General features: G+C 39.1%; 2 protein-coding genes across 5 annotated transcripts in view; one reads left to right on the top strand and one right to left on the bottom strand.

Annotated features, from left to right (window-relative positions):
• The window catches only part of LOC115925451 (glycoprotein 3-alpha-L-fucosyltransferase A-like), a 15,197-nt gene extending 4,925 nt beyond the window's left edge, over nucleotides 1–10,272 (top strand). The window contains exon 2 of one of the 3 annotated variants that reach the window (XM_030989282.1): nucleotides 9,337–10,272. In XM_030989282.1, coding sequence (XP_030845142.1) covers nucleotides 9,337–9,362 — 26 coding nt within the window. In that variant the 3' untranslated portion in view covers nucleotides 9,363–10,272. The remainder of the gene's footprint in view (nucleotides 1–9,336) is intronic. The other 2 variants (XM_030989281.1, XM_030989283.1) reach the window with 2 other exon arrangements.
• A 22,286-nt stretch (nucleotides 10,273–32,558) lies between these two features.
• On the bottom strand, nucleotides 32,559–49,986 carry LOC587537 (cytosolic beta-glucosidase). Of its 2 annotated transcripts, XM_030989278.1 has the most exons (9): nucleotides 49,884–49,986; nucleotides 44,524–44,883; nucleotides 42,954–43,141; nucleotides 41,285–41,479; nucleotides 38,877–39,189; nucleotides 36,772–36,922; nucleotides 35,662–35,776; nucleotides 35,097–35,265; nucleotides 32,559–33,060 (listed from the first exon to the last, which is right to left on the bottom strand). In XM_030989278.1, the coding sequence occupies exons 2-9, from the start codon at nucleotides 44,759–44,761 to the stop codon at nucleotides 32,837–32,839; spliced, it is 1,593 nt and encodes a 530-aa protein (XP_030845138.1). In that variant the 5' UTR covers nucleotides 44,762–44,883; nucleotides 49,884–49,986; the 3' UTR covers nucleotides 32,559–32,836. The 2 variants fall into 2 exon arrangements, with proteins under 2 accessions (XP_030845138.1, XP_030845139.1); XM_030989279.1 differs by lacking the exon at nucleotides 49,884–49,986 and having other exon boundaries at nucleotides 44,524–44,986.
• Nucleotides 49,987–72,089: the final 22,103 nt, after the last annotated feature.

Raw genomic sequence — 72,089 nt, 5'->3', positions numbered from 1 at the left:
TCCGAGTAATAGTCAGGTGGCTTAGCGTCAGAGTTATCGATTATCGTTACTTGCCGAATAAAAGCACCATTTTAGGTACAGGGCTTCCTTAGGACCCACTTAACGATATAAGACTAGGAGCCCCTGGAAAAATTCAAATTAAGGGTGTGGGTAAGGGGCGTCTTATTGTAGCCCCCAAATAATAGCTCAATGTTATATAACCTAATAAATTATTAGTGGGCTACGAGGCGACGCTCCCGCCCCACATGTTTTGCCGGGGGCTCCTACCCTAATATCGTTTAGTAGGTCCTAAGGAAACCCTGTACCAAAAATGGCATTTGTACAACAAAAAATTACTGTTATTAAATTATTTGTGGGCTCCGAAAAGAAGCCCCCGCCCCCACACCTTTAAATTAAAATTGTTGCCGGGGGCACGTACCCTAATATCGTCTAGTAGGTCCTAAGGAAGCGCATGTACCAACATCAGTGCTTTTATCCGGCAAGTAACGGTAATTTCACTAGCCACCTGACTAGTATAAGACCAAAGCCTTTGCATGCCCGTCTTTCGGATGGTGACGTTAAAGGTCGGACCCAGACGTTACTAATCATATCTGATGGATACACATCTGTAAAACCCCAATTGCACTCACACACGTCCTATTGTTCAAGTGCCCCCTAAACGGGTGAATTCACGATAAAATACATAAATTGACCAGTGTGGAGCGTAAAATGGTGTTGTATCCTTTACTCGCATCGGGTTGGCGTGGCCAGTAGCTATATACCCCAAGTTCCGCTTCGTTGCCTTTTTAATAATATATTGAATTCATTGCAATGACGACCTTCGTCATTGCCTTGTTTTCGTTCACGTTATTAATATTCTTGGTTCTTCTTATCGTCCGGAAATCCCATTCGTATTGCACGTAGTGCTTGTTATCACTAATTATGCCCTTTCCTCATGTCCGTTTCCTTTCAAATTTCATAGGCATAGTCTCTAACATCGCATCAAGGTCACTACATTCTTCGATTTTCGTAATCACTCATGCATGACCGTCCAGGCGCCATTTTGTCCGTTTCTGGTCCATTTTAAGGCCTTTTTATCTTCCTTCCTATTTCCACTATCCTAGATCCTACAAACTTCTAACAAATTCCTCTCGATAGTCTGAGAGATGTTCTTTCATCTGCGACAAATGACTTGACCTTCAAAATGCCATCTTCATACTCGAAATTCAAATCTAAAACCGACTCCGTCAAAAATCTCTCAAGTTCTTGAAAAATGGACCCCTAAATAATCTAAAACTGCCATAACTTTCTCATATAAATTCCGTTTTGTATTTAAATTTCACAGTATCTTTATCTCATAATTGCACATAGCCACGCCAAATTTCACGCTCCAATGGCTTTGCACTACATAAATAGCGCCCTCTAAAGTTCTGGGAATTGGCTTTCTTTCTGTGGCCGTATCTCCATTATGGCTTGGCAGATCCGTACCCTTTTTGCAATGACGAACCTTCGTCATTGTCTTGTTTTCGTTCACATTCTGCCCCATTAATATTCTCCTTTTCCTCCTTTTCCTTTTCCTTATCCTTATCCTTATCGTCAGGAAATCGCATTCGTTTTGCACGTAGTGTTTGTTATTCCTAGTTAGGTGTTTTCCTCATGTCCTTTTCCTTTCAAATTTCATAGGCATGGTCTCTAACACCCCTTCAAGGTCACTACATTCTTCGATTTTCGAAATCACTAATGCATAACCGTCCAGGCGCCATTTTGTCCGTTTCTGGTCCATTTTAAGGCCTTTCTTTCTTCCTTCCTATCTCAACTATCCTAGATCCTATAAACTTTTAACAAATTCCTCTAGATAGTCTAAGAGATGTTCTTTAATCTGCGACGTATAACCTGCCCTTCAAAATGCCATCTTCATACTCAAAATTCAAATCTGAAAACCGACTCCGTCAACAATCTCTCAAATTCTTGAAAAATTGACCCCTAAATAATCTAAAACTGCCATAACTTTCTCATATAAATTCCGTTTTGCAATTAAATCTCACAGTATCTTTATCTCATAATTGCACATAGCCATGCCAAATTTCACGCTCCAATGGCTTTGCACAACATAAATAGCGCCCTCTAAAGTTCTGGGAATTGGCTTTCTCTCTGTGGCCGTATCTCCATAATGGCTTGGCAAACCCGTACCCTTTTTTGGATTTAGATACTTGAAGATATGCCCTTTCCAGCCATATACAAAATCATATACCCTATCACGGACCAAATTTGAGAAAAATGCCCTCCAAATTCGCCATTTTCAAGAAAATTGAGAAATAAATTCAACTTGCTCTAAAATGGCGATCGTTATACCTACATCAATGAAACTTGGCAGAAACATGTATCGATATACGTGACAACTGTTCGCTAAGTTTAGTAAAATTCGAATATGTCAGCGCTAAGTTATCGCCCAAAATGATGAATTTACTATGCATTACGTAATAACGCGTTTTATGCGTGCAATACATTGCGCGTAAATAACAATGGTGTCAAACTGACTGCAATGAAGTGCCCTTTCGAATGATACCAAGTATAGTATATGTTCACATATAAAAATTGTGAGTAAATCGCATTTGAACAAAGGTCACTATACGAATTCCGCCGAGTTTCCGCCCGAATTTAACACGTATCGGCTAGGACGTCATTTTTTCAGACTGCTTTTCGCCCCTTAAATGTCCTTTTTTTTCCTTGAAAATTTGCAGTGGCATACCGAGTTCCAATACGCAGGGCACCTCTTGGCCGGATTTTTGAAATTGGTCAAGGGGGCCATTCAAGACGCCATTTTGTTCTATAAATCTATTTTACATCATGTGTTTCGATAGGATTATCATAGAAAAAAAAAAGAGTGGTTTACAATAACAACCATGAAATTCTCTTTCTAATGACACCAAATACAGCCCATAAAGAGACATAAAGAGAGAGAGAAAAAACAATTTAACTCCGGTCATAATACAGATCTTGTACGTTTTCCGCCCATGCATTACACGCATTGTCTATGGGGCATATCGGGTTCATGCTTTTGGCCCCCAGAACGATCTTCAATGCAATGACGAACATGCACCAAATCCCATTGGTTTTTGCACGCAGTGCTTGCGAGCCCTTTCTAGGTTCCTCCCCCTATCCCGATTTCTTTCAAGCTTCGTAGGCATAGCCACAACCATCCCATCAAGGTCACTGTTGAGGCCTTTCTTTCGCCCTGCCTATCTCCCATATCACAGAAGCTACAGACTTCGTACAAATTGCTCTGGATAGTCCGAGAGAAGCTCTTTCGTTTGACACGTAGAAACATGGCGTCATTGCACGCACATCGTTGTGAGACGATTGCATTTCTAGTTTGGATTTAGATACTTGAGGATATGCCCTTTCCAGCCATATACAAAATTATATACCGTAACACTAACCGACTTTGAGAAAAATGCCCTCAAAATTCGCCATTTTCAAGAAAATTCCAAAATAACTTCAACTTGCTCTAAAATAGCGATCTTTGTACCAACGTCAATGAAATTTGGCAGACACATGTATCCATATACGTGACAACTGTCTGCCAAGTTTGGTAAAATTCAAATGTGTCAGCGCAAAGTTATCTCCAAAAATGATGAATTTACTATGCATTACGTAATAGCGCGTTGAATGCGTGCAATACATTGCGCGCAGATGACATTGGTGTCAAACTGACCGCAATGAAGTGCCCTTTCGAATGATACCAAGTATGGTATATGTTCACATAGAAAATTGTGAGTAAATTGCATTTGAACAAGGGTCACTATACGAATTCCGCCGAGTTTCCGCCCGATTATAACACTTATCGGCCATGATGTCATTTTTTCAGACTACTTTTCGCCCCCTAAACATCCTTTTTTTTCCTTGAAAATTTGCAATGACATTCCGAGATGCAATACGCAGGGCACCTCGTGGCCGGATTTTTGAAATTAGTCAAGGGGGCCATTTAAGACGCCATTTTGTCCTTTAAATCTATTTTACATCACATGTTTCGATAGGATTATCATAGAAAAAAGAGAGTTGTTTACATTAACAACCATGAAATTCTCTTTCCAATGATACCATATACGAGCCCATAAAAAGACATAAAGAGAGAGAGAAAAAACAATTTAACTCCGGTCATAATACAGATCCTGTACGTTTTCCGCCCATGCATTACACGCATTGTCTAAGGGGCAAATCGGGTTCACGCTTTTGACCCCTAGAACGATCTTGATTGCAATGACGAACATGCAACTAATCCCATTGGTTTTTGCACGCAGTGCTTGCGAGCCCTTTCTAGGTTCTTTCCCCTATCCCAATTTCTTTCAAACTTCGTAGGCATAGTCACTACCATCCCATCAAGGTCACTATTGAGGCCTTTCTTTCGCCCTACCTGTCTCCAATATTACAGAAGCTCAAGACTACGTACAAATTGGTCTGGATAGTCCGAGAGAAGCTCTTTCGTTCGACACGTAGAAACACGGCGTCATTGCACGCACATCGTTGTGACACGATTGCATTTCTAGTTGTTCACTGTTGCGGTATAACCTCAGAATTCCCGTTAGATCAGTTATAATCATGGTTGATTAATTACACTTAATTATGGACGAAATACACTCTATTTGATAAAAAAAGAAGACCTACAACTGTTTTAACGGGCTTTTAATTTTTCAACATTATCCCATCTACCTTTTTTTTGTTGTAATGTAAAAATTGAAGCATATTATTTCTCTTTGGAATGAGTCCCCATTTCGAATCCTGTAGGAATGCCCAGGTCAGGCCATGCAGTTCGTGTGAAGCTGGTCCGAAAGGATATCCTCCAAATGCGCTAATATTAGGGACTTTTAGATTCTGCACGACGAGAACGTGGACTGCCCTTTTAAGGCATGTGACTGGCAGTGACGTCACATTGCCTTAAAAGGGCAGTCCACGTTATCGTCGTGCAGAATCTAAAAGTCCCTATTGTCAAAGATGTATTTCCGTGTGCAATATGAAGTGTCTTTTAAGAGTTTAATTGAAGATATTTGCCTTTGTTGCTTGTTATGTTTGTTTTTCTTTGTAGCATTTTTAGCCCATAAAGAAAATCTTCGCCATAATAATCACCTACATGTATGTTGTTGCATTGTATTGTATGAGTTAAGTCTTATTTTGAACGTATTTGCACCCAGGTTGTACGGTAATCATGTACTTTTAAGAATGCTACCAGTTGCCTGATGATTGCTCGCAAGGCGTGAAACTCGGAGTAGCAACCATTTCCACTAGTCTGCCTTATTCAATATATATTTTTGCTCTGCCTTTTATAGGCATTGAGCACTGTACGGAACGATAGATCAAAGCTAAATATAGAGAGAGAGAGAGAGAGAGAGAGAGAGGTATGTAAAGTGCGACCCAGAAAAAACGAAACTGAGAATTATCGATGTTTTATCCTAATTCAATAACAATTATGATCAATGAATGACACATATTTGTAAAGCTTATATCCTCCTCTTTCATTTGATACAACTCATAATAATTTATGATGCATATTTCACGCATGCATGATTAAAAGCAGTTTGAAGGAAGGAAACCAAAAATTCATTTGGCCGGCGGTATATCGAAAGTGTTTTTTTTATTAAGCTTAATATAAACTAAAGTGTTTTCCTATCAAGCTTGGTTTATCGAAAGTGTTTTCTTTGGAGCCTGATATATCGAAAGTGTTCTTCTATCAAGCTTAGATATAATTAAAGTGTTATTCTATCGAACTTGTTATATCCTGGTCGTGGTCATTCTCTTGGTATCATAACCAAAAAATTCGGTGCGTATCAACTTTCAAGACCGATCAGCAACACAAAGTATACTTATTCATGAATGTCACATTCAGTTACTCTTATTACTCTGATAGATTGTACGCTAAATGGGAATATGTATATATATTTTAAATCAGATATTGGGATCATGGCGATATTTTAAGTACGAGATGTGATTTGAGAATTCAATTTTCCGTTTACGTGTTATGTCTATGTGGAGTCTTTTTGGTATATTGGTCAAAGCACTTGTCTTCCATTCTAGAGACCGAGGTTCAATTCCCGGTCGGTTAACTAAGTGTTATGTCCATTGAAATCACCACAAATTACCAAGTTACAAGTTATGTTCATTGTGGTAATAGATGTGTTTTACTTAGTCTTTTGCAGGGATTATACAAGTTTTCAATAATATTTTTTGTTTTGGATCGTGCACTCCAGGGTTTGAAGCTCCCCACTTGGTTCTTTTGTTCTCTCTGTATAATAAGATACAACTATGCTATCATTTCTAGTCTAACACACCCACCTCTGGGAAATGTGTTTCTTATAAATACGAACCATTATAATCCTGAAATGATTTACAGTTCTCGTCTTTAAGCCACGTTTCCTGAATACATATAACATGCGGTTTTTCGTTTAGATTATAAATGTAATGTTGACATTCATCCATGCAATGGATTAAACCGTGTGCATTCCACTGCGCTATGTACAACACTTGGATTGCGTCACCAATCATATTTCTCACTTCTTTTTTTTAAAAGCTTTTTTGCCTTAATTCAGATCTTCATACATTTTGTAATTATACAAAATGATGAATAGGAACACAATTGTTCTTACAGTATAAACATACATGTAGTACATTGTCTCATACAATGTAAACACAGACATATTTTAAAAATATTTTCCATAAGTATCCAAACTAATATAGTACACATTCAAACAAGTGTACAGAATGTGCTCCAATTCCTTTAAAAAAGGAAAAGGTGACGGTAATACTTCATATTTATATTTTTGGATAAAACATTATAAAAAGGAACAATTTTTACAACATAATATGCAAATTAATTAGTTCATTATAAATTGACCAATCTGAACAAAGATTTTCTTATATAAACAAAAAGTATAAGGTGAAGGTGCTGCTTCATAACCCATGATAACAAAATTTGTTATATTTTCATATAATGATATGGTGCATTTTTCATTATAACTATATAAGGGTCTTGTATCAGTGGAGGTCTGTAACTATACCGTTATTTAAACAAATATATATATATATATATATAATATAAAAAACAAGCGAACACGATAGCTGCGTTCTCTCATCCTGCAAGAGCGCCATCAACGTCGTAGGTTCTATTTTTATGTTTAAAATGCCTTTTCTCTTTTCAGTTACTATTTGCACTATGTTTTCCAACTCGTTTTCTGCTTTTGTCAGATATTATTACTATGTATGCCAAAAACTCGACGAAACTGTCCTTTATTTGGATGTGGTTCAAGGGTTATGGAGGGACGTAATGTTCTCTTTGTTTTGGAATTGAACGCATTCCTGTGCCTGCTCCTGATGGAACATTGGGGTCATTCACATAGTCATGATTGTTACCTTGTTGTTATCGTTGTTGGCTTTATTGACGCTATCCATCGATTTCCGCCAAGGTTTGCGTGGGATGGGCGTCTTGTTTTATAGTCATAATCGGCTCAGGATTAGCATTATCAATGGTGTGATTTGGGGTTGAGTTTCTTTGGATACTTATCTCTTTTGAAGCTAGAGCATTCATAACGGGTTTTGTTTTGATTTGTTTACCTGCTTCAGCATAGGAAAGGGTTAGGTCACTTTTCATTTTGAGACGTTTTTTTATTTTTTTTATCCTTGTACTTTGGGCATCTTGGATAAGCTGCCGAGTGTGGGCCTGAACAATTCACGAATTTGGACGCCAATTCTTGATAAGGGCAATCTCCACAACATCTTTATCAACGCTGGCTTTTTGAGCGACATTTTTTGCTCAAATGACCGAATTTTGTCATTTGTAGCAATACATATTTACACTGGATTTTTATGCGGCTTTAAAGTTTGGTAGTACATATGGGAAATCCAAAACGGACTGGAAAAAAAACTTATGTCGACCCCAACGGCCAGCTATAATCATCATCAGGTGAACGCTTATTCCGAGACAGCACGCACTTGGATATGAAGCTCACTATGGTATGCTTTATGAATGTCGTAGATGGTAGTATTGGCGTCAAATTCTACTAAACTTGGTGTTTACTTCGAAACATTGGTGTAGCTACGTGGAGCACAAGAGAGTAACCATGAAAGATATGAATGGTAAGAAGGTGATATCATTTTGTCTAGCAGCGCTTACGTTTTTTTCAATTGGTGAATTTTACCGATTTGATGTCCTTAGGAACAACCAGAACGATATTCACAACGCGCCCCCGATTGCTCCACACTGGTTAATTCGGAATGCTAGCGGAGTAAGAAACAACCTGCTTGAACCAGAAGCTGACGTGGAGAGTTCTTCCCACCTTCAAAATGAAACATCGCAATCTGAAAGTAAGCCACTTTGTTACCGTCAGGTCCAGATATGGAGAGGCAGCGCGAGCCCCCAGACGCCGGAAAAATCTCAATGCCCAGGGCTTGAATGTGGAATTAGCTTGGTCGAGGATAAGAGTTATGAGACCATGGTGAAAAGTGACTCCGTAGTTTTCTTTCATCGATCGCGGTGGGATTGGACAGAGATGCAAAGGAGACGCCCATTAAATCAAGCCTGGGTTTTCTATTCCTTAGAGAGTCCGCGACACACGAACGGAAATGCAATACCACCCAGTAAATATGACCGCATATACAACTACACGATGTCATACAGGCCATCGTCAACGATACACTTACCGTATGGTTTCTATGATGACACCATACCGCAGATTTCTTCTGATAAAAATCGAAATTGGGCCAAGGAGAAAACTGGATTAGTGGCCTGGGCTGGATCCAATTGCGGTACAGCTTCTTGGAGGCGTCATGAATTTGTTAAAACACTTGCAAAGCACGTCAGCGTCGACATGTATGGAGGTTGTGGGAACATAAAGTGTCCTAAGAACTCAGATGACTGCTGGAAGCGCATTAGGAGTCATAAGTTTTACCTGGCAGTGGAAAACAGTGAATGCAGGGACTACATCACAGAAAAGTTCTGGTTTAATTCTCTCAGCCATGACATTGTACCCATCGTCTATGGCCCTCCACGGGGAGATTATGAGCGCGTTGCGCCCCCCAATTCATTTATACATCTACAGGATTTTAAAGATTTTGCTGAGCTCGCCTATTATATACACCTTCTTGATTCAAATGAGACATTGTACAATTCATATTTTGAATGGAAGAAGCAAGGGTCAGTACGGAGCGTTAGAGAAAAGGCACTTAAATCTGCACCATTTATGTGTAAAGTAGTCGCGAAAGTATTGGATTATGAAAAGAAATTAACCGGTCGTTACAAGGGTGAGTACCAGGGAGAGGAAAAGGAGCATCCTTCCATACACGATTTCTGGTCAACCTCTTGCATTAAACCAACCGGCTTCCCACATGATTTCTAATGTCATTCCTGATATATATATATCGATGGGTCAGTGACACAAAGACGTAACTCCATTTTTGCCATTTTAAGAAAAAATAAAGGTGGTTTATGTGTCACTGAACACTTGGGCCTTAACGAGCTAAGTCTACGTTTCACTAGCCTTTGAAATCAATGGGGTGTTGGTGGAGTTCAGGCTCTTCCCCCAAAAAAGATGTAAACATGAGATGGTTTCAGTTCGAGATACTGAATAGAATTATTTATATGAAAGTTGCTTTGTTAATGTATAAATTAGTTACAGATAACTTATGTACATTCTGTAATAACAGTGAAGAAAAGATTAAACATAAATGTTGTTATTATATTTATTCAAACGAAATATGGTCAAAACTTGAGTATTGGCTGTCTCGTAATAATGTACTTATTAAGTTAAAAAAATTAAAATAAATTGTAAAAATAAAAACAGTGCCCTCAACTGTATTATGATTGTAGTAGGAAAGAAAGTTTTGCAGCCAAATGCAAACAGTGTTTGCCAGCTTTTGATCACATAATATCAGCGATAAAGTGTTATTATGACATGGAAAAGTATATGTAAAAACAAATCTGAAAGAAAGAAATATTTGAAAATGTGGTTACTTTTTGCAAATTTTGTCTGATTGTTTATTTTTTCTTAAATTATTTTGCCAAGTAAATCTGTAATATTTTTAAAAAAGTGAACTACAATTCGTAACTGATTTATATATGATGATAAATCAAGTCTTTATTAGAGATTTTGCATACACATAAAACCAGGCCCGTCAACCCAGTGGGTTAGGCGGCAGGTTATAATCAAAACTATATACAATAGCAAAGTACATTAACAATAATAATATAAAATATTCGTCATTGCAATTACAATGTAACAATATGTGTGATAACAAGAAGCACCGGGATAGAGAGAAAGGGAAAGAGAAGAAGTGAAAAGGAGAAATGGAGAAAGTGGTATAGTACAGAACAGGATAAAAGAAGGAGATTGTAACATTATGATGAGGAAGGAAAGATCCCCAAACATGATACATTAATCAATAATGGTATAATGGAATCGAAATAAGTGACGTATGACGGTAAATATTGCCAGTTTGGTACAGAATGGTTACAAGTTCATTGATAAGCAGGAAATGATGACAAATTAATGTATAGAGATTGATAAATTACAATGTGAGGTATTGATCCAATTGCCATGCTGGCTCACGTCTTCCCTGAAATATGACATATATAAGAACTAAACAGAACGGCCTTCAATATTTCGTCCCTGGATTCGGGGTACCTAGCTGAGTTAGTGATTTTGAATATTTCTTTTAGACCAGTGGCGGATGCAGGGGTGGGCTGAAACGGCCGCGGCCCCCCCCCCCTATTGGCGGCGCAACAAAATTGAGAAGGAAAAAGAGGAAATAAAGAAGAAAGAAGGGTCTCCCCCTGCACCCCATCCATGGGTGTCGATCCGTAACTGATACCTATTCATCAGGGGGGATGATCTATTCATTCATCCCCCTGATGAATAGGTATTACGTAAGTATCGACACCCATGACCCCATCTGTAAAGATAGAAGTGGTTCCCAAGACAACCTTTTGTGGTATAAAAGTGGAGAGAGTGTGGTTTTTTTAGTTTAAGCTTCTAACAACCACTCCTGTGGACCTTTTATTATTCATACGTCTTGCTGTCTGCTTCCTCGAGATCACTGGAGCGAAGAATTTTTGTCAAGTTGTCTAGTTGGTCCTGATGTGTATAATGCGTAGACCAGGGGTTCTCAAACTTTTTCTTTGACGGTCCAGAAGCGATTTCTATGAAAGCTGTAAGGTCCGAAATGACACTTGTATACTGAAGATAGTGCTTGTTTTTGGTCTATATCTGATCCAAGGAGAGTTGTTAAAGTTTTTTAAAAAACAGAGCCGCCAGTGCTTCCACTCGTTTAAATAGAGTTTCCTGAAAAAGAACACCCTATATCCTGGTGTTTGAAGGAATTTTCTTAAAACTTTCAAAATGCCTCTTACGTGGATTTCTTATTTGGATGAATCGCTATGACGTTTTAATATATATTAATTATTGAGTGGGCTTATTTTGCTTTCTAATAGATCCATACAACATGGTAGAGCTTGAGGGGCCTGGCAGAGCCTTTTCAAGAGAGAAATTTTCTTTAGGAGAGAAAAAGAGGTTATTTCTAAAACGAAATGAAAGGGCTATTTGACTTTCAAGAGAGAAAATTGTCTATAAGAGAGGAAAAGAGGTTATTTCTAAAATGAAATGAAAGGGCTCTTGTCAAAAAGCCCTTTCATTTCATTTTTTTCTCTCGAGATAAACTCTCTTTCTCTCTTATAGACAACTTTATGAGATGGAATCTTCAATCTGAAGCCTTTTTGTGCTCTTTGAAAATAGCACACTGAATGGGGGCAGTGTAATTTAAATTTCAAGGGATGGATTAGAGTTTTTATCGCTCTTGAAAGTCAAATAGCCCTTTCATTTCATTTTAAAAATAAACTCTAATACATCCCTTGATATTTAAATTGCGCTGCCTCTATTGTGTCCTCTTTTGAAAGAGCACGACAGAGCCCTCAGATTAGGCAGCAAGTAGCAAACCAAACACAACATTCAATGTGATGATGCCCACATCATTGAGTTTGAAACGCACTACTGGTCAAGAATGGTAAAAGAAGCATCTGCATAAAAAGGATGAATCCTTCACTGAATAGGGATTCTTGCTATACACTTTTACCTTTGTGTAAATAATAAAAGGTCCACGGGCGTGGTTGTTAGAAGCTTAAACTACACAAAACTCTCTCTAATTTTGCAGGGGAAGAGCATTTACCGGGAGTCTTTAATAATAAAAGGGATAAATCCTTCACTGAATAGGGATTCTTGCTATATGTTACCTTTCTTCGCTCCAGTGATCTCGAGGCAGCAGACAGCAAGAAATTGTGTAAAATAATTTGCTGTTGCCGGGAGTCTTGCATGGGGCGGAGCCCCAGGAAGTTCTTGAACTTTTTTTATTTTTAGGAAATTCAAAATAGTCGTCATGAGCGATAACAATTGTAATTTCCTCCTTGAGAGTCACAAAGCCTCTCTTTCTCTCTTAAAGACAATGTTATATAACTTCAGTTTTCGTATTGTTGTACTTTCGTCCGCAGACTTCTTAAGCACTAGTCCAGATTCAGTCCGTTCTTTGTTTGTGTGGCTGCAGCGAGGTCGATCTCAAATAAATAGTCTAAACAAAGGCTTCTACGGGAATTGTATCTTTAATTGGAGTTTCATTTATGTTCCAGTAAATTCCGTGAAAACTGTTGATAAATCACAGATAAAGAATATTGAATATAAGTACATCACAGCATCATCAATAAGCAATAAACACATTTTCTTTTAGAAACTCATTAAATAATGTACATTGTGTCATGATCTTTATAACTCATTAAAATAACCCAAGTCACTATTCTAGTCCATCTGTATTAAATGGCTTTACATAAATACAAACTCACACTACAAGTATCACAACTAGACTTCACTATAGCATGTTTAAACAATTAACTAAACAATTATAAATTCTGAATGTCTCCTTAGTGCTTCAGCACTCTCATAATATATCATCAAATTATTAGCAGTATCTTTACTGTTATCATTGTTCTTCATATCAAATCAAATGTACATATTAAACCAGCATGGGCTTACATGTCTTACACTACATACTAACATCAACATATCTCAGTATGAAATACAAAATACACACACTAATTTACACTTTATGTTTCAACAATTCATAGAAATAGATTCAATATACAACAAAACTAACCTCTTTGCCTGACATAATGACAAAACTTAAGACTGAAATCCCCATGATGCGCTGACAAAAAGGGATCCTTAGACCTCAACACAACCATGTTCTTGTAGCCTTCTGAGAGTTTGATATCAAGTGGTTATCAATAGGTGGCGCTATACTAGGCACCTTGCCTGAGGAAGTGCTATTACAAATATATGTGTGTTCATGTCATGCATCAATAATACAAAAACAAATGACTCGGGTGATAACTTAATTAAGTGCAACTGTCACAACAGTTTGTATTGTTCTATCACACGCATTGATCGCACCAGGCGCGGATCCACGGGCCGATTCTACCGGCCCGCCCCCCTAGCCTCCCAGACGGGTAAAAAAATAGGATAGTAACGTAGATTTTACCTACAAAATAAACTATAAAAAGGCCCCCCCCCCCCCGACCTGCCAGTGACACAAATGCGGCATCAAAATATTTCTGCTTCTCTGACCGTAATTAAATGCCTAAAACCTCCTGATCTTCAGGGGGCTCCGCCCCCTGAATCCTCACACCAATTTACGCTCGCTACCCTCTACCTGATCGTAAATCCTTTTGCCCCCCACTTTCATAAACATTCCGCGGGGCCTGTGTATATAATATATACGTATACAACACTGATCTTTATGATGTCTTTAACTTGACATATCTTCTTCTCCCCTTGCAAAGAGAAAGAAAACAATGTCATTAAAAGGGATTAAGCGACAAATAATGATTGCGATTTAAATTGATGCGAATATTTGTTTGAATAAGCACTGCTATTCACCAGAACCTTCTTTGTAAAAACAACTTTTACAAATCTCAGCCATGCTCACTGAGTTGAGACGTTCCATTCAATTTAAAGTACTCATTAAAGAATACACTTCTCCTAATCTGAAAGTGATCTTCAAACACAGTGGCAGGATTGCATGGCTGAGATTTGTCAAAAGTCGGTTTTACAAAGAAGATTCTGGTGAAAAGCATTGCTTATTCAAAAAAAAAAAATCCTTGCATCAATTTGAATCATAATGATCATTTTGTCGCATGACCCTTTTATTAAATAACCTTATTTTCTTTTTTTGTTTGCAGGGGGAGAAGAAGCTATGTCACGTTAAGAAATCATAAAGATCAGTTGTATTATGCGTACAGTACACGCCGAAAATCTCCGCAACACGATTACACGATATATTTTTTGGATAACACGGTTTTACACGATTCACCTGAATCGTGTAACTGTGTAATCGAGTAGATTTACACGATTGAAGATTGTCGCTCTGAATCGTGTAATCGTGTAAATAGTTAAGTGCATTTGTGGGATGATTCGACCAGATGCAACAAACGTGTAACTGTGTAATCGTGTAAATTTACACGATTGAAGACTGTCGCTCTGAATCGTGTAATCGTGTAAATAGTTATCATGGTTTTAAGGGCATTGGAAGGATGATTCGACCAGATGCAACAATCTGTTAATCGTGTCTTGCTTTCACCCTTCGCTTTAACCAAGTAATTGCTTTTTACATTACTTGCCTACATCAGGTAATTACTGTACGTGTATAAACCTCATCACTTTCTACTAACCTGCACCATGAGACAAGGTAGGAAAACGTCAGAAAGAAGAAGACATGATAGATGAAAAGTACAGGAAAAAAGATTTAAAATAAATAAATAATAAAGAAAAAAATCTACGAGGAGAAGGGAACATATAAAAGGAAAATTAGGGTTGAAATGTCACGATAAAGATAAGAAGAAAAACTATGCAAGAGAGAAAAAAGGAAAGCGGAAAAAAAGTTGATCGGAAGAAAAGAAGGGCGAAACATAGTGAAAGAAATAGAAATGAGAAGTAGAAGGCTTTGAAACGCCGGAGAGGAAAAAAAAAAAGATAAGAGTGGAACACAATAAAAGAAAGAGAGGCGAGAAAGATAAGGGGCAGTGGAAAGATATTGAGAGAAAGAGAGAGAGAGAGAGAGAGAGAGAGAGAGAGCGTGAGAAAGAGAGAGAGAGAGAGAGAGAGAGAGAGAGAGGGGGGGATGAAAAAAGCATTAGTTCAAAGAAAAGGGGCACTAATCAGATTTTAATAGGGGCATTAATTGGAGTTGATGGGGGGGGGGGGGCATTTATCAAAAGTGAAGAGGGGCACTTCTCGTACCCAAAGAAGGATAATACTTGATTGAGATTAAAAAGGACACTCATGAGAATAGAAAATGGACACTTATTGCAAAGGAAAATAGGAACTCGTCGAAGGAAAAGGGGCGCGTGTCAAACAAACAAAAAATTAAATGAAAGTGTCAAAATGAAAGGGGCACTTGTCGGAGTTGAAAAGGGGAAGGGGCGCTTTTACAAATGAATATGGGCACTTGTCAAAGTAAATGGGGGACTTTTCCTACGTATAAAGGGGCACTTTTGGGATTCTTGAAAAAGTGGGGGGTGGGCACTGTACCGCTAGCTAAACGTAACGCAAAGCCAGTTGGCCATTTCACTTATTATATTCATTCTCGTCTTGCTACTGCTTCCTGTACTCTGTAGCCAGTGGCTTAGATCCGAACGTAATACCTATTGTTCAGGAGATCCTATGTTCAAAGGGGATCCCCCTGAACAATAGGTATTATGTAAGCATCTCTGTCTGTAGCTAGGGCAACGCCCCCGGCGAGGGTCAATGGCATGCCACATTCAGAGTAAGCTTCTTTTGTATGTGACAGGAATTGTGCTATTAAGTCTTGATAGTAGTTCTTCATACATGATTGTATCTGAATGCAATGAAAAATGAAAAAGAGGAAAGCCAAAAAATGGAAAGCCAAAATAATAATGATCTTTACATAAATGAGGAAGGGGCACTTTTACAAATTAATAGGGGCACTCGTCAAAGTAAAAGGGGGATTTTTCCTATCTACTTGGAAAATTGTGGGGGGGGGGGCACTATACCGCTAGCTAAATGTAACATAAAGACAGTTGGCCACTCACTTAATGTATTCATTGTCAGCTTGCACCGTTAATTTTACATCTAAAAAAAAAAGGGAAAAAAGACGGCCCCCACCCCTGGAAAAAAAGTCTCAACAAAGATTACCACAATTTTACCTTTTTACTTTTAACTCAAGGAGGGGGGGGGGGGTTGTTGAGTAAAACAAAAATAGTGCTCACTATCCCCATCCCCACACACTATTAATGCGCCGCTGAATATTTTTTTATGAATTGAGCCCCCCTCCCTCACCACCGGCTGGATCCGCCCCTGTCGTGTAGCCAGTGGCTTAGATCCTTAGGGGAGACCGGGGACAATGCACCGCTGAATATTTTTTCATGAATTGAGCCCCCCGCCCTCACCACCGGCTGGATCCGCCCCTGTCGTTTAGCCAGTGGCTTAGATCCTTAGTGGAGACCGGGGACAATATTATTGTAACACCTTTTACCAATTCCGAAATAAAATTCAGACATTTCAACTTTATTATAGTTATATAAGCTACTTGCTTAAATGTATATGAAATGAAAGATGCATTTCTTGGCTTGAAATATGACTAGGTTTGAGTTAAGTGAAACAAGTTATTATCAAGCCTTTATCCTTTCAATACCGGTAGTCAAGTGTTACAATTGCCCCACAACACAAGGCAATTGTAACACACCCATGGGGCAATTCTAACCAAATACAGTTGTACCTACAAATCATATATCCCTCAGAAAAATAGTTTTTTTTTCCTTCTTTTTTCCCCAAAGATTATGCGCTGGATAGATTTTCATCAATTAATGTCATTTTGGAATACCTCTATATAAATGCCCGATGTTACTGTACCGACACCACATTGTCTTTAGCCCGTATCAGATTAGTATGAGCCAATATAAAGTTATTTTTTATTCAGTTCAGTATAATGCTTTTCCTCAAAAACAGTTTCGCTATTTTTTTAGGGTCGAGACGCTAAAAAAATGGTTTCAAATGTACATTACACAAACCCCGAACCATTGCATAATGATGGTGGTTCTCTCAGGCGCGGATCCAGGGGGGGGGGGCGAGCGGGCCTTGCCCCCCTCCCCGCAAAAAAAAAAAAAAAAAAAAAAAGAGAGAAGAAGGAAAAGAAGGGAGAAAGGGAAAAAGGAGAAAAAGGGAAAGAAAGAAGAGGAAGAAGAAAAGTAAAAGGGGAAGAAGGAGATCGGGGGGGGGGGCCGAAAGGGCCTTGCCTCCCAGGCTGTTAACCCCCCCCCCCCAATAAAAAAATAAGAGAGACGGAAGGAAAGGGAAAGGAAAAAAAGGAAAAGAGGAGATACTGGCGTACTGATAGAGGGGGGGGGGGGCTTGGGGGAAATCAAATTCAAACGTGGTTTATTTCTGATTCCACAACGGTGTATTACAAATAATGCTGAAATGACATAATTTCCGAGATTTTTCCACACTTTTTAGTAAATTAAACGTTTGTATGTGTTTGTTGGAAAATAAAAAAAAATCCTAAATTTACAACCAGGCAAAAAATATGATTCTTGAGATTTCTACATGTCAGGGCCCGAGGTACGGCGGGGATCGAGAGCCTCTAGGCATCAAAATATGCTCATCTGACCGTGATTAAATGCCTAAAACCCGTAAGCTTCCGGGGGCTTTGCCCCCTGGATTCCATCTAGGGCCCTACGGCGGGCCCTTAGATGATCATCTGACGGTAATTTAATGCCTAAAACCCCTGATTTTTTTGGGCTCTGCCCCCTGGACCCCACGCCAAATAGTGACTTGCCAGTGTCACAAAATAATAAGGTATACACAAAAATATGCTCATCTGACCTTAATTAAACGCCTAAAACCCCTGAGCTTCCGGGGCCGGCTCTGCCGCCTCGACCACACCAGGGGCCCTAAAGCGGGCCCCTGAATGCTTATCTGACCGTAATTTATTGCCTTAAACCCCTGAGCTTGCGGGTCGGACAAGGTATCAAGATGTGTTTATCTGACCGCAGGCGCGTAGCCAGGGGGGGGGGGGAGAAAAAGGAGCAGACAAAGAACATCTTTGAAATTCAGACAAGGATTAAGAGTATAGAGAACGGTACAACGCATCGTTTTCTTTCTCTAATAATAAAACGTCAAAGCCTCGCGCAGGAGGGGAGAAATGGGGGGGGGGGGGAGGGGGGGGGGCAGAATTGAGACGAGGATTCAGAGGCGAGAACGGTAATACGAATCTTTAATTATTTAATGAAACGTAAAAGCTTATGCGCTTCGCGCGGGATGGAGGGGGAACTAAATTCCGATAAGGATTATTTTAGAGAACGGTACAATGAATCGTCTTCTTCTCTAATGATTTAATGCAACATAGAAGCTTCCGCGCTTCGCGCAGGAGGGGGAGGGGGAGGGGGAGGGGGAGGGGGAGGAACTGAATTTAGACGAGGATTAAGAGTCGAGAACTGTACAACGAATCGTCTTCTTCTCTAATGAAGTGAAGATTAAAAGCTTCCGCGCCTCGCGCGGGAGGGGGGAACCTGAATTCAGACGAGGATTAAGAGTCGCGAACTGTAAAACGAATCGTCTTCTTTCTCTAATGATTTAATGAAACGTAGAAGCTTCCGCGCTTCGCGCAGGAGGGGGAGGGGGGAACTGATTTTAGACAAGGTTTAAGAGTCAAGAACTGTACAACGAATCGTTTTCTTCCTCTAATGATTTAATGAAACGTAAAAGCTTCAGCGCTTCGCGCGGAAGGGGGGGAAAACTGAAATCAGACGAGAATAAAGGGTCGAGAACGGTACAACGAATCGTCTTCTTTCTTTAATAGTTTAATAAAACGTCAAAGCTTCCGCGCTTCGAGCAGGAGGGGGAGGGGGGGGGGACTGAATTTAGACAAGGATTAAGAGTCGAGAACGGTACAACGAATCGTCATCTTTCTTCAATATTTTAATAATAAGGTCAAAGCTTCGGCGCTTCGCGCAGGAGGAGAGGGAGGGCTGAATTAAGACAAGGATTAAGAGTCGAGAACAGTACAACGAATCGTCTTCTTTATCTAATGATTTAATGAAATGTAAAAGCTTCAGCGCTTCGCGCGGGAGTGGGGGGGGGGGGGGACTGAAATCAGACGAGGATAAAGGGTCGAGAACGGTACAACGAATCGTCTTCTTTCTTTAATACTTTAATAAAACGTCAAAGCTTCCGCGCTTCGCGCAGGAGGGGGAGGAGGGGGGGGGGAACTGATTTTAGACAAGGATTAAGAGTTGAGAACTGTACAGCGAATCGTCTTCTTTCTCTAATAAATTTAATAAATTGTAAAATTTTCCGCGATTCGCGATGGAGGGGAAAAACTAAATTCAGTCGAGAATTATTTTCGAGAACGGTACAACGAATCGTCTTCTTTCTCTAATAATTTAATAAATCGTAAAATTTTCCGCGCTTTGCGCGGGAGGAGAAAGCTAAATTCAGACGAGAATTATTTTCGAGAACGGTACAACGAATCGTCTTCTTTCTCTAATAATATAATGAAACGTCAAAGTCTGGGAGGGGAAACTCGCCCCCCCCCCCGCATAACGTCACTGTTGGTTACCATAACGTACCAATATTTGGCTCGCATAATTTCAAATTTGGCCCCCCCCCAAGAAATTCTGGATCCGCGCCTGGTTCTCTCTCTCTCTCTCTCTCTCTCTCTCTATTTATTTTAATCATGCATTATCAACTACATATAAAGCAGCAACAAAAAACTTAGGGTTATCTGGGATAGGTGAAAGTGAGAGTTAAAAAGAAAGTCATGCTAAAACGTCGCTTCACCTCCCCAACCCCCGAAAAAAAAAAAAAAAAAAAAAATAGTGGTCCTCCTCTCCAGCATCCCCCCCCCCTGCTTTAATATTCACCGGCCGGCTGAGTCGGGGCAAAAATGTTTCCAAAACACTGGACCCCCCCAAAAAAAACAAATATATATGTGCTCTTATCCACCCCCGCTCATTCGCCGTTCGCCGGCAGGCTGATTCGCCGCTAAATATTTTCTCAAGATTTGGCCCCCCCCCCCCTCCTCTTGCCGCGGGCCGGATCCGCCCCTGGATCGCACACACAGCGCGGTCTCTCCACTGATCGCGCAATATTGAGAGGAATGGCTAGGTCTACTTTTAACGTTGAGGGTGTGTTATTTTATCAGCTGATTGGGTGCGCTCAAAGAGCTATAAAAACTATAGGTGCGCTACACGAAAACGGTACAGAGGCTTGACTACCAAGAAGGCTGAAGCTTAAAATTCAACCTCTTTGGTCTGACTAATTTGTTTATGAGCTTCCGAAACTATACGAGGCTATTTTCAACAAAAAAGATCAAAACAAAATAAAATATCATTTTTTTTTTCAGATGTGATTTAAAAACAGATTCCCGTCTATACATGCAATATGATATTATAGACATGCAACAATAACTTGTTGAAAAGGTGCACATTTATTTAAAAACAAGGGAAAACAATACATACATGTATACATTTCTTTTCTTTTGGTTTTTCTCTGTTATTGCTATGAGTTATCTTCACTATTTTTATTACATTTTGTTTTTACCCAACAGGGTCTCATTGAAGACCACAGCTATTGGTGAAAACGTGCTACTCTGTATAAATGAAGAAAAAAATGCTTCTCTCCAGCAAAGATTTTTCAACGAACCTCCTCATCATGGTTACTGCAGCTATACTTGCAATTCACTCAAATATTAATTACATTTCCTACAAATGTTTAACAATATGCCAATGCACACGAAGATGGCCGTCACGAGCGATGTCAATGACAGATGCAAACCTGTAAGCGCAAGCGGGGGGGGGGGGGCACGTGTCCCCTAAAATGTGCCCCCCAAACGTCGAACTCTGGCTACGCGCCTGGTGGGGTCCATGGGCCCGCTTAGAACCCTAGCTTCCGGACGCTTTCGAGTTATAGCCATTTATAAACTCGAAGATAGCCGTCTTTAGCGTTATAAACTATAGTCTATCGCAGGGTGCAGGGGCGGAGCCCCGGACGCCCTTGATTTTTAGAAATTCTGAACTTTCAAAATAACCGCCTTAAGCGATAGAAAGTCTAATCTTGCTCTTGAAATATGCACTTCCCCTTTTCATTTGTGAATCAATCGTCTCTCTCCCACGGTTCTAGGACAATATTCGCCCCTTAACAATCAACCCCGGGCAATTACCAGCGGACAATTACCCCGTCCCGGAAAATAACAAATATGATGATTACCCCTTAGGACAATGACCCCAGATTAACTGTCCCTAGGAGAATTACCCTGGATCTGGATTATAAATACGTACCTGACTGAGAATCACAAAGGCAGATGCCTATGGATGTGCATGATTGCCATACGACCGGCTTGCACTTTTCTTTATATGCATGTATATACAACATAGATACGGGCGGGGACGCTTAACATGTATATTTCTTAATGGCCTGAATGGCAAATAAAGTTCTTGGTGGTTTTAATTTAGACAGTTTCTATATATCTATTTACACCCCCCGCCCCCCTCTAGGATCCCGCGGATTTCCGCGGGTCCTGCTAGTATGTATAATATATTAACAGTCTCTTATTGCTTCCCTCACGATTATACCTTCTCTCATCATTCTAATTAAATGTGAAAACATTGACTACCATCACTTTCAATGATTAAAAAAAAAAAAATTCATTATTTTCTCTCAAATCAAATACATATTGTACTCAGGCGCGGATCCAGGATTTTCCAATAGGGGGGGGGGGGGGGCCGGAAATTTGAAAAATGCGCAGACCGTTTTTCAACTCAACATACCAAAACTGACAATGTCATATTAGAAGCACCATATGTATTTTTTTTTTTTACATTTTCATCGGGAGGGGGGGGGGGGGCTGAAGCCTCTCGCCCGAAATTTTCTGGTTTCACGATTCGGCTAGTGAGCGAAGCGAGCGAGCAAAAATGTGAGGATAATATGTATTTTGTGAAAGTGTTATTTATTAGCAAAATATACGAGAAAAGATATAACAAATTCATATTCGGGCAGCTCGCTGTTCCCCTCCCCCCCCCCCCCCATTACGCGCGAAGCGCGGAAGTTTTGAACTTTCATTAATTGATATTAGAGAAAGAAGACGATTTGTTGTACCATTCTCGACTCTTATTCCTTGTCTGAATTCAGTTTACCCCTCCCTCGCGAAGCATTGACCTTTCATAGTTTAATGAAATTATTAGAGAAAGAAGATAATTCGTTGTTCCATTCTCGACCCCCAATCCTTCTCTGAATTCAGATTCCCCCCTCCAGCGCAAAGCGCAGAAGCTTAACGTTTCATTAAATTATTAGAGAAAGAAGACGATTCGTTGAACCGTTCTCGATTCTTAATCATTGTCTGAATTCGGTTTCTATACCCCCCTCCCGCGCGAAGCGCGGAAGCTTTGACGTTTCATTAAATCATTAGAGAAAGAGTACCGTTCTCGACTCTTAATCCTTGTCTGAATTGAGTTCCCCCCCCCCCCTCTCCCGCGCGAAGCGCGGAAGCTTTGACATTTCATTAAATTATTAGAGAAAGAAGACGATTCGTTGTACCGTTCTCGGTTGTTAATCATTGTCTGAATTCAGTTTCCCCCCTTACGCGCAAAGCGCGGAAGCTTTGACGTTTCATTGAATTATTAGAGAAAGAAGATGATTCGTTGTCCCATTCTCGATTCTTAATCCTTGTTCGAATTTATTTTCCCCCTTCCGCGCGAGGCGCGGAAGCTTTGACCTTTCATAGTTTAATGAAATTATTAGAGAAAGAAAATAATTCGTTGTTCCATTCCCGACTCTTAATCCTTCTCTGAATTCAGTTTCCCCCTCAAGCGCAAAGCGCAGAAGCTTAATGTTTCATTAAATCATTAGAGAAAGAAGACGATTCGTTGTACCGTTCTCGATTCTTAATCATTGTCTGAATTCAGTTTCCATACCCCCTCCTGCGCGAAGCGCGGAAGCTTTACACGTTTCAATAAATCAATAGAGAAAGAGTACCGTTCTCGACTCTTAATCCTTGTCTGAATTGAGTTCCCCCCCCCCTCTCCAGCGCAAAGCGCGGAAGCTTTGACGTTTCATTAAATTATTAGAGAAAGAAGACGATTCGTTGTACCGTTCTCGATTCTTAATCATTGTCTGAATTCGGTTTCCATACCCCCTCCCGCGCGAAGCGCGGAAGCTTTGACGTTTCATTAAATCATTAGAGAAAGAGTACCGTTCTCGACTCTTAATCCTTGTCTGAATTGAGTTCCCCCCCCTCTCCCACGCGAAGCGCGGAAGCTTTGACATTTCATTAAGTTATTAGAGAAAGAAGACAATTCGTTGTACCATTCTCGGTTGTTAATCATTGTCTGAATTCAGTTTCCCCCCTTACGCGCAAAGCGCGGAAGCTTTGAAATTTCATTGAATTATTAGAGTAAGAAGATGATTCGTTGTTCCATTCACAACTCTAAATCCTTGTCTGAATTCAGTTTTCCTCCTCCCGCGCGTAGCGCGTAAGCTTCTGACGCTTTATTAAATTATGAGAGAAAGAAGATGATTCGTTGTCCCATTCTCGATTCTTAATCCTTGTTCGAATTTATTTTCCCCTTCCGCTCGAGGCGCGGAAGCTTTGACCTTTCATAGTTTAATGAAATTATTAGGGAAAGAAAATAATTCGTTGTTCCATTCCCGACTCTTAATCCTTTTCTGAATTCAGTTTTCCCCTCCAGCGCAAAGCGCAGAAGCTTAATGTTTCATTAAATTATTAGAGAAAGAAGATGATTTGTTGTACCGTTTTAGACTTGTCAAAAATGTTTCTTTGTCTGCCCCTTTTTTCGTCCTATTTCCTCTTACTGCCCCTACCGCCCCTAGCTACGCATGCTTTAAAGCGAAAATGAAACAAACATGATTGTGATAGCATACAATTAGGTCAGTAGAAATGAAAGGGGAAAACAAATCTATTTATACACCAAACATGAAATAATCGCGACCGGGAGCGTCATATCTTAGTTTTGTGTTATCGGGCGAGGGCCGGGGCGTAGCGACCAAGCGAGATTTTGCAATGTAGAATGCTGAAATTATGCATTCTAGAAAATCCTTTAGTCCAATATGTACGTTCTTTCCGCTACATGAATATTTCTTTCTAGCTATATAACTAAATTTCCGGGGGGACGTGTCCCTCTATCGGGCCCAGGATCGCCGCCGCTGTCCATTATCACTACCAAATTGAGTTCAAATATAAGCACAAGCGAGTTGGTATGAGCTGAATCCAAATAAAGGGCAAAATAAGAGTTGTGAAGCGGCCCTACCGTTAATTTAAAATTTGACTGTTTAGTATATAGCTTCTATTTGAAAGACATCCAAAATATTGTGCCCTTTTCAATTTTTTTCAAAAAGCAGGGGCTGTTTGTAACGTTTAACTTTAAAATAACGAGATGTTATGCGGCCGACCCGGCCCCCTCTATTCAATAACGTTTTCCAAGCCTTCTGGAATGACCCCAAATCTCCCGATTACAGTTTTTCCCTAATATTCGTCGTTACTGTCACTTAACGCCATTTCCTTGTCTTTCCCCCTTTCTCACCCGACTTTTTTCTTCCCCTCTTCCCACCCCCCCCCCCCCACCCACTCAGTGTTATCTAGGGTACGCGCATGTATTTTCCCTCTCTTAGTTTGAAAGCACCCCTTTATCTTCGGTGTGTAAAGTCAGTGCGGGCCGGATTTGTGTGTATAACGGGCCGGACTTTGTTGCGTGAAAAGTAACCCTTTATCGGAAATTTTGGGAACACAAAATCGGTCCCTCCGACCCCGGAGTGGGAGTGAGGTGGGGGGGGGGGTATCTTCTTCTTTTTTCTTTCTCTCTCTCTCTCTTCTTTCTTTTCTCTTCTCTTTTCTTTTCTCTTCTCCTTTCTTTTCTCTTCTCCTTTTTTTCTTCTCTTCTCCTTTCTTTTTTTTTCTCTTTTTTTTGCGCCGCCAATAGGGGGGGGGGGGGGGCCGCGGCCGTTTCGGCCCCCCTGGATCCGCCACTGGTACTTATCATTCTTAACAAAACTGGATAAATTGTACATTCATTTTGTAATTAAACATTAATTGCAATAATAAAAAGAAAACAAAAGTACGTTTTCACAAACTGTTTTGAAAACACATATGTGATCAAGAATATCAAATTAAACTCGAGATAATTTTCTTGTCTATTCTCCCATTCCCCCATACTCTCAACACCCTCATCCACACACTACTACCCCCCCCCCACCATGCGACATACGACACACACATTGTCACACAAGCATACAATAAAGATCTGTTTCGAGTATATCAACCGCACACATTTTATGAAGAAATTTACATTTTCACACTGTTCTAAACTGTTTTTTGGGTGAAGGTAATAGTCAAAGCTCAACATTGGATGAAATAATAACAACTCCACGCGAGGAAATTATCATCAAACACAGACAAAAATTGTGTAATTGTTTAGAAGCAAATTTGTATTAAGGAGGTTTCCTACCATTTTAATTAACAATATCTTCCACAAGTTTTCTTTATATCAGTACGTACATCAGAAAAATCCCAAGTTTCATTTTCTTTTTCTGCACAACAAAATGTATCACCATGGAGCAAAATATTCTGATAATTAAGAGATACGCTCATTTTACACACTAAATACACAAGCAATGAGTCCTAATTTTTGAGGAAATAAAACCGTTAAAATTCAGTCAAACATTGCCCTACTCTAGATGGGTATTATTGTTCTATGGGGGCTTTTGTCCTAAGTGAGTTATTTTTCTTAGGGTTAATTGTCCTAGCAGGTAATTGTCCTCATGGGTGACTGTCGAGGGGGAAGCTGACCTGAAAAGCAAGGCACGATAAAAATGATTAAGTGGGTTTTCAGAAATAATGAAGGATTGATGCCAAATATAGGGGATATGTTTCTTCGGTCTACGTGTGGATCGGGACTACACGAAGATGATTGACGCGCATTAGGGTGTCAGTTACTGATGCTTTTCAATCAGTTTGAAGGTCTAGGCCAATGTTTATATTTTGTGAGGGCTACCATTAAATTGAACGAAACAAGATGCATGATGTTAATGCCAAGGACAAAGAAATAGGGCAAAGAAGTCGGGCTGTATTAAAATTGATATTGGCCTATCTCCAATAGATATATCAAGGGAAAACAACTGAAGAAACACACAATATTATGGTAATCTTTCGGGGGGGGGGGGGGATCCTGAACCGTTCAGAGGGGATCCACTTGATTACTTGAATTTTGAATATGTGGTTGAAAAAAGAACTGATGAACCTCCAAGAAGATAAGAGCTTCTATTAAAATACACACAAGGAGAAGCACATGAGCTTTTTCGAAAATGCCCCCACATACAATCAAGTAAGAGGGTCTATGAGATAGTCAAGTCCATGCTACACATAGACTATGGAAAGCAGAGTAGCTTAATAAATACAAACAAGGAAAGGACAATTGCCTGGGAGGAGATCCGATCAGGAGATTTGATTTCATTTTATTTGATTTCATTTATTGGTTTCTGCTTCTTCTTTTTTTTCATCATACATTTTCATGAACATAATATGGTTTGATACAATGTATATAATTTTATACAGATAATAAACGAAATTGAACAAATATATTGAATGCATAATTAACATACATTACATGCAGGAGGGCTACAGAATAAGCAAATTTGCTTGACGTGCCCGCAGCCCTCACCTTAGATACAAAAATAAAAATTGAAATTAAAAAGAGTGACTTGCAGAGAAGAAAAGGAAAGGGGAGAGAATTCGAAGGAGCGTTGGTTTTCTGTTAATGCAATAAATCTAATACATCTGCTGATTTAAAGTAGGATCATTCATGGATGGACAAACATAGGCAAGGATAGGCAAGGATTGCGAAAAGTCGCAATATACCTCGATTGCTCTCATGTTAGAGCAGCAGGGGAGGCATGGAAAGTACAAGTTTTCTGGGCGTTCCGGCGAGCGAACTACCCTTGTATCTCCAGCAGAAGTGGATATCACAAGTAGGACTGGCCTGTGATATTGATATAAGAAATCCCACCCTGGAAGACCTTACAAAATGTAACCAGGTTGTACTTTCTGTGGTCAAGGAATACAAAAGCATTTGGAACAACCACCTCCCAACAGGATAAGGAGCAGAAGTACAAAATGTAACCAGGTAGTACTTTCTGTGGTCAAGGAACACAAAAGCATTTGGAACAACCACCTCCCAACAGGATAAGGAGCAGAAGTACAAAATGTAACCAGGTTGTACTTTCTGTGGTCAAGGAACACAAAAGCATTTGGAACAACCACCTCCCAGCAGGATAAGGAGCAGAATTAAGTACAAATCGGAACCAGGTTGTACTTTCTGTGGTACCAACTCGAGGCATGTCATAGATGAGTGCAGAAATTTCAAAGCCTTGTCAGTGGAAGAAAGATCAGAAATATATCAAAATAAGGGCCTCTGCTTCCGATGTCAGAAACCAAAGCATCTGAAGAAAGAATGCATGCGTAAGATAAAGTGTGATGGAATATGAAAGGTTTAGGTGACAACATTATACAATTCAAGGACTCCTTTATTAGATCTGCTGACGAAAGGGAGGTAAATCTAAATTGGAAAACCTTCGAAAGTGAATTATTTCGTTTTTTGATGGACAAACATATCCCGCAGAAAAATTGTCATCATGGCAGGATGTACCAATGATGACGACTGATATTAAGAGACAAATTTGAAAGAAAAAAATTATACAACAAGGCAAAGAGAGTTGACACTGAACAATGCTGGCAGCATTTTCGAGACATAAGAATCATACAAGGAGTTCATAAATGGAATATCAACATGGTTTCCGCAACAAGCATTCTACCAAATATCAACTCATCACTACAGTGGAAGAACTCTCCAGATCTTTAGATAACAAACATCAAACAGACGTTGATTTTTGACTTCTGCAAGGCCTTGGACAAGGTTGCTCATCAATGGCTTTTAAATACCGTATTTGCCGGCGTAAAGGCCGCACCGCCGTATAGGCCGCACCCCCGATTTTGACATTAAAAAAAAAAAAAAAAAAAAAAAAAAAAAAAAAAAAAAAAAAAAAAAAAAAAAAAAAAAAAAAAAAAAAAATCGTTTTTTTTTGTTGTTTTTTTTGGTTGTTGTTGTTGTTTTGTTGCCGAAAACCCACGCGGGGTAGGACCTTCATTTAACATCGAGGTGCAGTTAAAGGCGCTGATTTGTGCTTGTAAACTTGTCACAAAATAATAGTAACAATGTCGTTTTTAGAAGAATGTGTAAGATCATTAATGTGAATTAAAAACAAAAGAGTACTAGGTCCTAGGATAGTACCTTGTGGTACACCATTTGTTATATAAAAAAAATTGAGGAATTATTATTATAAACTACATATTGAGATCTATTAGAAAGATTACTTTCAAACCAAGATGACAGACAAATTTTAGTGTTGTTGTAGTTTCCGAGTGGTGAGTCAACACTGATTACTGAGCTGGGAGACATTGCCAGGCATAGCGCCATAAATCAAAACTAAAAAAAAAAAAAAAAAAAAAAAAAAAAAAAAAAAAAAAAAAAAAAATCTTTTTTTTACTCTTTCGCCGCATAGGCCGCACCCCGACTTTTTGATATTTTTTCTTCCAAAAATACTGCGGCCTATACGCCGGCAAATACGGTAAGCTAAAATACTACAGAATTTGTGATGTGACCCTAAGCTGGATATCAACTTGATTGATTGATTGATACGTTTTATTTCAAATTCAGTAAAAAACACAAAAACAGGTTATAAACATTTACAATGTACATATGAAATCAACTTAAATATGTGAAACAAAGTAACATTTAAATACAAATAGTTTGAAAATGAAATAGGGTACATCAGTAAAAACTTGGTTGACTACCAGGACTCAACGAGTGGTTTGTTGATGGAGAGGCTTCAGCGTCGGTTCATGTCACTTCAGTAGTGCCTCAGGGCACAGTTCTAGGTCCTGTGATGTTCCTCTTATTCATAAATGAAATTGGTGATGAGGTCGATTCTACCATCAAATTATTTGCGGACGATTGCCTTTTGATGCGGAGAATAGCATCTGTAGATGACACAATAAAACTTCAATCATACATGGACAGACTTTTGGAGTGGGCTGATCATTGGCAAATGCAATTCATCGCCAAGAAATGTTACTCAATGTGAATACACACAGAAAGAGGCAACCCATTGTGCACACTTATACTACGAGGGGAGATGATCATCTAAGTGTGGCCAGCAAAGCATATCTTGGAATCGAGCTACATGAGCATCTAAGCTGGAAATCGCATGTAGATGCGGTCACAAACAAGGCCTCAAGGACCCTTGGATTCATTCAGAGAAATCTCTAAAGACAATGTCCAACAGAAGTGAAAAAACTGGCATACATCTCCCTCGTGCGGTCCAAGCTAGAGTATGCTTGGGTAATATGGGACCCCAACAAGCAGAATCAGATAGACCAACTAGAGAAGATCCAAAGACGTGCACTTTGTTTCATTTGTGGAAACTACCAGCGTGATGCCAGTGTAACATCCATGCGAGAACAACTTAATCTCCCAACTCTTGAAGAAAGAAGAAAACAGGCACGATTGTCAATGTTCTACAAGATAGCAACAACAATATATGAGACTAGGCTCTTCATTGGACACTTACAAATTTAGTTATTCACCCAGGACACGTAAGGACTGGGATGAGGTACCTCAGATCATCGTCGAACTGCCTTCTTTGGTGCAGTTCAAGGTGGCTCTTGAAACAATTTAGTTCCCTTTTCAGGAACTGCACCGCATAGAGCTGTATATAAAAACTCTATGCTTTACCTTCATCTAGATGCTGAACAAGCGTTGATGAGTATTACTATAGAAGTAGAAGTAGAAGTACACAATGATATGGAATGATATACATATTACACAATATAGCTTCTTTACACGTAAAGCAATAAACGATTGGAAGCAACAATAAATGGAAAATCAATAAGGCAACTTTACACTCTCATTTTCAAACTTATTGGCCTTTATATATAATTCAAGAAAGTATAAAATCAAATGCTTGCTTACATTTGTAAACAAGTTCAGGTTCACCAAAGCTCTAGCAGATTTCAGGCAGAGTTTAGGCTTGCCACAGCCCTTTCCCCTTCTAATTGGCATACCGAGGATAAAAGGCAAACAATATTTTTCCTTTTCGAATTTTCGACCGAAAAAGCACTTGGTACATGTAAATGTGAAGATCATTATTTTCTTGTCAGATAATTATTTGAAAGAGAACCCCCCCACCCCTTCCTTACAAAATCCTGCATCTGCCCCTTGATCACAAAGGTTTTTATGATCAGGAAAGTGGCAGAACTATAATATTTAGATCAATAATACAAATCTGGATTTACATAGTACTTAATACAAAATACTGTCTCTTAGTGCTTTACAGATATGTCTATCATTACCTCGGTCATCGGATTCATTCACACACTATGTGCACCATCTCCACACCATGGGGAGTAATACTACCATAAGCTCACCATGAGGGCATATGGTAATTACTAGCAAATGTGCTTTATTCATCCTCCCAGGTCCCCACCCATTTCAAATGGCCTAATGCCGCCATGCCTAGTGGGCGTACTCAAATACAAACAATGATAACTTATATGGTGAACTGTCTTGCCGTGTTGTTTATACCCATCTGCATTAACTACTGCAGGAATACTGATATATAAATACTGCAGGAATATAATGCCAAAAAGGGTTCACTATAACCAGAGTACCAGAGTCTCTACAGAGTGACTTAAAGGGAAATCCAACCCTAATAGTAAACTAATCTAAAAGAAAGCAGAACATTTTGAGAAGACACACAAGATGTATCATGTGAATTGGTCTAGCGGAAGGTTCACTTGATCATCTATCTTTCTTCCACTACAAACTGGCTCAGGTGACACATTTGAAAATGAGTCTCGTCTTTTAGACGGTGATGTTAAAGGTCAGTCCCAAAACTTAGATAATCTTATCTGATTGATACACGTCTGTTAACTCTTATCCTGCCATAATGAATACAGCCCGGTGCCACAGGGCTTATCCCCCTGTGCCAAGTTTATTTTGAGATAATCTAATGGTGCGATCAATAGCGCTTGTGAAGCACTCAGAACAGTACAATGAGCATAAACAATAACTGCTATTATGAATGGGAGCATGCATGCATTAAGCAGCTAAGCTGTGGCTCTCTCGCGTGAATTAAGCAGCGAATCGTTAGCGCTTTGCAAAAGTTTAGGGATCTCATATTAAAAAAAAAGTTATTATTGGTCTGATATAATAAATACTTTGCAATCATATTTCTCTTGCTTTTTTTTAGCTTTCATAAAAAGAAATGATTTAAGGGTTTGATTGCCCTTAAGTGCAAAATAACCCTCATGTATTCATATTTCAGCAGATCAAATTAAACAAGGAAAAGATAGCAGCCAGTGTATGTACTCCACTCATCAAAGTACTGATATATGGGTTCAGATACCCTCCTGAGTTAAGACAACCAAGCACAAAACATCAGCTTATCCACACATAAGGAAACCCTTAACTTGCCTTGCTGCATGACCTTCCCTATAGTATGTACATCTATCAGCTTTAAAAAAAAGGTTGCGTTCTGGAAAGAGGTGAACAATTATTTGTGAGTGTTATCATTGCTATTATGCAGGTGTGGAAGAATATCAGAGGAAAATGTTCCCTCAAAAAAACATGGCTCTTCAGATCCTTTCATATTCTAAATATGGCATGTAACAACATAAACAATCGGGACAGATTTTTATGCCATGTTTGTGTATTCCCATATACATCTTTCTGTGTACAGTGCTTGTAACTTTACCAAGACTGTCCCAAATTTCTTCATTTTGATGATTCCAGAACCTTGCAGTAGGCTTACACCAATACTTATATGCTAGATGCTCAACCTTTTCTGATCGATTCCACACCGCTTCTTTCACAATGCAATTGCATGACCTGAATTCAACTTTTAGCCCAGTATATCTAAAAGAAGTGGTCATGGAGCTGACGAGTGGGGAGTACACTCTGTGGCTTATTTTGTGGCAATATGGCGCCTTTATTTGCACCTCCTTCAAGTGCCATCCAGGGACCTGTTTCACAAAGGCTTTTGTTAAATGAAAAATGACCAAAATCACTGACAAATCTGCTAATAACCAATCAGAAGCAAGGATTTCAGTAGCTTAACAAAATCTGTCATTAGTCACTGGTGACAAGTTTTGTAAAACGGGGCCCAGGGGGGGGGGGGGGGGTGTTCCACAAAGATCCTAAGTTGAACTTATCTCTAAGTTGGACTTAAAAATTATGGAAAACCGTTAGCATCTTTGAATATATTTTTAGAAGTTATTTTAAAAGGCACAACATGTTAATTCAAATCATTCATATTTTCTATTATTAAGGAGATTTCATGTTCTTGATGTTTAATTTATGAAAAGTCTAAAATACTCTTAATTTTTTATTTGAATATATTCTATTTTAGGCTACAAATGGCTCTCCATAATATTTAAGTCCAACTAAGAGTTGAATTCGACTTAGGATCTCTGTGAAACACCCCCAGGACATATATGCACCCTTCCCACCCCTTAACTAGACTACATGGAGTACTGTTTACTTTTTCAGCAGGACTACACTGTTATTTCAGTTGTTTCACACACTTAACCCATTGCCTACTAGTACCGGGTAGTCCCTGTATAAAGCCTATGGGAATGATAGAATTCGGTGGTCAACAGGTTAAACGGCTGATAACCTAGGTCAAGGTACATGTCATAGTTCATCCTTGCTGTCCACTTTTTTTGGCCTGAAACCATTGTCTCTGACAATGGTTGCGTATGTCTGCGCAGATGCCTTTGGCGTTCTGCGGCGCAGAGGATCAGTGAAGTCTACGTGGTGTAAGCCAAAGCGGTCACTGTATCCTTGAAACCATTCAAAGTTGTCCATCAATGACCACGCAAAGTAGCCCCGTAGGTTGACGCCATCTAGGTGGGAAGCTGTAAAATACAATAGTTGTATAAATAATAATAATAATATTCCGCTTATATAGTGCTTAATACAAATTTCTCTATGTATTCTTGCCCATTAATCTGCAATATTTCCTACCAAAGTGTATGAAATGTATTTAATCAAGATATTCTAAGCATAACGTTAGTTTCTCAGGATGACATGGGCATATCAAGTAAATGTATTCAAAATTATGGATACTTCCTTCCCAAGTGTGTGTGATGATGAAGTATTTCATCCACCTGCTATTACTGTTTGTACTACAATTGTCAGAACGCAAATTGCATAAATAAGATGTTGCCCTTCAGGGGTAAAGGTTTGGCATAACTGAAATAGGTTTGTAAGAACTGCTATATTTCAGTATTTTCAAATAAATTAGTTACAAATGTTCCCCTGTTATATATTGCTATATTTCTTACATTTTCAGCTATGATTTTCCCTCATTAAAAATTATATTTTGTATTTATTCAATTAGTAACTACAGCTCGGTGCATACTACATGCACAAGCTCGCCTGGAATGTCACATTATTAAATGGCAGCCAATTTTTATGATTACCTGTATACTAAATGCCTTTAGGAAATGCAGAGGGATGTTATATTAACCCTGAAATGGCCAAGGGCCAGGGCAGATTTCAACCCCCTCCCCCTCCCCAATCATTCAAGGGTAGTATTTTTTGCACCGCTAGCATTTAAAACTTTACCCCAGAGAGTCTTAGGCATCTTTTGATACCAAATGCATTCAGGTACATGTATGAACTACAGGAACAGCACAGCCAAAATGAACAATTCCCCATTTGTATTGTACATTGGACACATACCCCCTGGACATCCACTCCCCAGATAACAACCCACAGTCAACTACGTACCCCCTTGGGCGACCACCCTCTAGGACAACAACCCCCCAGACAACTATCCTAGGGGGTAGTTGTTCGGATATGATATTGTACACTATGCAGCATTGATTGTCAATTCGCGGATATGTGAATTTTCAATTAGCGATAATTCAAAAACTGTTTGTTTCATAGATATGAAACTTTATGGACAGATTCTTGATGAGATCCTTTATTTGTGTACCAAGTTTCTGTCACTCTATGATCAATCTCAAGATAGGGTGGGTATATTCCAGGCTGAGAGCGCACCTAAATAACCCTGCCTTTTCAGGGTTAAAAGTAAACATTCTATATACCCAATGATAGTTTGTACCATCACAACTTCCTGACTGTTTTGTAACAGGAATGAGAATTGCATGCGAATGTGACCCTGCAATCTTTTTCTCTAAAGTAATATTTTATGAGACTTGACATTATTCTCTTTTTAAATTGAGTTGGGGACATCTAATTGTGATGAGCAATACAATATCATTTTAAAGCTAAGCGGAATTACATTGGTGCCTGTGTTATACATGTAGAAGAAGCTCTCTCAAAGTTTTAACGAGAGAAACAAAATTGGGGTTCTGCATGGCACCCCACCAGATTACATTGATTCCTGTGTAATAGTGGTGGGGTATAGTTTTAACGAGAGCTTTTCGAAATGCTTAAAGGCATCGTTTAACAATGTTAAATCTGAGATAGGCCTACATGGCCCAGTGTGTTTAATATCAGTGTCTGTGATATGGTGTAATATTGAAGCCCTATTAGCATTGCGCTTCAAAATAATCATGAAGTGCCTCAAAAAAGTAAAAGTCTTTGAATGACCGGTTTTACCATACTTATTTTCCCCAATAGACTGAAGTGTTCAAAAAACTGTTAGGAAAAACGAAAAATGCAATTTCGATTTCCAATCATAAATATCTTGATAATCAAACAGGAGATCAGCTTGTAAAAGTCATGGGATTCCTGACTGACCTAAAGGTTTGTAATTATGATTGCAGCATGAGCTAAATCCAGTATTTTGTTTCCAAATCTGAGGCAATGTTAGTTACTGAGTCACTTTAAGTAATAAAGTCTTTTTTAGCAACTTTTTGTGATGCACGGTCACAAATGGCTTTTGATTCCTTAGCCTATGTGATACACGACTGGGACAAACCTTTGAGTGCCTCGTTAATGTACGCACGAAGATACTTAGATCTGACGTCATCGTTCAAGTTCATTGGACCGTCCGGTTCCGAGACGCCATTTTCTGTGACGTAGATAGGTACGTCACCATAGGTAGTCTTGATCCAGGCTAAAAGACGTCTCAAGCCCCATGGAACAATCTAGAGATAGCGGAAGGAGACGGAGGGAAAAAAGGGAAGGGAAAAAGAACAAGGAGTGCAATTAAAAAAAAGATATTTAAAAAAAATGAAGAGATCACATGGTGTGAACATACAGGCAGAATAAAATTACATGACAAGTTTAAAGCATCATTCAAATATGTTGCGGCAAAAGCAACATATCTGAAAGAGCCTTAAATGCACCTCAGAATACAAAGTGCAATAAGATTCCCCCCCCCCCTCTCTTTTTGGGGCTACCATTCATTTGATTTATTTGATTTTTGTTCTCCGATTTGGCTCAATCCAAGCATTTGTTTATTTGTTATCTATATATTTCCGTTTCTCTCTCTCTTTTGGGGGCTACCATTCATTTGATTTATTTGATTATTGTATTATCACCTTTATCCATGGCGATGATGCTTCTGGCCATGTCTCATTCGCTGCTATCTCGATTCCAATGTCGTCATTCAAAAATGGTATTTTCATCTCTGATGGGTTCTTGTGCTTGGCATATCTATGGCAAAGAGAGCAGGGCCAGTGATGTCACAGTGAAACACAAAGTAGAATTGGGGGTGTTTCACAAAGACTAAGATTGACTTTAAGTTGGACTTAACTATGGCCGGCCATTCATGCCACTAGTTCCTCTAACCATTCCGGGCATTGGTTTCTCAAGGGACGTACAAATCATGGTCACAAATCTGCAGAATTGACCTTTTTTTGATAGTTCATTATTGAAGGAAAAATTGTTATCTAAAGATCATAATCGTGAGAGCAAAGGTGAGAGCAACTAGTGTCATGAAGGCCTGCCATAGTTAAGTCCAACTTAAAGTCGACCTTATAGTCTTTGTGAAACACCCCCAGAACCTGTAGGTCCCTACACAAATCGTATCTTCAGGTGATTGGTACACTCCAATATCCATGGCACCCTGTCTAGTTCTGATTGAATCAAATTGATAGTGACTTGAAACCAATTGCAACTCTGTACTACGACAAGGCCTAGAAAAAAAGATGTTGTATTATTGCCATTTAGGTGCCAAAACATGGGTTGGTCGGTCGGAAATCTTTTTTTTTTCTTCAAATTTTTAATATTTTTCACTCCCTCTTTAGGCTGATATTTCTCAGTTTTGAATGCTTCAATACATTTTTTCTCTCTGAAAAACTGTAATTTTTTTTTAAAATATTTTTTTTTAAAAGCCGACCGTGAATTTCAAGATTTTTGGGTCACAACATTTTTTTTTTAAAGGCCCAATTACAAATATGTGAGTTTGCAAGTTTGTGACCAATTCTCTTCCCTTGAGGAAAGATGGTCGTAATCAAGTATAGCGATCATTTTTGGTTGGTTGAAGGTGAACGACATTTCAACCTTTAAACAAAATAGAACAGCCCAATAACATATTTAGTACATTCTTAATAATAACTGCCTATACAGGGTGTCCCCAAACGAATGTATTTGTCACTTTCGTCAATATAAAAAAATTACCTGCAGGCCCCAAACCCAGTTCTAAATACCTGGACGTGTAATGATTTAGAGCAAAGAAGTCAGCGGTTCCTTCGAGCAATCGCTTCTCTTCTTCGGTAAAGCTGGGCAGTCTTGATGTAGTAAGGCCCTGTGCTAGACTACGATTACCCACACACTCCTTGATTAATGCCGGGTAGTCACCTGGAAAAAAGTAATATACACAATATTTATATTAATATATATACAGTTAACAACTAAATTTTTCATACCCTTATAAAGTTTTGTAATTTTTTAAGTATGTCAAAGATTGATCTTTCCCAACTTTTTTTGCCTCGAAAATGTGACATACATACTTACATCTAAAAGTATTAAACCAAGGCACTAATTCAACTAGTAATAGGGAGGGTGATTTCCTTTTCTTTGAAACAGCAACCCAGGCTAAAAATATATTCATAGTAAAGTAGACGTGTATCCTTGCTCAAAGAATGTAATGTAGGATCTAATGTAACGTGACTGTAGGATTTTCCCCCTTAACAGCCTTGGTCTCATTTTGGCTATTTTTACTCAAGGAGTTTTCAAGTTATTTGACATTGATTATCACAGCACTAGCATAGCAACCGATAAACTGAATATTATGCTAAACCAAAGCACGCCTACGCGCAGTGAAACAATGAAACTTTGGGCAATGGCGACAGACACTAAGCTGTCATACGTCTATGGTGCGTGCATGTACATGGTACATGACATGACATTATTCCAATCAGCAACAATTAAAGCGCTCATTTTATTATGCGCAAAGGATGCGTTTCAATTCATTGAAGGTCTAGTACAGAAAATACCCATTGCAGAAGAGAAACGATTCTACTACTTCAATTGATTTCATCACTTAAAAAGAATTGCGAGTTTATGTCAATGTTGGTTTCAAAAAGATTTGAAACCTTCTGCTAGGCTTCTACCTATAGGGTGTATATGTAAAGGAATTGCCTAGGGGTCTTTAAACACTGGACGTGGATCTGTCTTATATATTCTATGCCTAAATGGAATCCATTGCGAAAAGACTCCTTTATAAAAAGCAAAATGTCTGTTGCGCACGAGATGATATTTCGATTCTGTTATTTGCACTAACAAAGCATGTGAAGTCAATCAGCCTGTAAACAAGTAATCATAACCGATGTTAGCATCCTCCAGTTAGCCCAGTATTAGTACGATGTCATGATCACATAGCGGATCAAAGGCCCCACCAATCACCGACGTCTTCTTGTGTCTAGGAAATGGCACCTAGTGATCAATAGAGTACCAAAGCTGTGACATCATAAAAATCTATTTTTGGAATTTTTTCATTTTTTTCTTCATTTTCTGAAAGAGCATACAAAATAATGTCCAAATGTCAAAAGCCAATTGAATAGTTAAAGGTAATACAAAGCTTTGGTATAGGGTCATGAAGTTGGTTCAAATGAACATATTGGAAGCATATGCGATCCTACAATATTCAGTGATCATTGTCGTGGTTGAAATCGAGTCTAAAGTTATCAAATTTTGAATACTAAACTCTTTATGTTGTATAGCTCCCTATCAAGGTCAAGATATTAATTTCGCTATAAAAAGATATTCTTGACTAAAGTTGACCAATTAGCTCTTCCCTTCGTTGAAATTACATATCACAACTACATATTCTGAAATTTTCATGGTCGCGGCTACCATTGTACTCCCATAGGTGCTATTTTAAATTTATCAAAATTTACTGGGAGCACCGGTAAATTCTTATATTCAATTTTTCTCGAAAGCAGAAGTGTTTTAGGTGCTAAATTTTCTAGTGCTTATAATACATCCACAGGGGCATCCAATTATATCAAAATTGTAAAGAATCACTATCCACCCAATTTTCAAAATTTCCCAAAACTTTGTATTACCTTTAAGTATTGGCTGAAATATGACCATCGGAGCCAGAGCAATATAACACTGAGTTCCTATAGGAAATCTAGTTATTCAGATAGCCATATCTCAGCCAATACTTTACATATTCAATTGGTTTTCAACATTTGGACGTTAACTTTTCTGCTCTTCTGGAAAATGAAGACAAAATTGAGAAATTCCAAAAATAGATTTTTGATGACGTCACACTTCAGCACTCTATGGGCATTATGGATGTAATTACCATTGCCGAATATTGGATTGGCCACAAGACCAACCTCCAGCTGCCTCCCCCTCTCTGCGGCTTCCACGTCAGCTTCCGCCTCGGTCAACGGCTCGACCCATCCGGCCCCGATGACGAGCGACAGCACACCTTTTTGTTCCTTACGATATTTTATATCGTAAGTATGCCAGGCACGCGCATGCGCCTTGAGCATGACGTGAACTACCCTGTACACCCCATATCCTGGTTGCCTCCTCCCGGGAGGAAAGATGGCTTCTTCGTAACTAAGCACAGCGTCGATTCTGGGTTGGTTGATGGTGAACCACATTTTCACCTATAAAAATAATAGAACAGCCCAGGTATAGGTTTACTAAATTCTTAATATTTGATAGCTTAGACAAATACCGAGATGTGATTGATCCAGAGCTCGTCACGTGATATCAGTTGTGAGGAAAGATGGCTTCCTGCAAGCACAGCGTCGATTTTGGGTTGGTCGATGGTGAACCACATTTTAAACTATAAACATAATAGAACAGCACAGGTACATGTTGAGTAAATTCTTAATATAAGGTAGCTTTGACAGATACCGAGATGTGTTTGGTCCAGAGCTCGTCACGTGATATCAATTGTGAGGAAAGATGGCTTCCTGCAAGCACAGCGTCGATTCTGGGTTGGTTGATTGTGAACATTTTAACCTATAAACATAATAGAACAGCACAGGGGGGTGTAACTTCATAAAGCTGTTCGTAAAGTTACGCATGAATTTACGAACGTCTTGTATACAAAGTGCCAGATAGGATGCCCAAAGTTTTTCCTAATGTTTTAACAAAGTGTGACTATATATCCAATAACTTCAATTTAAGTATGGCGAAAAAATATACAGGTACTTTGTATTAAAAATGTTTGTTATAGGAGGAATGCTAATCTACATCTGCACAGGGGGGGGGGGGTGTAATTTCATGAAGCTGTTCGTAAAGTTACGCATGAATTTACGAACGTCTTGTATACGAAGTGCCAAATAGGATGCCCAAAGTTTCTCCTGATGTTTTAACAAAGTGTCACTATATTTCCAATAACCTCAATTAAATTATGGCAACAAAATATACCGGTACTTTGTATTTCAAATGTTTGCTATAGTAAGAATGCTAATCTACATCTGCACAGTCCAACTTTAGTTGATGCGGTTAATAATGATTGAGCATCCCATTTGGCTTTTCATATTTAAGTTACTCGTAAAGTCATGCACACCTTTACGAACAGCTTTATGAAACACCCCCCAGGTACATGTTGAGTAAATTCTTAATAATGACTGCTTATATACAGGGTGGCCCAAAAAGAATGGAAATTCTACAGAGTCATTGATGCAATGTCATTGGTCTTCTTTCTTTGAGTAGAAAATATGTTTCTGTGTAGAATGAAACCCAGATTATCAATGGAAGGTAATGCGTTAGGCATTTTTGTTCTTAAAGGTAAAGACCAGTATTGGAAACGCCCCAATTTCAAAAAATGAAATGGAAGCTCTCATTACCAATCATGTGAAAGAATATCTTTTGACTAATACATGATGATAAAAAATTTGTCGGGAAACCGCCTACTAATTCATATATTTGGTAAATTTGTTTCTCTCATGGTCTGTGAGAGATATAGGGTAGTCCCATATACATCTTTCTGTGTATAGTGCTTGTAACTTTACGAAGAATGGGCCAAATTTCTTATCATTTTGATGATTCCAGAACCTTGCAGATGCTAGATGCTAGATGATCAACCTTTTCTGATCGATTCCACAACGTTTCTTTCACAATGCAATCGCATGACCATAACTGGTCTTTACCTTTAAAGATAAAGACCAGTTATGGTCATGTAATTGAATTGTGAAAGAAACATTGTGGAATCGATCAGAAAAGGTTGATCATGTAGCATATAAGTATTGGTGTGTATTGCAAGGTTCTGGAATTATCAAAATTAAATGAATTTTTTTTTTGGCCCAGTCTTGGTAAACTTACAAGCACTGTACAAAGAAAGATGTATATCGGACTAGGCACACGTGAGCTACACGTGCATTATATCCATCAGGTCCAAATAGATATAATAATTTACCACATATATCAATTAGTAGGCGGTTTCTGTTCAAAATTTGTATGATCACGTATTAGTCAAAACATATTCTTTCACATTATTGGTAATAAGAGCTTCAATTTCATTTTTTGAGAGGGGGGCGTTTCCAAAACTGGTCTTTACCTTTAAAATTTGCTACTGTTGCAACGGTTTGGTAATCATGCTTGAAACAGTTTATTGTGCAATTGCGAACAATAGCCAGTTCAGGGTTTAATAGATAGTTCTTGATTGGGAGTCCCAAATAGGCAAATCAAATTGGTTTTGTTTCTCGGTAGACGTTCTTTTGTCATCTCAAATCTTCCGTCCAAACCCACCTTCGAACCAAACTCCTTGAAACAGAAATCAGCATAGTCGTTGAAATAGACCACCATCATCTCATTTTCCCATCCACCGAGCTCCTGTAACGCCATTGGAAGATCAGAATGGTAGAGGGTAACCGCAGGTTTGATGTTGGCAGCCAGGAGCGCATCAATCAGACGGTGGTAGTACTGCACCCCTGCAGGATTCACCTGTATTGGTAGTAAAAACAATATAACAGCATTAAAGGCATCGTTTAACAATGTTCAATCTGAGATGCATGGCCATACGTGTTATCAGTGTCTGTGATATGGTGTAATAATGAAGCCCTGCAAAAATTGCGCTTCAAAATGATCATCAAGTGCCTCAAAAAAAAGTTTTAAAATTTGAGAGACCAGTTTTACCATACTCGTTTTCCCCAATAGACTGTACTGTTATTTTGTTCTCTTATCCTCAAGCGAGGTTTTTATTTCCATAATAATAATTGAATGAAACATAACATAGGCTAAAGATTAAAGTACATTCAACAATTCTTCCAGCTTAGTATTATTTTCTTTGCTAACACATTCATATCTTAAAAATAATCTTAGCAACGAATTGAATTAAAAAAACAAAGTATGTGGGTAGTAAACAGAACCATTAACAATCTTCTTAACGTAACATTTATAAATTGCATATTGCGCATAATTAAAAATAATATTCAGAAGTGAATTTTCTTGTTTCCAATATCCTTTCCTACAACTATTATCTTCTGGTCTATTCGTATTTCTATTTGGACTGTACTGTTATGAAACCGTTAGGAAAAGCAAAATTTGGTTTTGATTTCCGATCATAAATATCTTGATAATCAGACAGGCGATCGGCTTGTATTGCAGCATGAACAAAATCCAGGATTTTGTTTCAGAATCTGAGACAAAGTTACAGGATCCCTGGCATTGTACATGTATATGTGGCAGAGTCAAGTTAAAAGTCTTTTGGTATAAAGCTTTCTATCTATTTTGCCATTCTCTACCCGGGCATGGTCAAGAGGTACCTCACAGGATTTATCATTGATGGTTCAGGACTTAGAGTCGGTGTAATCATTTAAAAAACTTTTTAGCAGATCAAGTGATAGAGAGTATATTAACATGATGTTGAATAGCAGCATCTAGGAGGGCATCAAAAAGACAGTGGTAGTACTCCACCCCTCCAACATTCACCTAAGGAAGACATCTAATGACTACTCTGGAAATGCTGAAAACCGCAAACTACAATAAAAGAGCAGCCTGAGATATTGGAGGGTGATGTGGGAGCTATTTTTGCACACATGAGCCATGTGACCTTTGACCTCATGACCCCCAAATCTAATCAGTTCAATGGCTCTGCAAGATACATACATGACGCAAGTTTGGCGGGAATAAATCAATTGGTTCTTGAGTTAATGCAATCACGAGAACGGGACGTATAGATGGAAGGACGGAGGGACATTCAACCCGAAAACATAATGCCTCCGGCTACTTTGTAATGGAGGCATACAAATTAAAAATACTTCTTCCTCTTTGCTATACGTATAGGCCATTGCCAGATGTAATCTTGTAATGATATAAATACATACATACATCTACATGAATTAATAAAAACATAAATAAGAAAATAAAGACGATATTTATATTTCACATTTTCTAAGATTCTCAGACTCTTTCTTACCTCATCGACAAACCCCTTGGGGAATATTCGTGACCAGGAAAACGAGAAGCGGTAGTGGGTCACACCGAGGCCAGAGATCAAGCGGACATCATCAGCGTATCTATGGTAACTGTCACAGGCCACGTTGCCATTTTGATTCTCATGGATCTTGCCTGGCGTGTGGGTAAACGTGTCCCATACTGACGGGCCTGGAGGGATGGGAATTAAAAATCTGAGTTGAGTTCTTGTCATGCAATTTTATTGTCAAACTTTCTAGAACCTAATTGGATTATGTAGTGCATAAGAATCAGTGGTTTAATAGGCTTTGCAACATTTGATCGAAATGAAATTTTATTGACTGGATCTTGTCAGAAAAATTTAATGCATGCATTGCACACAGAAAAATCATGGGTATACAGAAAGACAAAAATCACACATGTGGCATGAAAGTTGGGTCCAAACTTTCCAACTTCCAACTCTTTATATTATGAATATGAGGTCATTTGAAGCGCAACCGTTCCCAGGGTAAAATAATACTATGATATTCCTACTTACCAATATTGAAATAACGAGAAAAGCTCAAAAGTTATGTTTCAGTTTTACCTTTACCCAAATATAACATTCTATTTCTGTTAAACACAGCTCTTACCAACAATTGAAGTTTTTTAACAGTGTAATTTAAGCAGCATTTGCTTTTCTCCTGGTTTCTTTTTTAATTTCACCTGTTGATTTTGCTATGGCCCTTCACATACTCTAGTCCTTTTACCATTATGTAATTATTTTCTAGAAAATCACAACGACTTATGAATATCAACTTATTTCCCTCTCTTCTTCTTCTCTTCTTCTTCTCTTTTCTTCTATTCCTTTTTCTTCGTGCTAGGGCCGGTACAACTAACAATTTCAATCTTTAACGCCAGACTTCACTGGAGCTGTATTATTTTTTTGTCCCACTCTTTATTTATATAATTCATGCAGGGTGAATGCTTTGATTTATGTTGTATTATTTTGTTCTGTTTGACTTCACTGTATAGCTGATTATAAGATGATGACATGGATCCTAACCAAATGATTGGTTGAGAGCATACACATGACCAGGCAATTATTTTGCCTAACCAGCATTTTGATAATGACCGGTCATCATCAAACGCTAATTCGTAAAATCATGTTATAAAACATCATTTTATAAAAACAAATAAAAGGTAATCTTATAAAACAAACAATAATAATAATAATAATAATAATAATAGTGGGTTCTTGTATAGCGCTCATGTCAGTCAGATTTGACCCTCCTGGCGCTCCCGATTATTACCCTGGCTTTAGCACGGCTGCCATACGGCGCTCTAGCATTTCAAGGAATAAATTCAATACACATCATCTTGTTCGTGCATTAGTAAGATTACCAACACTTGGTTCCTTCAAAACATATCGCCTCGGGGTATGTTAGACCGTGCCAAAGGTACCTTGTGTGGTTCACTCTTACTGATGCCCTCCCTGCTGTGTATTATTTGTACAATAATGCACATGTTCATTCTTTTTTATCGAGTGAATAACATTCTATTTAACTACCTAAATATATATGTACATAACGTACCTTTCCCGTCTTCATTCCAAGCTCCTTCTACCTGGTAGGCAGACGTTCCTACACCCCAGATGAACCCCTCAGGGAAGCTCTCCTTGATCTGTGCATCACGACGAGGATCATTGAAGACATCCTCGTAGACGAACTGGTCATTGGACGACGTCGTCGTTGACCAGGCGGTGGGTACGATGACTTGGAGTAGTACGATGCCCAAGACGAGGGGGACTCTGAGGTGTAGAATAGAAGCCATCGACGCAAACTGTTCACTGGCAAACTACGCTTTGAAGGGTCACACAGTCAGAGACGTTTGAGTTTCGAGGGAGTGAGCATTAGATCTAAGAACCCCACATGTGGCTATGTTACAGCTCCAAACTGCAATGACAAAAACAGGGGAATTTGACAATGTTATAAGGTTTATGATTACAGAAAATGGCTTCACCTGTAGACCTTCCCTCTGGGCCATTCCTTCAAGAACTGGTTGGGGTGTCCCCGTACTCTAATATACAAAGAGTGCAGGGGGTGATTCCACGGTAGAATTGCTTTTCATTGGGTACCAAAGTAATAATAGTAGAGTTCAATGCCTAAACCATTATTAAGTGAGTTTTCAGTCTATGGTGACTTTGAAGGCTCTTTTTTAGAAGGAAATAGTTCAATTTTATATTGGTTCACACATTTGTCAATTTTTACAAAATGAATGTTCTTTATACACATGTATGCACAATTTACTAAGCAGAGTGTCATCTCCCATGACTATGAATCAATGGTCTGGGTCATCATCTAGAACTCATCCATTTTGAAAAGAAAATATAATTTGCATGCAGACTTCAGGGCTGATATTGATCAAGCCATTCACCCATATATTCCTGTACAACACATTGAGGTAGAAATGTTTTTGCCAGGCTCCCGTTTGAGCATAAAAAGGTAGCAGGCCCATCGAATGAAACTGACACCAATCCATAGCGATAGAAACACCTAGGGCAAACAATTAAGTATACCTGACCTTTCAAATTGTAGTCTATGTACTAAACTCTCTGCATTGAAATAGAATACCTTTATAGGTAAACTTCATATTTTTTTCCAGGCACTTAACATTGCTTAAGGCCTATGCTTTGAATTTGAATACATTACAAAAATGTAATACACTCTATATCATGGCACTTGGCAGTTTACAGATGATATTGAAAGTAGAGATTTTCTATTCCTAACAACAATGGTATATTTATTTAATTTTTCACCTTTGGTAGATTATGGGAGACAACGGTACTCTAGATTTGTTGGTAGTCTAATGGTAGGTTATTCAACTTTCAACAACACATAAACTTCAATTTTTTTCCAGGCACTTAACAATGCTTAAGGCCTAGATCTATGCTTTGAATTTGGATACATTACGAAAATGACATACACTCTATATCATGGCACTTGGCAGTTTGCAGATAATATTGAAAGTAGAGACGTTTCTATTCCTAACAACAATGGTAGATTATTCAACTTTTCACCTTTGGCAGATTATGGTACACAATGGTACTGTAAATATTTTGGTAGACAAATGGTAGGTTATTCAACTTTTCACCTTTTGTGCATGGTTGCATTTGCATTTCTACAGATAACAGATTTCAGATTTTACATTGACTTTGAATTAACCTTTTGTGTCTCAAGAGCAAAGTTTTTTTTTGTACAAAACACATGAATGGGAACAGTCTGGTGCTATACCAGGGACACTGGGAAAAGTATTACCTCCCTCTTCCCCTCCCACCCCAACAAACAAAAATAAGAATAAAGAGGGAAGGGGAGGGGAATAAAATGAAAGTGGGAGTAGGAAATAGGAAAGATAATGAGTGTTCCTCCTAACTCTCGCCTCTCTACCTCCCTTACTCTCACCCCATTGGTAACTTGTAATTTGCATTGTTATTCATCCACTAAGCCCTATGCCCCCATCTCCCTTATCACCAATGATGGCGGTTTATGCCTATCTCCCCCCCCCCCCCCCCCCCCCTCCAATCGATGGACCAGAGCTATGCCACTGAAAGGAATGTTGTTTCCTGTAACATTTCCCTTAGCATGAGGAAAGGGAGAAGTACCGGTGCTATGCATTAATTTTATTTTACAATTGGTTGCAGGATCTGTTTTTGCCATTAAAGCTGATGTAAAGCAGTCTGTTAACAATTCCACAATTAGATTTCTCTGCAGTGTGATTAATGAAGAAAGAGTGAATTAAATTAAAAGAAAGATCATTAACAAGGAAGGCCTCTTGTTCATTATTATTTTGTTTAATAACAAATGTCCAGTAATTTGGAAAGCAAAATGGTTATCTATATTCACTTCAAATTGTAATTTGGAAGTTTTTAGTTTATTTTTGTATTTTCCCTCAAGATGGTCTTTTTAGATAAGAGGAACTCAGAAAACGAAGGCAAACTTTTTCGTTATTACAGGGAATAAGCATTTCCTCCGTAATTTCCTAAATAACACTTTCCATTTCACATCAATAAACCCGATTACTAATTTTATGCATACTTATTACTTCTTGAAGAAAGGATTCCCTTGACAACTCAATAGCTTGCCACGGGTTTGCTAGACATTGATTTATTGATTGATTGTTATTTGATTACATAATTGATTAGTCAATCATTGAACAGGAAGGCCTCTCGTTCATTATTATTTTGTTTTATAACAAATGTCCAGTAATTTCTAAAGCAACATGGTCAATTTCATGGTCAAAGTACTCACCCAATACAGAGAATCCAACTAAACTTACATGGAATGCTCACTTAAAGATTACAATGAACTGATCAATGGAATAATTGACAGGTCAAGTGATCAACTTACTGATTGATAGATTGACTGATTAACTGATTGATAGATTGACTGACTAATTGATCCATTGAGTGATGGATTGTTCAATTTATTGATTGATATATTGACTGTTTAACTGATTGCATCATTGATTTGATTCCTTTGACTGGCTGATTAATTGACTGATGGATTGATTGACCAACTGATTGATGGAATGACTGACAGGTCAAGTGATTGATTGGTTGATTGGATGAGTGATTGACTCTATACTGAATGCAAGATTGACAGATTAAGTGATCAATTGAATGACTGATTGTTTGGTTGATTGACTGATTGATTGAATGACTGACTGATCAACTTATCCATTGACTTATTGATTACTTCATTGATTGATCGACCGACTAATTGATTGAATGATATTGATTAATGTATTAACTAGGTGATTGATTACTTCATGGATTCACTGATTGATTGGTTGGGTGAAGGAATGGGTCACTGATCGATGGAATGATTGACAGGTCGAGTTATTGATTGGTTGTTGAGTGATCGATTTATTATTATTATTTACTTTAAGAAATTCAACTTACCTTCTAAGGATTTAGTGACAATATACGTAGGTTATATACGACCAATTTTAGAATATTGTGCTCCTGCGTTCCATAGCAGTCTTACAGTAGAACAAAACAATAATCTTGAAAAATACAACGTAGAGTATGTAAGATTATTTTAGGGCCTAGTTACATTACCTATTCTAATGCATGTCAAGTATGCAATTTACCAACTCTTGAGGAGAGGAGACTAGCACTTTGTAGAAAATTCGCAAAATCTCTTTCAAATCACTCTATTTGTCAGACCTGGTTACCTAAGAAAAAAAACACTAATATCACTCTTCGCCGTATTCCCATCTATCAACAATTTCAATTCAAAACAAAAAGATTTAAAAATAGCCCACTGTCATTTCTAGTTGACATACTCAATAAAAGTTGAAAAAAAAAAAAATTGTTTTATTTTGTACTTTTATTGTTATTGCAGGTGTACTAAGTGCTTGTCTCCTCCCCTCAACAGGCTGTTTAAAATGTACCCATTTTAATCTTTTTACCATGCTTGTATTGACTTTTATAGGACATGTGTAAACAATTACAGCTGTATTTCTGGAAACTTGTGCAATGTGTTTATGGATTTTAGTTACAGAATCAGAGTCTTATTTTTGATATTGCTAGTTTTTTACTTGTATATATTTAAAAGTGTTATCTATTGTGCTGAACATGTAAACATGTATATTCCAGCCAAGGCTGTCCTTCATGTAAAATTGTATTTGTATATGAATCATGTTTCTGCTCTAATAAAAACCATTTTTGAATTGAATTGAATTGAATGAATTGAATTATTATTAATTAGCATCATAATTAACATGTTTATGAAGTAAAAAAAATGTTGTGGTATGGATCTGGATAGGTCCCCCACCCACAGCTGTAAATTATGTAACCATATCCGTTAGCAATTTAATTGCATTGTTTGCAGTAGTTGAAGAAAAAAATATGAAAAGGGAGGCACAATTACCCAGATTACCCTGTATGCACATTGCACAGAGACTCATAAAAGTGCAACGTATATGATTTTTCTTGTGTAGATGTCCTATTTCAGAAAAAGAACCAAAATATTGAGGCGGCCAACTTAAAAAGAGGAAGGGCGTGGGATGAGAAACTAGGATTTAAGTTCATGTGGCCTTAATTATATTTCTTCTCTTAAATTGTTATCTGTTTTGTTTTATCATATTTATTTCCCATTATATTATAATGGGAGTATACTATGCCCCCTCTTCATAGATTATGATTATGATTATGCGCATAAAGCTGAAATTAATATATGTACGTGCAGGAGATATGAATGTCAGTATAGCATCAAATGTTGTAGTTGAGCTATTGCAGTATTGGCTGGCCCCCATGCTCCGTGCTGTTCCCATCTACGATATAAGGCACCCATCATCCCCTCGACCTCTTCTACACCCACAGCCCCCTGCCCCGGCCCCTCCCCCCTGCCCCTCCCCCCTCCCCCTCCCCCCCCCCCCCCCCCCCCCCCCCCCACGGCCACCTGCATCTGCATTGCACTCACACCAACAATTACATGCAATGAATTAGTTCTGCATACCAAGCGAGATGGATTAAAGCCTAGACTAGAGGCATCATAATTGATAATATAGCCATGTCTTTCACCGTAAACATTCACATTACACGAATCCACATTCAAGCAAACCAACTATTATTGCAGTGCGTACATGCGGAACTTCAAAGCAATTCCGCATTACAAATGCAGGGCGCTTCGAAAACTGAAGCCGAGTTGAGCTGAGGCGTGAGGTGAGGTACTGTATATGGCTGGTAGTGGTAGTTACTTTGCATTGTAATTCGCATAGGAGCTCAGCTAGGAGGCTATTTTGTACAAACTTCAACCGAAGAGAATATCCTCCTTGATACAATTATCGTCTATTATTAAATATGATGCTATAATCCAAGAAATAACGTTCTTGTGTGGTTATACGTCTGATTATATAGGTAAAGCGAGCACGATAAACAAATAATGCTCACCATTAACGACAATTCACAGGAACATGAACTTCATGAAGTGCCAGCATCGAAAGTTAGCTGAGCTGAGATGCCGATGAACAGTAGGCCTACACTACAGGCGTGTGAGTAGTGGGTAGTGGGGTACTGAGCGAGTGAGATCATAGTCTGCAGTAACAGACTTTAATTCGATATATAAAACAAAGTTCCATTAAGCCTTGAGCTGAGCTTAGCTCTGTCAGCTCAGTCTCTAGTGGAGATTGCGTCATGAGCAGCATAGTACGTGAGCTTATGATGTACAGTAGATCGTGCAGTTGGTATAGTTTTTTTTTTTTTTTTTTTTTAAACTTCAGACATTCTACAGGTTCTCACCAAAGAGATACTCTTTGTTCTCACACACTACGACTAACAAGGGTTTGTGCAACTATGGTTTGTTCCTGCAAATTAACTATTGAGATCCTGCGTTCCCGGGGGTCGTCGCAGATTTAAAATAAAAAAGCATATTAAACAATTCGCCGACTCCCCCCCCCCCCCCCCTCATTCTTTCTCTCTATCTCTCTCTCCCTCTCTCTCTCTCTTGCTCTCTCTCTCTCTCTCTTGCTCTCTCTCTCTCTCTCTCTCTCTCTCTCTCTCTCTCTCTCGATCCTTAATTGTCTCACCCAGGCACCGACCCAGGGTGGGGGGGGGGGGGGGGGGAGGGCCGAGGGGGCCTTGGCCCCCACCCCGCCCCCCCCCAAAAAAGGAGAAAGAACGGAAAGGGACAGAGGAGAGAAAGGAAAGAAAGGAGAAGAGGAGGAAAGAAATGTATTACCCCCCCCCCCCAAAAAAAAAAAGGGAAAGTAAAAAGGATAAGAGGAGATAAAGGGAAGGAACAGAGAGGAAGAAGACAAGTAAAGAAGGGGGATGGATATCATTGCAATTTCCCCTCCAACAATATGTTGATCGGGGAGGGGGGAAGCCCTTGCCTCCCCGTCCACACATCCCCCCCACTCCGCCAAAAAAAAAGAGAGAAGGAAGGGAAAGGGAAAGAGGAGAGCTAAAAGGAAACACAAAGGAAGAAACAAGAAAAGGGTGAAAAGAAGGGGAGATCGGTTGCAATTAATCCAGCCAACAATGTGTGTATTGGAGAGGGGTTGGGCGAAAGGCCCTTGCCTCCCCCAGCAAACTTAAAAGAGAAAGGAAGGGAAGGGAAAGGAAAATTTAAAAAAGAGGAAGAAGAAAGGTAAAAGAGGGCAGCCTTCCTAAGAAGAAAGAAATTCAAACCTGTGTTTTTTCTAATTCGAAGTCGAACCCAGTGATGTCCAAATTTTGTGAAATGACATAATTTTCGGGTAAATAATTTTTAGTAAATCATACATTTTTATTAAGCGTTTACTGGAAAATGACAAATTCCCCAAATTACAGTCAGGCACGAATTTTGCTTATTGTGAGGCCTAAATGTCACGGCCCACGAAACGGTGGAGCCCCCCCCCCCCCACACACACACACAAACAAAGAGAAATAGGAAAAAAGAAAAAATAGTGACCTGCCAGTGTCACTAAATAATGAGGTATCAAAATATGCTCATCTGACCGTGAATAAATGGCTAAGACCCCGGAGCTTCCAGGGGCTCCGCCCCTGGACCCCACGCCAATTAGTAACCTGCCAGTGTCCCAAATAAGGTATCAACATTTGCTCATCTGACAGTAATTAAATGCTTAATACCCCTGAATTCCGGAGGCTCTGCCACCTGGACCCCACCTAGGGCCCTATGGCGGTTCCCTGAATGCTCATTTGAAGGTAATTTAATGCCTTAAACCCCTGGGCTTCCGGGGATCCATCCCTTGACCCCACGCCAATTAGTGACCTGCCAGTGTCGCAAATAAGATATCAAAACAGTGGCGGATCCAGGAATTTCTTACCGGGGGGGGGGGGGAACACAAAATCGCATGGGGTGAAATATATGAAAAACGATGAGGCGAAACGACAGAGCGAGGCGTCAGCAGCGAGGGAGCGGAGCGACTTAGCGGGGATGGGTTTGGGAATGGGTCAGAACTCCCTCCCCGAGTAGGAAGCAATTTTAGAACCACATTAGGCGCATTTTCAGGCACTTCCTGGAATAATATGACGTAAAATTGCTTTCTCCTACCCCTTCCAAGAGTAATGATCTTTTTTGCAATTAGAGAACCAGATTTGGCGCATTAATGTTCACCGGCACTTCCTGGAAACGAGGCCTTCTGATGGTTACAGGTTAGAGAAAAGTGATCTGTCACGTCGTGAGACGTTGTATATGCTTCGTTGCTGCATAATACACAAAGACGATGATCTTGTACTTCACCAGTAGCAAACATTATCTCGAATGTATAAACTGTGGTGTCATCAAGGGCGTCACTAGACCTTATTCATTGGGGGGGGGGGGGGGGGGGGGGGTTGTGGCGGCCACCGATCACCGACAAAACCAGCCACCAATTGCCGACAAATATATATTTGTCCCAATGTCCCAATATCTACAAATTTAACCCTATGAACACGGGGCCCGGAACGCGTGAAAGCTTTTAAACTTCATTAAATTATTAGAGAAAGAAGACGGTTCGTTGTATCGTTCCTGACTCTTAATTCTTGTTTCGCACCTCCCGCGCGAAGCGCAGAAGCTATGACGTGTTATTAAATTATTAGAGAAAGAAGACGGTTCGTTGTCCCGTTCTCGACTCTTATTCCATGTCTGAACTCAGTTCCCCCTATCCCGCGCGAAGTGCGGAAGCTTTGACGTTTCATTAAATCATTAGAGAAAGAAGACAATTCGTTGTACTGTTTTCGAATTAATCCTTTCCTCAATTCAGTTTCCCCCTTCTCAATCGAAGCGCGGAAGCTTTCACGTTCCGTTATATTATTAGAGAAAGAAGACGATTCGTTGTATCGTGTCCTTGTCTTAATTCAGTTCCCCTCCTCCCGCGCGAAGCGCGGAAGCTTTAGCGTTTCATTAAATTATCACTCTTAAATCGTGTCTGAATTCATTTACGGCCATCCCACACTAAACGCGGAAGCATTCACATTTCATTAAATTATTATAGAAAGAAGACGATTCGTTGTATCGTGTCCTTGTCTAAATTTAGTCCCTGTTACACCCACAAATGTAATAACGCCCACAAATGTTATAACACCCACAAATGTAAAAACACTTTACCCACAAATGTAATAATTTCACCCACAAATGTAATTACCACTTTACCCACAAATGTAATAATTTTGAATCACCCACAAATGTAATAATGACTTTACCCACAAATGTAATAAATTTGAAGGGATATTTTGTCGAATTTTTTCAAAACTAAAACCCTGTAATAAAGGATGGGTATAGCGCGCAGTCTTTACTCCAGACCCGGTTATTTCAAAAAATTAAAATATCTTCAAAATTAAGACCCCATAATCCTTTTCCTGTGGAATAACATGAGAATCGAGCGTAGTCTTTCCTCCAAACCCGGTTATTCAAAAGTAAAAAAACAAACAAAAAACTTATGTGGCGGATCCAGGGGGGGGGGGGGGTTGGGGGGTTGTTGCAACCCCCCCCCCCCCTTGGGCGGCCCCCCCCCAAAAAAAAAGGGGAAAAAGAAAAAAAGAAAGAAAAAAAGAAAGAAAAAAGAACGCACGCTGGAGAGAAACCCTTTCAAGTGCAAATATTGTGAGAAGATATTCAACTCATCAGGTAACTTAACCAAACACATGATAACTCTGGATATAACTGTGTATTTAACTGTTACTTGATTTAAAAAGACGTTATCATGCACTGCTTTTTATGGTCTCCATTGTGTTAATAGATGCCAGGAAAACATCACTTACGGGGTTCAAATAAACACCCCAAAAAAAATCGGCTCGCCGCTTCGCGGCTCGTGGACGATGCTCCGCATCGTCATTATTTTGGTCAACCCCCCCCTTAGCAAAAAGCTAGATCCGCCCCTGCAGACCCAACCATCTTCCAACTAAGACCCGGTAGTAAAGCGTGGGTTTAGAGCGTAGTTTTTCTCCCAGACCCAGTTCTTTCAAAACTTTTTAAAAATCTTCAAAACTAAGACTCCATCATCTTATTCCTGTGGAAGAACAAGAGTATTGAGCGTAGTCTTTCCTCCAGACCCGGTTATTCAAAAGTTAAAAAATAAAAAAAAAACCTTTTAAACTAAAACCCCTCCATCTTCCAAATTAAGACCCGGTAATAAAGCATGGGATTAGAGCTATTCTTTACTTCAGACTCGGTTATTTAAAAAAAAAATCTTCAAACTAAGACCTCACCATCTCATTCCTGTGGAATAACTGTGTGTGTGTGTGTGTGTATTTGGGTTTTTACAGACGTGTATCAATCAGATATGATTATTTACGTCTGGGGACCGACTTTTAACGTCACCATCCGAAAGACGTGACTCAGTTTCGAACCTGCGTTCTCGGCTGAATCAGTTTGTAACTTCCACTGTTAGCTGGATTACAGGCGCATAGGTATAGAGCGTAGTCTTTCCTCCAGACCCGGTTATTTCAAAGGAAATAGAAATTTAAACAAATCTTCGGCATGGGGTCTATTGGCAAGCCCCGGCGGGGGTCAAGGAACGGAGCCCCCGGAAGTTCAGGCGGTATGGGCATTCATTACGGTCAGATGAACATATTTTGATGCCTTATTAATGCCACTGACAGGTCACTAATCGGCGTGGGGTCCATGGGGCGGAGCCTCCGGAAGCCCAGGGGTTTTAGGCAAAAAATCACGGTCAGATGAGTATCCATGGACCCGCCTTAGAGCCCTTTTAAAATCCAGGGGGCAGAGATACTGGAAGGGGTATTAGACTTTTAATTACTGTCAGATGGGCAAATTTTGCAGTGGCGGATTCAGGGGGGCAAAGGGGGGCACGTGCCCCCCCCCGGTAAAAAAAAAGGGGGAGAAGGGGGAAGGGGTTAAGGAAAAAAGGAGAAAAGGAGAAAAGGGGGTGGAAAAGAAAGAAGAGGGAATGAAGAAAGGGGAAGAGAGAGAGGAGAGAAAAGGCAGAAAAGGAAGAAAGGGGGAAAGACGGAAGAGAGAAAGGGGAAAAGGGGAATAATGAGAAGGGAATAGAAAGAAAGGGGTTGATATTATAAGAAGGTGTTTTTTTTTTACCCGGAAAAGGGCGGGAGGGGGGGGGGGGCACGCAATTTTGCAGCATACATAATATGGGGTCCCTTTTGCCAGGCAGATAGCCCCCCCCCCCCCAAGAAAAAAAGAAGAAAGATGTAAAAATAATGAAAGAGAATTAAATAAAGATAGAGAGAGGTGCGAGAGCATGAGGAATTGCATTTCGTTTAAAAGAATAATGGGTTAACAACCAGGTGCGTCGCTAAAAGGGGGCTGGGGTGCGACACCCCTCCCCCCCCACCTGTCAAGACATTGTCGATATTATTGTAATAATTAAATGAAACGTCAGTGGTTCCGCGCTTCGCGCGGGTGGGGGGGGGGGGACAGTTACAACCACAAATGTAATAACGCCCACAAATGTAATAACACTTTACCCACAAATGTAATAACACCCACAAATGTAATAACGCTTTACCCACAAATGTAATGATTTCACCCACAAATGTAATAACCACTTTACCCACAAATGTAATAACCACTTTACCCACAAATGTAATAATTTTGAATCACTCACAAATGTAATCCACAAATGTAATACATTTGAAGGGATATTTTGTCGAATTTGTTCAAAACTTAAACCCTGAAATAAAGCATGGGTATAGAGCGCAATCTTTACTCCAGACCGGTTATTTCAAAAATTTAAAAAATCTCCAAGACTAAGAAGATGTAAGAGTGGTAGTGATGCGGATTTTTTTTGTCTGCCCCCTCAATTGTCGTTGCTCATTAATACGCCACTGCTAGTCACAATTACGTATCAATATTTGGCTTGCATGATTTCAAATTTACCCCCCCCCCCCTTCCTAAGAAATCCTGGATCCGCGCCTGGTCTCACTCTCACTTTCCTCTCTCTTCTTTCTCGATCACTTTCACCACCCCTCTCCCTCCACAGATTCTTCCTTTCCTCTCTTCCTTTCATCTGTTTCCCTCCTCTTTATGGCTCAGTGGTAGAGGTCTCGTAACCGGGAGCAGGAGCGGATCCACGGTGGGGGGGGGGGGGGCGGGCCTGGAACCCCCCTTGGCCCAAAACAGATGGTTATCACAAATTTACATTTTTCCTTCTTTTTTTTTTTGATCAAGGGGCGGGGTTGTTGGGTAATAAGATTTTTTTTAAACTAGACTCTCAACGCCAGAAAGGGAAGGAAAAGATAATTTAGGTATATGGAGATCGAAAGAAAGTAATGTTAACTAAATCATATTAAATAATACATGTATATTATTGTGTTATTTTTATTAAGATATTTTGCGTGTTGTAGTCTTGTCATTATATATGTACTGTGATTTTTTTGTTCCAGCTCTTCTTCTTCTACTGTTGATTATCAAGGGGTTATGCAGCCTATCATGAATACCTGTATCAGATTATCAGTTGTGGGTTCTTGGACAATTACTCCCTGGACAATCGCACACCACCACCCCCCCCCCCCCGACCAATTGTCAGTAAGAAAATCACCCAAATTACCCCTCAAGCCAATGACTTTGGGTTGCTATAATAATAATAATAATAATAAATAATAAATTATAAATAATAGCCTAATAGTCCACTCCAAATTTTATTAAACCGAAACGGAAATTCTTTTTGCCCAATTGATCGTGAGGTTTATAACTATAAACCTCGCAATTGCACAAGATATCGTCCTTGTACATTGGCAAATTAGAGAGTTTCTAGAAGAAGAAAAAAGACTGATATACAATTACATATTAAACAAAACTAAAAAGTGCAAATAAACGTACACATTACAACACATATGGAATACACATCTAAGTGAACAGAGTTAATTAATTATCAAACGCAATTTTGAACAAATGTGTCTTAAGACTAGTTTTGAATAGGTTAACAGTTTGACAGTTTTTGACATTTAAAGGTAGTATGTTCCAAAGTTCAGCAGAAGCTTTGCAAAAAGAGAGATTACCATAAGAAAGAGTTGACACAGAAGTAGATACGAGGTTTAATTGTGACTTAGGATTTAATGTTGAAATATTTTTGCAAAGAATGCTTAATGATACGTCTGTACTTTTTTAAAACCTTGTTCGTACACAATTCGGAGCAAATTTGCACTTTCGCGAAATATACTGAATCACTCCAACACTCGATGTGGCTCCCGCATATACCCACTCATGTACACTCACTCTCCGCATTGGCACAGTAATCAACACTCTCTGATATATAGAATTATTCATCTTCATCTATAATAGATGAAGATGAATAATTCTATTTCACTCCCAGTTTGTCCATTTAAAAAAACCTTTATTAATCTTCAAAGGCATTATTCATACTTAGAAAATATGTATTATGAGTCAAATTCTATTTAACGATTATAAAGCTTTATTATCAATCCAAAAGATTAAGCATGTCATAATCATATTTGTACCACGTATATCCCCCGCCCGATTGTTGGCCCAGATTTACGCCCTCCTCGGCCAAAACGGTAAGGCTCCATGCTGCCCTCTTCTAAGACTGAAACGTCCTCGATTCCATATCAAAGCAAAAAAGGGAAATTATTTCATAGGGAAAGGGACACTTGTCAAAAAATGTGGGCACTTAACAAAGGGGAAAGGAGAAACGCATCAGAGATAAAAATGAGGGCTTTACATAGTTGAAAAGGGGCTCTTATTGCAAATGGAAAGGGCCACTGTCATGTTGAAGGAAAATGGATACCTATCGCATTTTAATAGGGGCATTCATTTTCATCAGAGGTTGAAAGGGGCATTTATGAGAAGGGGAAAGGGTTCTAATGAAAAAAATGGGGAAGGGGCTGTTATTAGAAAAGAAAAGAGGAACTTTAAATCTGGTGAGGCGTTACAATACTTTTGATCTAAAATCAAATTTGATGTGTTAAAAGGAATGATATATACATGTACTACATGGGCCGGAATTCCTTTGTGTACAAACAAAAGCTATAGAGAGACAATAGGGCCCTTTAGTACGAGATTTGTGTATCTGTTACTCAAGGGTAAGTCCGCTATCTGAAACAAACGTTCAAAGAGATTAAATTCAATATTGTAGGGAAGTCAAAGTTGTATAAATTATAAACGCTACTTATCGCAAAAGAGAAACCTGGAGAGGGATAAAAAGCTCCGAATTTGTCAAATGTGCTAACAAACTCAGTTCAATTACAAAACGTAAAATTTCTAGCCACGTGAATTCGTAAAAAGATGCATAATTGATCTGTGTAGAATTTATAATGCAATAAAATACAGTACATGTACATCACACATTCGGGATATTTGTTTACCCAGTTATGGGAGAGGCAATTAAACGAATTGATAGCATCGGTATATTGCTTCTGGCGCATAAATATAATCCTGGCTTAGCCACCTCAAAAACATGTGAAAGTCATGGAATCGGTCATATATCGGTTATTAAAGAAAGGTTGATTGTCTTGTCATGAGCAAATACACTTGGACGTGCTTAAATCTGCTATATTTCATATTATCAGTAAATCAAATATGGCCTATAGAATAAACAAAACAATACAAAATATTACCATTCAAAGTCCTTATGGTATCATAATCCGGGATCATAATAAGATACGCCAAAAGCAAACACTATCAACAAAATAAACTGCAATTGGCCCACCTGACGCCACGTTACTGGCGTACTGATAGTTTGTTGACCAGATTAAATTTTTTATGTCATATAACCAGTAAATCAAATATGGAATATTGAGTTCACAAAACAATATGAAATTACAATTCAAAGTCAAAATGCTATCATAAAGTATCCTCATAGCAAATATTATTAACGAAATAAACTGTAATCAACTCACGCGATGCCGCCTCTTTGCCAACTTCCATTCTTGATGAAGCAACGTGTGACTGGAAAATAACTAGCCAGATAGTAACATACACAGTGCGACACCTCCTCATCAAAAGTTTAAACAGAAAATGACAACAAGGGATTTAATTATTACATATTACACATAATTATACACAGCCAAACGCTTCATATTTCAAAAGAGGTAACTACCACGGATTTTTCTTCAATGTAACATTAATTTTATTTTATTTTTTGTTATGGAAGTAAGATGATAATTTCATGTTTTTATTAAAACTGATTGCCTATTCACAAATTCTTGGCAAAACATCTTTCTTCCCTCAAAAGGGATAAAAATGAATATATGAATAAATTCATATAAAGAATAGGAAACAAAACATCCTAACACACCCAAAGAACAAAGCAAAAACAAACGAATGTGTTTATTTATTTCTTTATTTATTTCTGGTGGTCTTCCATGAGGCCCTGTTAAACATAAGAAGAATCAATATTTAAACTAATAAAAGAAATAATAATTATAACAAAATCATGACTATAAACCCATGACAGCAACCACAAACAAGTAAAAACATGTATAAACATATATACAAAGTGTTTCGTATCCTCCTAATGAATGATATTTTTTCCCTCAAGAAACGTTCTTGCATATGTATAATATCTTAATATAACATTATAGTATGGACGGTAATTAGTTTTTATATCCGATGAATAGTAGCTATTAGCATATTTAGGTATGTATTAGACTTTGAAAAAAAGACAACATATAATTATGAAAGTTCATAAACAAAGTATAGAAACTGCTAATTTAAGGCTCCGTTAAGAAAGACGCTAGGGATACCAAAAGTGTTATATACATATTTACACAAAAATATTACAGATAGTAAATTACTGGATAATATGCTAAATTAATACATGTAATCTAGTATAGAATGTTTTGGGCTTGGCATTTTTGCTGGTAAAGCGTAGTTGCCTTGGTAACATATATCCCTTCACCACCTTTAAAGAAAATCTGAGGATGTATGCGACAGCTCCTCAGATTTATTTTAAAGGTGTTGAAGGGATTTATTACATTTAAAAACATACATACAGTCAAACGCTACGTATTTCAAAGGAGGTAATTATCACAGGTTTTTCTTTATTGTAACATTTGCTTTTATCTATTTATCTTATTATTCTGCAAGCGATATGATCATTTAATATTTGTATTGAAACTTGATGCTTTTTCATTAATTCGTGGCAAAACCCCCTCCCACTTAAAAGGTATAGAAATTAGTACATGAATGAATTCATTGACATATTAACAACAACAAAATCGGACACAAGAAATTGCATTGTCATCCCCAGTGTAAAGGGGGGGGGGGGAGGGGTGTAAGGAATATTGAGGGCTAGTGCCCTTTCAACAATCTACTTACTGTGAAGGATACAAGTATAAACAAAAGGCAAAGGAAAGAATGGAAGGGAATAAAAAGGATGAATGAAGTCAAAAATGAAGAAAACAATGTTTAAACAAAAGTGTTAAAAATAAACCACTATTTGTATACGGGTTTTAATTTTAGCTGCTTCATGCTGTTCTTGTAACGTTCCATTGGTTCAATTTAGTGTACAGTATATACTACCAAACCGTATCTTCTTCCTTTTTGTTTCGTTGTTGCACTTATAATTATATAGGCTCGCAAAACTTACCAATACAAGACTCATTTGTTAAACTTAGGGTTTATTTCCCCGCCCCCTCCCCACTCAGTGATATTTAGGGTACGCATATGCATGTTCCCTCTATTTGAACACCCCCCCCCCTAAGCCGGTGTGTAAAGTCAACACGGGCCGATTTTGTGTGTGTTACGAGCCGAACTTTGCTGCGTGAAAAGTAAGGGGAGGGGCGGTTTATTTCAAGTATTAAATGATAATGCTCTCTCAAAAATTAGCCTAAAAAGAAATGATTGTGTGATTACAGGTTTTTATCTTTTAATGTATGAAGTGCCAGACGTTCTTCTCATTTTCTCCGCAGTTGACATTCCTCCTAAAAAGAAACTATACAGGTGGCTAATGCAGTATCCTTCAATACTGAGGGAAGGTATGTACAATATATTACTACCAGTAAGGGAGTCAGGGGCGTACGCAGGGGGGGGGGGGGGGTTGGGTATTAAACTCCCCCTTTGGTATTTGTCTGTGTGTTAACCCCCCTAAAAAAACTTAAAACCCCCCCCCCCCTTTGGTTTTTTTTTTTTTTTTTAATTATAAGAAAAAAAAAGAATAAAAAAATTATGCCCACGGCTAACCTAAAAAGAGATGACCTTACCCCCCCCCCATGAAGAAAAATGTCAAATTTTCAAATTTCGAGACCAACAAAAAAAAAGAAGTGTTCGCTTACCCCCCCCCCCCCCCCCCCCCCCCCCCCCCCCCCCCCACTGAGCGACTTTTCCACTGGCTGAGTCGTTGCGATTTTTTTTTTGGACTCCAAAAAAAAAAAGTGTCCGCTTACCCCACCCCCCACTGAGCGACGTTTTGGCCGCGCGATTTTCAAATTTTCGGGAGCAAATATTTTGGACCCGATTTTAACCCCCCCCCCCCCTTGAAAAAATCCTGCGTACGCCCCTGAAGGGAGTGATGGAGTCTCTTGAATGAGCACCTACTATTAAAGGCACCGTTTAACAATCTTAAATCTGAGATGCACGGCCCTACGTGTTATCAGTGGCTGCGATATGGTGTAATTGTGAAGCCATAACAAAATTGCGCTTCAAATTGATCAAGAATTGATTTTTTTTTTAAATTGATTTTTTAAAAATTGAATTGAAATTTATTGTTCCTTTCGGAAAATTCTTTTTTTTCTTCACTGGTTTTACAGGCTTTGTACATATATACATAATACAAGAAGAATACATAATACAATAATATCAAATGTACAGTGCCTCAAAAAGTAAACATCTTTGAGTGACCGGTTTTACCATACTCATTTCCCCACTAGACGGTAGTGTAATATGAAAACTGCTAGCAAAACGAATTTTTGAATTTCAATATCCAATTGATAACTTACTTATGAATTCAGCAGTGGGAATGAAGTTTTGGAGGATGCCTAAGATGAGGGGTGTTAAGCATATCACCGAATTTTGCACATGCATGCAACATAATTTCTCTGATTCTTTATTTACTTAATATAGTTTTGTTTAGTAGAGAATTTTTTCTTCTTCTTAATTTAAGGACGAAGATGAGCAGAACTTTGTACGCCATATGTTGTCCGGTGTTCTGCCTATATGCACAAATAGGCTAAATAGAAGAGCTGCCTGAGCAAAACTGATGAAGCAATAAACTCTATCATAGCTTTTTAGCCAGTCAGTGTTTTATTTTATTATTTTTTATTTTAGTGTCTGTTTGCCTAATAAATCCACTAACTCTTAACCACTGAAAGCGAAGGCGATACCAAGGGTTAATTCTCTAATTTCATCGGAAATTGATAGGCAGCTGTACTGTTATCAAAGAAAGTTTGTCAATTCTCTTGTTCGCAAGGCAAAGCGTAATTACTATGTTAGTCTCATAGAAGACTGTGGAAAGGACTCGAAATGACTATTCAGCGTGGCTAATCCTCCTTAATCGCAAGAAGTCATCGCCTCTTCTAGCTCATGTGAATGGTCAATGTTTGGCACAGCTTTTCAGCCAGTTCTTTCAGTCAAAGATAAATAACATTTGTACTAATTTATTTAAATATGTCACTCATCCGTCATCATTCGAAACCTCTACATCTTTACTATCTTTTAGATCTACCATACCAGCTGAGATTGAGAGACTCTTCGTAATACGCCACCCAAGTCCTGTGACTTAAGCAGGGCTCCCACTTAGCCGAGTTGTATTAGCGAGTTATGGCGAGTTGTGGTGAGGCACTCGCAATAACTTGCGAACAATTCGGTATGGCTTTAGCAGGGCTCCCACTTAGCCGAGTTGGAACCTCGAGTTGTGGCGAGCTGGCGCGATCTTATGGCAAGCCGTTTTATCATTAAAACATATGTCTTGATATCACGAATTCAATTCTTGATATCACGAAATCGAATTCCTGATATTACGAAATCGAATTCTTGATATCATGAATTACCATTGTTTTACAAGATGAAATAATTTCTTGATAACAAGAATTTGTTTATTGATATCAATTAATAATAAAACGGCTTGCCATAAGATCGCGCCAGCTCGCCACAACTCGAGGTTCCAACTCGGCTAAGTGGGAGCCTCGTAACTCTTTACAACATCCAAAGACTCTCCTCGAAGTCGCGAGCAGTTCCAAAATTTTGAACATGTTCAAAATTTTTCCACGATTCGTTGTAATACGTGGTGTACACTCGTAATATTCTTGCAATACTCTTAACAAGCTCACGCTGCACTCTTCATAACTCGTAGCAACTAGCCACTTTATGAAGAGTGCAGTGTTACGAGTAATGCCAGTATATTACGTGTGTAAGCGAATTCACCTCGAGTAACAACGAATCAGTGAAAATTTTGAACATGTTCAAAATTTTCGCTGATTCGTTGTAGCTCGAGGTAAACTTGCTAAACAAAATTGACCACGTAACTATTACCTTCGAGATGGATGTCAGCAACATACAGGCAGATGAGGAATTACCTACGAGGAGCTACTACCATGTCGATTATGATAAAATGAGGTACCAATTACTGAAGGACATTGATTGGAGTTCTAAGTTTGAAAATACTTCTGGAATACAAGCCTGGAATTTATTTGAGGAGATTCTCCATAAAGCCATAGAAGACTGCGTCCCACTGAAGAAAAAAAGAAAACGGAATAGACCAGAGTGGATGAACAGTGAAGCTCTAGAAGCAGTTCGAAGGAAAAGGAAAGCTTGGAATAATTATCGAAAGAGTAAAATAAAGCAATATCCTGATGTGGATTTGCACTGGAAGGAGTACACCAAGTACGGGACATAACCACCTCTGTGATCAGAAAATCAAAATCTGACTTTTAAAACAAACTAGCAGCTGAAATTAAGTTAAATGTCAAAAGCTTCTGGAATAAAGTTAAGAAACAGACAAAATCAAAACCATCACTACCTGATCTACAAAAGCCTGACGGAACATGGGTTAAAGAGGACCAAGAGAAAGCTGAGACCCTTAATGAGTACTTTGGTAGCATTTTTTCAGTGGAGGATATTCATACAGTTCCAATACTTGACAGGAAATGCAGTAATCTTCTCACTAGCATTGAATTTACACCTGAAGAAATAGCTAGATGACCTGCTAATGCATCTAGACATCAACAAATCTCCAGGTCCTGATGGTATTCATTCGCGTGTGCTGAAAGAAACACATACTGAGATTGTCAAACCACTGCAAACGATATTTACTAAGCTAATGAATGAAGGGAAAAATCCATCAGTATGGAAACAAGCAATAGTGGTTCCAATCTTCCAGAAGGGCAAGAAGAATGACCCAGCCAACTACCGACCTGTGAGTCTGACATCCATTATATGCAAGTCTATGGAAAAACTAGTAAGAAAGCATGTCATACATCATTTAGAGCAGAACAAGTTAATGTGTGATGAACAACATGGAATTCGGGCTGGAAGATCTTGTTCGACTCAGCTATAAGAAGTTTGCGAGGAATTAGTCCGGCAGCCCAGAAGATTTATTCAAGGGAAAAGCGCCGGAACAACTGACCCCATAGGCCGATGGGTAGACCCTAGACCTCACGAAAATGGATTGCTGCCGGTCTGAGCTGTGGTCTTCCCGCCAAAATCACACAATTTGTGACGTCACTACCGGAAGTTCCATTTTTGACAATGTACAGAGAGGTACACATGACACCATCCCATAAAACATGTCCCCTACCTATTTTTAGGTTTTTTTGTGTGATTTTTTTGTTATAACTCGACTAGCCGATAGTATACAATACACCACAAAGAGTTTTCCCGGTGTTTGCATCCCCGAAATCGATGATTACGACGATAGCCTTAAGTAGCGACGTCGTCGACATCGGGCCAATTTGTCCGATTTTTTACTCAATTTCGGATTCAAATATTGAAGTTTACTTTAAATAGCTTTTCAATTACCCGATAGCTCTTGAACTTGACCTACATATGGAGCAAGTTCTTTGCTTTTCAGAACATATATGGATGTTAAACATATCTGCATATTTAGGTTGTTTTCTGACCATTTAAGTAACATGGTTTTCAGGAAAATCGGTCAAAAATTCGAGTTTTTGGGTGACATATTAGAACAGGTATTTTAAACAAGCGCTGTACGGGGAAAATATCATACTGAACTGATTGATACTAATAATATTTACACATACTCTTCAACCCCATCCCCCTCCCCCCTCCCTCCCTACACCTCACTCTATCTCTCTTCCATTACATCAACCTCTCTCTCTCTCTCCCTCTCTCCCTCGCACATTTTGTATCAATACTCTAATATTTCGTGTCTCTGATATGTAGTAATGTATTTTGTGGTATGTCTGTCACTATTCACTCTCTTATTACACAAGCTCTCTCTCTTTCTCATAACTTCATCTCTTTCTCCCCTATCTCTCCCTCTCTCTTTCTCTTTCTCCTTTATATACATGTATATATATATATATATATATATATATATATACATATAAAACTAGTTCTATGGGGACTTGTGTATTAGACCGCGTTACGGGGACTTGGACTTGCCGTGGGTTATTAAAGCAATCTCAACGTAGGATATGTAAAGCTATTCGAGGCGAAACTATATATCATTATATATCATTTGAAATACGAAATACATTCAAATAAAAACAAAATTAGTCTGTCTGTACCAGACCGTGGTGCGCGGACATTTGTCCCCGTAGCCCGGTATATATCCCCATAGCCCGGTATATATCAATGTCCCCATAGCCCGGTATATATCAATGTCCCCATAGCCCGGTATATATATATGTCCCCATAACCGGTGTATATAAATATACCCTATCAAGCCCAAGCTATTATGGTCGAAGGGCAGGGACGGCCGAGCGACTTCCAAAGTGGGGGGGGGGGCACCAAGAAAAAAGGGCACTTTCTAGAAAAAGAGCATGTGTCAGTACAACAAAATAATTATCAGAAGCGAAAATAGGGCATTTCTTACAACTTCAATAGGAGGCACTCACCAGGGATGAAAAAAGTCATTCATGAGAATAGGAAAATTGGCATTTGTCGACGGAAAAAGGGCCCCATCAGATTTTGATAGGGGCATTTAAGGTGAAAAGGGCATTTATGAAAAGGGGATAGGTCCCTTATTAGAAAGGAAAAGGGGCACGTATCATTGGTAAAAAGGAAATTATCAAAGGTGAAAAGAGGCACTTATCGCACCTGAAAATGGGCAAAGACCAGATATAAAAAGGGGCACTTATGTGAATAAAAAAGGGGCACTTATAATAAAGGAAAATGTGCATTATTTTGTTGAAAGAAAATGGGCACCGATCAGATTTTAAAGGGGCATTTATCGGAAGTGAAGCGGGCACTTATCTGAAGTTGAAAGGAGTAACTCCTCGTACCTGAAAAAGGTCATTTACCAGAGATGAAAAGGGGCATTTATGATAAGGTGAAGGGGCTCTTTTTTAATGGGGGCACTTATTAGAAAGGTAAAGGGGAACATGTGAAAATATTTGCTTTATCCGAGTTAAAATGGGGGTAGCTATTTAAAGGGGGAAACTCTTACAAAGGAAAAGGGCACTTGTCACAGTAACAGAGGCACCTCTCAGATTTGAATAGGGCAATTATCCAAGAAGAAGGGGGCACTTATCAAAAGTGAAAAAGGGCACTTCTCGTACCTGAAAAGGAGCACTTACTATAGAGATTAAGAAGGGCACTTATTAGAATGGAAAATTGACACTTTTTGCAAAGGAAAATGGGAACTTGTCGAAGGAAAAGTGGCACGTGTGAAAATAAAAGGGGCACTTATCACAGATGAAAAGGGGAAGGGTCAATTTGACAAATTAATAGGGACACTTGTTAGGTAAGAGGGGCACTATTCCTGTGTAAAAAAGGGGCACTTTTTACAAAGATAAAGGGGCACTTTTCCGATGTAAAAAGGGGCACTTTTCGGGTGCTTGAAAAAGTGGAGGCACTAATGAAATTGAATGACGATCGTTTGGAAATGATTGGGCAAACCTATAATTATATACAAATACCGTGCGCATACTCCAGTGGCGGATCCGGGGGAGGGGGGGGCTGAGGAAAAAAACGTGAAAAAACACGTTAAGTTTACCTTTTTTTGGAGATGGACCCACCCCTTGCGCTCAAAAGGGGGGGGGGGTGCAATTTTTTAAATTTTCGAGGACCAAAAAAAGAATTGTGCTCACTACCCCCCCCCCCCCCCCCCCCCCCCCCCCCCCCCCCCCCGTGGTGCGCGGACATTTGTCCCCGTAGCCCGGTAGCGTTATTTTTTTATGCGGCACAGATTGGGGCATGGTGCGTGTTGAGCCTATGGGAAGTACGTTCTTTCCCTTCTGAATAGTGTCTGCACGTACGTGAGACTAGGCATGTTCGCTAGCGCATTAGCGCTGCGAAGAAGTTTGAATATCCATCGCGAACTATGTGTTTAGATAACATTCCTCTTCGTTTAAGTTAATTAAGTTTTATTGACTAATTATTGTGATGTTGTTCTTATTGACATGCTGCCTCCTCTTCAGATTTCCAATTGCATTTTAATTGTTGATGTAATGATTTTCCATACGGTAGTTGATTACATGTAACACTATTAAAAACAGACCTCTACTACTAGTACGCACACGACCACTTCTAGTCTGTAAATCAAGACCCCTTTTAAAAAAAAGCCCCAATCTGTGCCGCATAAAAAAATAACGCAGCCCGGTATATATCAATGTCCCCATAGCCCGGTTTATATCAATGTCCCCATAGCCCGGTATATATCAATGTCCCCATAGCCCGGTATATATCAATGTCCCCATAGCCCGGTAAATATATATCTCCCCATAACCGGTGTATAATAAAAATACCCTATCAAGCCCAAGCTATTATGGTCGAAGGGCAGGGACGGCCGAGCGACTTTCAAACTGGGGGGGGGGGGGGGGGCACCAAGAAAAAAGGGCACTTTCTAGATAAAGAGCATGTGTCGGTACAACAAAATAATTATCAGAGGTGAAAATAGGGCATTTCTTACAACTTCAATAGGAGGCACTCACCAGGGATGAAAAAAGTCATTCATGAGAATAGGAAAATTGGCATTTGTCGACGGAAAAGGGGCCCCCATCAGATTTTGATAGGGGCATTTAAGGTGAAAAGGGTATTTATGAAAAGGGGATAGGTCCCTTATTAGAAAGGAAAAGGGGCACGTATCATTGGTAAAAAGGAAATTATCAAAGGTGAAAAGAGGCACTTATCGCACCTGAAAATGGGCAAAGACCAGATATAAAAAGGGGCACTTATGTGAATAAAAAAGGGGCACTTTTAATAAAGGAAAATGTGCATTATTTTGTTGAAAGAAAATGGGCACCGATCAGATTTTAAAGGGGCATTTATCGGAAGTGAAGCGGGCACTTATCTGAAGTTGATAGGAGTAACTCCTCGTACCTGAAAAAGGTCATTTACCAGAGATGAAAAGGGGCATTTATGATAAGGTAAAGGGGCTCTTTTTTAATGGGGGCGCTTATTAGAAAGGTAAAGGGGAACATGTGAAAATATTTGCTTTATCCGAGTTAAAATGGGGGTAGCTATTTAAAGGGGGAAACTCTTACAAAGGAAAAGGGGCACTTGTCACAGTAACAGAGGCACCTCTCAGATTTGAATAGGGCAATTATGCAAGATGAAGGGGGCACTTATCAAAGTGAAAAAGGGCACTTCTCGTACCTGAAAAGAAGCACTTACTATAGAGATTAAGAAGGGCACTTATTAGAATGGAAAATTGACACTTTTTGCAAAGGAAAATGGGAACTTGTCGAAGGAAAAGGGGGCACGTGTGAAAATAAAAGGGGCACTTATCACAGATGAAAAGGGGAAGGGTCAATTTGACTAATTAATAGGGACACTTGTCAGGTAAGAGGGGCACTATTCCTATGTAAAAAAGGGCTATTTTTACAAAGTTAAAGGGGCACTTTTCCTATGTACAAAGGGGAACTTTTCGAGTGCTTGAAAAAGTGGGTGCACTAATGAAATTGAATGACGATCTTTTGAAAAATGGATGGGAAAACCTATAATTATATACAGCTACTGTGCGCATACCCCAGTGGCGGATCCAGGGGAGGGGGGGGGGGGCCTGGGAAAAAAAACGTGTAAAAATACGTTTCTTTGGAAATGCCCCCCCCCCTCCCTGGCGCTCAAATTTTCAAGGACCAAAACAAAAAAGCAGTGCTCACTACCCCCCCCCCCCCCCCTCAGAAATGTTCAGATTATAGAATGCACGTTGCAAGAACACCGACGAAACCCTGAATGGTATCAGTTATTAAGGAATAACCACAATGCAATCTCAATGGGATTCCAGCGGGGAATTTGAGCTCAGAAATGTTCCTAACATCGCCTTGCTGGGTTTTAAATGATCCGTGCCTTCAAAACATTCGATGATTTGTATTCAGTTACATGCAGCATGGATAAAGAATATCTACATGATCTAGATAAAAGAGTTATGAATGACCCCCCCCCCCCTCCCCCTCCCCGGGAGGGGAGAAAAGAGGAAGGCATAACAATTTGTTATGGATGGCTAGGGGTTGCCAGGGGGATAGGTCTGGATAAGGGGATATAACGTGTAAATGTTACCTTATTTGGTTCCAGGGTTTTAATTAGATATGAACAGAGAATGGGACTAGTGTCGGAAGGGGAGAAGGGGGAGGGCATAGCAATGTTTTATGGATGACAAAGAGAAACCAAGCTGGGGGATATGTCTGGATAATGGGATATAAAGTGTCAATGTTGCCTCCTTGGTTTTGGGTTTAATGATACCAATGTCAACATATTATTTACGTTTAGAATTGTGGATTAATAAGCTAAAGGGATGCCAGTAAAGTGTCAGATTTCCCCCAAAATGTTACCTCCTTGGTTGTAGGGTTTTATTAGAGGGGATAACAATGTGTTATGGATGGCAGGATAAGGGGATATAAAGTGTAAATGTTACCTCCTTGGTTGCAGGGTTTTAATTAGATACGAACAGAGAATGGGACTAGTGTCGGGAGGGGAGAAGGGGGAGGGCATTACAATGTGTCATGTATGGCAAAGCAGTATGTATTACCTCCTTGGTTTAAAAAAAAAAAAAAAATTAACAGAGAATGGGACTAGGATCGGAAGGGGGGAAAGGGGAGGGCATAACAATGTTTTATGGATGGCAAGGGGTAACCAAGGAGGTGGGGGAAGGTCTAGATAAGGGATTTAAAACATTTTATATTTCCTCCTTGGTTTTTAGGAATTTTAATCAGATATGAACAGAGAATGGTACTTCTGCTGGGAGGTGAGAAAATGGGAAGGCATAACAATGGGGGGGGGGGGGGGTGATAAAATATCTGAACTGAAAAGGTCGCCACGTAGATCCTACTAGATATTTCGGCAATAATCTGGAGTAATAACGGATTTGTGTTATGAGTAGCCACCATACGCCATGTAATCTGGAAACCCCCCAAAGATCACTATTTCATATTTGTATAAATATGTTTTAATTTCATGCTTTATACGAATACGCAAAGTTTATCAAAGCAGCATGGATAAAGATCATCTACATGATCTAGAGAAATAGTTTTGAATGACTAACTCCCCCCTCCCCCCCGCCCCCCGTTATATTAAAAACTATAATAACTATATAAGGTTATGATTAAAAGTAATGTTTCGATTTATCTAGCGCCTAATATGGATGATAAGCGCTTTACAATGATATCATTAGCCCGGTCATAGGAAACAATGCAAACCAGCACACATTGTGTGTACCATCACAACTCCCTGGGGAACAATCCTCCTTAGCGGCTCATGGGCATTGAGAAGATCTTTTACATGAGGACTTCCATCTCCTACCGGGTCCTCATTTATACACCTGAGTATAGAGCATCAATAATATTATTGTGGAAAAGTTGTTTTGCTGAAGGAAAAAAAAGGCAGTGGGAAGGGTTCGAACTCGGGCTCCTATTATCGGAAAGCATGCGCTCTACCAATCTTGACAAGCCACATGCACATGAATGTACATGTAGCGTGAATTCCTGAATATACTTGTAAAGGAAGTCGGTCAGATGACCAACTTGATCGACGTTCATGATCACAAATAAAATACTAATCATATATATAATAATGTCCCCATAGCCCTGTCTAATAGTGGTTACTACAGTGTCCTCTTGTTTCGGAGTTGCAAAGTACTTAAATAACGTAGGCATTGTAATAATTACTAAAGCCAGTATTAGTTAACTATAATAACTATAATAAGTTATAATTAAAAGTTATATTTCGAGTTATATAGCGCCAATTTTGAATGATGAGCGCTTTACAATGATATTATTAGCCCGGTCATAGGAAACAATGCAAGCCAGCGCACATTGTGTGCACCATCTCAACTCCCTGGGGAGCAATCCTCCTAAGCGGCTCATGGGCATTGAGAAGATCTTGTACATGAGGGGTCTTACCTCCTACAGGGTATTCATTTATACACCCGAGTATAAAGCATCTATAATTGTGGATAAATTGCTTTGATGAAGGTCAAAAAGGCAGTGGGAAAGGTTCGAACTCGGGATCCTATTATCGGAAAGCATGCGCTCTACCAATCTTGAAAAGCCACATGCACATGAATGTGCATATAGCGCGAATTCCTGTATATACTCTTGTACAGGACGGTCGGACAGATGACCCCCTTGATCGACGTTCATGATCACAAATAAAATACTAATCATATATATACAAATAATGTCCCCATAGCCCTGTCTAATCGTGATTACTACAGTGTCCTCTTGTTTCGGAGTTGCAAAGTGCTTAAATAACGTAGGCATTGTAATAATTACTAAAGCCAATATCAGTTAACTATAATAACTATAATAAGTTATGATTAAAAGTTATATTTCGAGTTATATAGCGCCAATTTTGGATGATTAGCGCTTTACAATGATATTATTAACCCGGTCATAGGAAACAATGCAAGCCAGCGCACATTGTGTGCACCATCTCAACTCCCTGGGGAGCAATCCTCCTAAGCGGCTCATGGGCATTGAGAAGATCTTGTACATGAGGGGTCTTACCTCCTACAGGGTATTCATTTATACACCCGAGTATAAAGCATCTATAATTGTGGATAAATTGCTTTGATGAAGGTCAAAAAGGCAGTGGGAAAGGTTCGAACTCGGGATCCTATTATCGGAAAGCATGCGCTCTACCAATCTTGAAAAGCCACATGCACATGAATGTGCATATAGCGC

The sequence above is a fragment of the Strongylocentrotus purpuratus genome, unplaced genomic scaffold, assembly GCF_000002235.5.
Source record: "Strongylocentrotus purpuratus isolate Spur 01 unplaced genomic scaffold, Spur_5.0 spur5_scaffold_18, whole genome shotgun sequence".
NCBI classification, from domain to species: domain Eukaryota; kingdom Metazoa; phylum Echinodermata; class Echinoidea; order Camarodonta; family Strongylocentrotidae; genus Strongylocentrotus; species Strongylocentrotus purpuratus.
This window is presented reverse-complemented; position numbering and strand designations above follow the sequence as displayed.

Bases quoted from the DNA above. Each gene is read 5' to 3' on its own strand.
- LOC587537 (XM_030989278.1), bottom strand. From the start codon at position 44,761: ATGGCTTCTATTCTACACCTCAGAGTCCCCCTCGTCTTGGGCATCGTA. The intron at 39,190-41,284 runs GTGGGTTTGGAC...TTATTTTTATAG, and splicing joins TCAAGGAGTTTGGTTCGAAG to GTGAAAATGTGGTTCACCAT. The intron at 36,923-38,876 runs GTAATTACATCC...ACTTTTTTCCAG, and splicing joins CAATCCAATATTCGGCAATG to GTGACTACCCGGCATTAATC.